This window comes from Lolium rigidum, chromosome 7 (assembly GCF_022539505.1).
Source record: "Lolium rigidum isolate FL_2022 chromosome 7, APGP_CSIRO_Lrig_0.1, whole genome shotgun sequence".
NCBI lineage: Eukaryota > Viridiplantae > Streptophyta > Magnoliopsida > Poales > Poaceae > Lolium > Lolium rigidum.
Genome location: NC_061514.1, coordinates 117,852,966 through 117,909,666, shown reverse-complemented (window position 1 = coordinate 117,909,666; position 56,701 = coordinate 117,852,966). Strand labels below are relative to the sequence as shown.

Sequence of the window (56,701 nt, the reverse complement as noted above, 5' to 3'; positions counted from 1 at the left end):
TGGGTCCATAGCGGTAGCTAGATGGTTGTCTTCTCCTCATTGTGCTTCATTGTTGGATCTTGTGAGCTGCCTAACATGATCAAGATCATCTATCCGTAATACTCTATGTTGTGTTTGTCGGGATCCGATGGATAGAGAATACCATGTTATGTTAATTATCAAGTTATTGCATATGTGTTGTTTATGATCTTGCATGCTCTCCGTTATTAGTAGAGGCTCGGCCAAGTTGATGCTAGTAACTCCAAGAGGGAGTATTTATGCTCGATAGTGGGTTCATGCCTGCATTGACACCGGGACGAGTGACAGAAAGTTCTAAGGTTGTGTTGTGTTGTTGCCACTAGGGATAAAACATTGATGCTATGTCCGAGGATGTAGTTATTGATTACATTACGCACCATACTTAATGCAATTGCCTGTTGTTAGCAACTTAATACTGGAGGGGGTTCGGACGATAACCGGAAGGTGGACTTTTTAGGCATAGATGCCGTTGGATGGCGGTCTATGTACTTTGTCGTAATGCCCAATTAAATCTCACTATACTTATCATGACATGTATGTGCATTGTTATGCCCTCTCTATTTGTCAATTGCCCGACTGTAATTTGTTCACCCAACATGCTTTTATCTTATGGGAGAGACACCTCTAGTGAACTGTGGACCCCGTTCCATTCTTTAATACTGAAATACAAATCTGCTGCAATACTTGTTTTTACTGTTTTCTCTGCAAACAATCATCTTCCACACAATTCGGTTAATCCTTTGTTACAGCAAGCCGGTGAGATTGACAACCTCACTGTTTCGTTGGGGCAAAGTACTTTGGTTGTGTTGTGCAGGTTCCACGTTGGCGCCGGAATCCCCGGTGTTGCGCCGCACTACATCCCGCCGCCATCAACCTTCAACGTGCTTCTTGGCTCCTCCTGGTTCGATAAACCTTGGTTTCTTTACGAGGGAAAACTTGCTGCTGTGCGCATCATACCTTCCTCTTGGGGTTGCCCAACGAACGTGTGAAATACACGCCATCAAGCATATTTTCCGGCGCCGTTGCCGGGAGATCAAGACACGCTGCAAGGGGAGTCTCCACTTCTCAATCTCTTTACTTTGTTTTTGTCTTGCTTTATTTTATTTACTACTTTGTTTGCTGCATTATATCAAAACACAAAAAAATTAGTTGCTAGCTTTACTTTATTTACTTGTCTTGCACTCTATATCAAAAACACAAAAAAATTAGTTTACTTGCATTTACTTTATCTAGTTTGCTTTATTTACTACTGCTAAAATGGCCAACCCTGAAAATACTAAGTTGTGTGACTTCACTAGCACAAATAATAATGATTTCCTATGCACACCTATTGCTCCACCTGCTACTACAGCAGAATTCTTTGAAAATAAACCTGCTTTACTTAATCTTGTTATGCGAGAGCAATTTTCCAGTGTTAGTTCCGATGATGCTGCTGCCCATCTCAATAATTTTGTTGAATTGTGTGAAATGCAAAAATATAAAGATGTAGATGGTGACATTATAAAATTAAAATTGTTTCCTTTCTCATTAAGAGGAAGAGCTAAAGATTGGTTGCTATCTCTCGCCTAAGAATAGTATTGATTCCTGGACTAAATGCAAGGATGCTTTTATTGGTAGATATTATCCCCCTGTTAAAATTATATCTTTGAGGAGTAGCATAATGAATTTTAAACAATTGGATAATGAACATGTTGCTCAAGCTTGGGAAAGAATGAAATCTCTGGTTAAAAATTGCCCAACCCATGGATCGACTACTTGGATGATCATCCAAACCTTCTATGCAGGACTAAATTTTTCTTCGCGGAATTTATTGGATTCAGCTGCTTGGAGGTACCTTTATGTCCATCACTCTTGGTGAAGCAACAAAGCTTCTTGATAATATGATGGTTAATTACTCCGAATGGCACACGGAAAGAGCTCCACAAGGTAAGAAGGTAAATTCTGTTGAAGAATCCTCTTCCTTGAATGATAAGGTTGATGCTATTATGTCTATGCTTGCGAATGATAGGACTAATGTTGATCCTAATAATGTTCCATTAGCTTCATTGGTTGCTCAAGAAGAACATGTTGATGTAAACTTCATTAAAAATAATAATTTCAACAACAATGCTTATCGGAACAATTCTAGTAATAACTATAGGCCATATCCTTATAATAATGGTAACGGTTATGCTAATTCTTATGGGAATTCTTACAACAATAATAGGAATACACCCCCTGGACTTGAAGCTATGCTTAAAGAATTTATTAGTACACAAACTGCCTTTAACAAATCTGTTGAGGAAAAGCTCAATAAAATTGATATTCTTGCTTCTAGAGTTGATACTCTTGCCTCCGATGTTGATCTTTTGAAATCGAAAGTTATGCCTAATAGGGATATTGAAAATAAAATTGTTACTACAGCAAATGCCATCCAAGTTAGAATTAATGAGAATATAAGATTAATGGCTGAACTGCGTGCTAGGTGGGATAGAGAAGAAAATGAAAAACTAGCTAAAGAGAAAAATGTAGCTAAAGTTTGGACTATTACCACCACTAGCAATGCTAATGATTCATATGTTGCTGCACCTCCTACTATAAATGTTAAAATAATTGGTGTTGGCAATGCTTCTACTCCTAGTGCAAAGCGCGCAAAATTACTCGAAAGCTGCTAAAGCTACTGAAACTGCTTGTGATAAAGCTGCTGAAATTTTTTCCAACCTTGGGGATGATAATCCCATTGCTTTAGATTGTAATGATTTAGATTTTGATGATTGCCACATCTCTGAAGTTATAAAGTTCTTGCAAAAACTTGCTAAGAGTCCCAATGCTAGCGCTGTAAACTTGGCTTTCACAAAATATATTACAAATGCTCTCATAAAAGCTAGAGAAGAGAAACTAAAACTTGAAACTTCTATTCCTAGAAAGCTAGAGGATGGTTGGGAGCCCATCATTAAAATGAGAGTCAAAGATTTTGATTGTAATGCTTTATGTGATCTTGGTGCAAGTATTTACGTTATGCCTAAAAAGTCTATGATATGCTTGACTTGCCACCATTGAAAAACTGTTATCCGGATGTTAATCTCGCTGATAATGCTAAAAGAAACCTTTGGGGAAAGTTGATAATGTTCATATTATGGTTAACAATAACCTTGTCCCCGTTGATTTTGTTGTCTTGGATATTGAATGCAATGCATCTTGCCCCATTATATTGGGAAGACCTTTTCTTCGAACCGTTGGTGCTACTATTGATATGAAGGAAGGTAATATTAAATATCAATTTCCTCTCAAGAAAGGTATGGAACACTTCCCTAGAAAGAGAATGAAGTTACCTTATGATTCTATTATTAGAACAAATTATGATGTTGATGCTTCATCTTTTGATGTTACTTGAGTTACACTTTCTGCGCCTAGCTGAAAGGCGTTAAAGAAAAGCGCTTATGGGAGACAACCCATGTTTTTACTCCAGTTTTTTTTGTTTTATATTTGTGTCTTGGAAGTTGTTTACTACTGTAGCAACCTCTCCTTATCTTAGTTTTGAGTTTTGTTGTGCCAAGTAAAGTCTTTGATAGTAAAGTAAGTACTAGATTTGGATTACTGCGCAGTTCCAGATTTCTTTGCTATCACGAATCTGGGTCTACCTCCCTGTAGGTAGCTCAGAAAATTAAGCCAATTTACGTGCATGATCCTCAGATATTTATGCAACTTTCATTCAATTTGAGCATTTTCATTTGAGCAAATCTGGTGGCCTAATAAAATACATCTTTACAGACTGTTCTGTTTTGATAGATTCTGCCTTTTATTTTGCATTGCCTCTTTTGCTATGTTGGATGAATTTCTTTGATCCATTAATGTCCAGTAGCTTTATGCAATGTCCAGAAGTGTTAAGAATGATTGTGTCACCTCTGAACATGTTAATTTTTATTATGCACTAACCCTCTAATGAGTTGTTTCGAGTTTGGTGTGGAGGAAGTTTTCAAGGATCAAGAGAGGAGTATGATGCAATATGATCAAGGAGAGTGAAAGCTCTAAGCTTGGGGATGCCCCGGTGGTTCACCCCTGCATATTATAAGAAGACTCAAGCGTCTAAGCTTGGGGATGCCCAAGGCATCCCCTTCTTCATCGACAACATTATCGGGTTCCTCCCTGAAACTATATTTTTATTCCGTCACATCTTATGCACTTTGCTTGGAGCGTCGGTTTGTTTTTGTTTTTGTTTTGTTTGAATAAAATGGATCCTAGCATTCACTTTGTGAGAGAGAGACACGCTCCGCTGTAGCATATGGACAAGTATGTCCTTAGGCTCTACTCATAGTATTCATGGCGAAGTTTCTTCTTCGTTAAATTGTTATATGGTTGGAATTGGAAAATGCTACATGTAGTAACTCTAAAATGTCTTGGATAATTTGATACTTGGCAATTGTTGTGCTCATATTTAAGCTCTTGCATCATATACTTTGCACCCATTAATGAAGAAATACTTAGAGCTTGCTAATTTGGTTTGCATATTTGGTTTCTCTAGAGTCTAGATAACATCTAGTATTGAGTTTTGAACAACAAGGAAGACGGTGTGGAGTCTTATAATGTTTACAAGAGAGTGGATTTGGTGTTCAGGGGGGTACGTGAGCACCCCCTAGACACCGTTGGATTTGCTTTTAGATTCGCACAATCTCAACTTGTAAACTGACGGCAACACACGGTGCTAGTGGGAATCTGCTTTTGCTTGTTTATTGTCCTCTTTTGTGGACCCTCTGTTGAGTGACGACACAAGTCTCTCATCCATCTCAGTATGCGCTCTCTCCTCACATCTGAACGAACAAAAGCTATCCCCGCAAAATCTCTCTCCTGTTGATACTGCTTGGTGCTTGCTGCTATTGATACTTCTTGCTGCTGTTGCAGTGTCGCGAGATGCATCAATTTAATCGCGTGGAGGCGGTACGAATCAGGAAAGGCGGTAGTGAAAATCAGTTAGTGCGCGTGCGTGCACGGATGCGGCCGGCGAGGTCGAGGCGCGTCCATCGGCGAACTTGAAGCGCGGAGGTCGTGCGCGGATGCGGCCGCCGAGGCCTGCGGTGCAGCGCGGAGGTGTCGAACGCGCCGGATCGGGTGGCGGCGGTGCCAGCCATGGCGCGGAATCCAGGCGCCCCCCGTCGAGCTGGTGCTGCACGGTGGTGAAGGAAGGAAGCAGCCGGAGGTTGGGGGCGTCGAGGTTCGCGCGGCTCCCGCCCTTTCTCCGCAGCGGTGATGGAGGTGGCCGGCGCGGCTTGTAGCGGCGGCGGGAAGCGGACAGCCCTGCGCGCACCCGGCAGCGGCAGCGCGGCCACGAGGCCCCGCCGTTCGGCCTCCCACCCGCTGGTCCGCTCCCGGAGGCTGGCGTCGCTTGGCGTTGAGGTCGTCGGCCAGGTCTATGGAGGCGGAGAGCGCGTGGTCCTTGGCGGCGAGCTCGAACGACTGCCTCTCGGCCTCGGCCTTGGCGTCACCCCTGCCTCCACGTGCTCGCGTGGAGGCGTCCCGATGTGTGCGCAGCAACGGCGGCGGCCTCCCCTGCGGCCGCGTGCTCGCGTGGAGGCGGCGTCCCGATGCGTGCGCGGCGACGGCGGCGGCCTCCCCTGCGGCCGCGTGCTCGCGTGAAGGAGAGAGAGACATAGAAAATGTGTGGTTGGAGAGAGATGCGGAGAGGATAAGGCGCAGCGGTTAAAAAGGGGACGTGCGATTTTTTAATCGGGTGACACAATTTTTTATTACAAATGTCATCTCACGGACAACTAACACCGTTAGACACGTGTCAGTCTCTCACCGCGTGCTCACGTACCCATGTGATCACCGGGTTTCATCCGATGTTTACAATATGTCTTTTATGTGAGTTTTGCTGCACCGTTCATCCTTGTGTTTGTTTCAAATAACCTTGCTAGCCTAAACCTTGTATCGAGAGGGAATACTTCTCATGCATCCAAAATCCTTGAGCCAACTACTATGCCATTTGTGTCCACCATACCTACCTACTACATGGTATTTATCCGCCATTCCAAAGTAAATTGCTTGAGTGCTACCTTTAAAATTCCATCATTCACCTTTGCAATATATAGCTCATGGGACAAATAGCTTAAAAACTATTGTGGTATTGAATATGTACTTATGCACTTTATCTCTTATTAAGTTGCTTGTTGTGCGATAACCATGCTTCGGGGACGCCATCAACTATTCTTTGTTGAATATCATGTGAGTTGCTATGCATGTCCGTCTTGTCTCGAAGTAAGAGAGATCTACCACCTTAATGGTTGGAGCATGCATATTTTTAGAGAAGAACATTGGGCCGCTAACTAAAGCCATGATTCATGGTGGAAGTTTCAGTTTTGGACACACATCCTCAATCTCATATGAGAATAATAATTGTTGCCACATGCTTATGCATTAAAGAGGAGTCCATTATCTCGTTGTCCATGTTGTCCCGGTATGGATGTCTAAGTTGAGAATAATCAAAAGCGAGAAATCCAAAATGCGAGCTTTCTCCTTAGACCTTTGTACGAGCGGCATGGAGGTACCCCATTGTGACACTTGGTTAAAACATGTGCATTGCAAAGATCCGGTAGTCCAAGCTAATTAGGACAAGGTGCGGGCACTATTAGTATACTATGCATGAGGCTTGCAACTTGTAAGATATAACTTTCATAACTCATATGCTTTATTACTACCGTTGACAAAATTGTTTCATGTTTTAAAAATAAAAGCTCTAGCACAAATATAGCAATCGATGCTTTCCTCTTTGAAGGACCATTCTTTTACTTTTATGTTGAGTCGGTTCACCTATCTCTCTCCACCTCAAGAAGCAAACACTTGTGTGAACTATGCATTGATTCCTACATATTTGCATATTGCACTTGTTATATTACTCTATGTTGACAATTATCCATGAGATATACATGTTATAAGTTGAAAGCAACCGCTGAAACTTAATCTTCCTTTGTGTTGCTTCAATGCCTTTACTTTGATTTATTGCTTTATGAGTTAACTCTTATGCAAGACTTATTAATACTTGTCTTGAAGTACTATTCATGAAAAGTCTTTGCTTTATGATTCACTTGTTTACTCATGTCATTACCATTGTTTTGATCGCTGCATTCACTACATATGTTTACAAATAGTATGATCAAGGTTATGATGGCATGTCACTTCAGAAATTATCTTTGTTATCGTTTTACCCGCTCGGGACGAGCGAGAACTAAGCTTGGGGATGCTTGATACGTCTCCGACGTATCGATAATATCTTATGTTCTATGCCATATTATTGATGATACCTACATGTTTTATGCACACTTTATGTCATATTCGTGCATTTTACGGAACTAACCTATTAACAAGATGCCGAAGTGCCGATTCTTTGTTTTCTGCTGTTTTTGGTTTCAGAAATCCTAGTAACGAAATATTCTCGGAATTGGACGAAACAAAGACCCAGGGGCCTATTTCGCCACGAACCTTCCAGAAGACCGAAGAGCATACGAAGTGGGGCCACGAGGTGGCCAAACCACAAGGCGGCGCGGCCAAGGGGGGGCCGCGCCGCCCTGTGGTGTGGGCCCCTCGTCAGCCCTCCGACTCTGCCCTTCCGCCTACTTAAAGCCTCCGTCGCGAAACCCCTGAGGCGAAAAACCACGATACGGAAAACCTTCCAGAGACGCCGCCGCCGCCAATCCCATCTCGGGGGATTACGGAGATCTCCTCCGGCACCCTGCCGGGGAAGGGATTCATCTCCCGGAGGACTCTACACCGCCATGGTCGCCTCCGGAGTGATGAGTGAGTAGTTCACCCCTGGACTATGGGTCCATAGCGGTAGCTAGATGGTTGTCTTCTCCTCATTGTGCTTCATTGTTGGATCTTGTGAGCTGCCTAACATGATCAAGATCATCTATCCGTAATACTCTATGTTGTGTTTATCGGGATCCGATGGATAGAGAATACCATGTTATGTTAATTATCAAGTTATTGCATATGTGTTGTTTATGATCTTGCATGCTCTCCGTTATTAGTAGAGGCTCGGCCAAGTTGATGCTAGTAACTCCAAGAGGGAGTATTTATGCTCGATAGTGGGTTCATGCCTGCATTGACACCTGGGACGATGACGAGAAAGTTCTAAGGTTGTGTTGTGCTTGTTGCCACTAGGGATAAAACATTGATGCTATGTCCGAGGATGTAGTTATTGATTACATTACGCACCATACTTAATGCAATTGTCCGTTGTTAGCAACTTAATACTGGAGGGGGTTCGGACGATAACCTCGAAGGTGGACTTTTTAGGCATAGATGCGGTTGGATGGCGGTCTATGTACTTTGTCGTAATGCCCAATTAAATCTCACTATACTTATCATGACATGTATGTGCATTGTTATGCCCTCTCTATTTGTCAATTGCCCGACTGTAATTTGTTCACCCAACATGCTTTTATCTTATGGGAGAGACACCTCTAGTGAGCTGTGGACCCCGTTCCATTCTTTAATACGAAATACAAATCTGTTGCAATACTTGTTTTTACTTGTTTTCTCTGCAAACAATCATCTTCCACACAATTCGGTTAATCCTTTGTTACAGCAAGCCGGTGAGATTGACAACCTCACTCGTTTCGTTGGGGCAAAGTACTTTGGTTGTGTTGTGCAGGTTCCACGTTGGCGCCGGAATCCCCGGTGTTGCGCCGCACTACATCCCGCCGCCATCAACCTTCAACGTGCTTCTTGGCTCATCCTGGTTCGATAAACCTTGGTTTCTTTCTGAGGGAAAACTTGCTGCTGTGCGCATCATACCTTCCTCTTGGGGTTGCCCAACGAACGTGTGAAATACACGCCATCAAGGTGCTGCCCGATCGTGGCACCGTGATCAAGATCTTCTACGCGCTTTTGCAAGCGGCAAGTGATCGTCTACCGCAGCAATAAGAGCCTACTCTTATAGGCTTTGGAAATCTTCAAGGGTGAGTCTCGATCATCCCCTCGTTGCTCCCATCTTCTGGATTGCATCTTGGCTTGGTTTGCGTTCTCGCGGTAGGAAATTTTTTGTTTTCTATGCAACGTATCCCTACAGTGGTATCAGAGCCGTGTCTATGCATAGATGGTTGCACGAGTAGAACACAATTGTTTTTGTGGGCGTTGATGCTTATGTTGTCTTTAGTTTGAGTACTTTGCATCTTTGTGGCATAGTGGGATGAAGCGGCTCGGGCTAACTTTACATGACCGCGTTCATGAGATTTGCTCCACGCTCGACATGCAACTTGTATTGCATATGTGGCTTTGCGGGTGTCTGTCTCTCCTACTATAGTGAAGATTCAATTTACTCTTCTATTGACAACACTAGTATCACCGTTGTGGTTCATGTTCGTAGGTAGATTAGATCTCACTCGAAAACCCTAAACCACGTAAAATATGCAAACCAAATTAGAGACGTCTAACTTGTTTTTGCAAGGTTTGGTGATGTGATATGGCCATAATGTGATGATGTATATGTATGAGATGATCATTATTGTATTGTGGCAACCGGCGAGAGCCTTATGGTTGTCTTTAAATTTTATGTTGAGTAGTATTTCAAAGTAGTTGTAATAGTTGCTACATGAGGTGAACAACCATGAAGACGGCGCCATGGACCTTGACGCTACGCCGACGATGATGGAGATCATGCCCGTTGATGATGGATATCATGTCCGTGCTTTGGAGATGAAGATCGAAGGCGCAAAGACTAAAGGCCATATCATATCACATATGAATTGCATGTGATGTTAATCCTTTATGCATCTTATTTTGCTTAGATCGCGACGGTAGCATTATAAGATAATCCCTCACATTAATATCAAGATAATAAAGTGTTCTCCCCTCGTATGCACCGTTGCACAGTTCGTCGTTTCGAAGCATCTCGTGATGATCGGATGGGATAGACTCAACGTTCACATACAACGGGTGTAAGCCATGTTGCACACGCGGAATACTAGGGTTTGCTTGACGAGCCTAGCATGTACAGACATGGCCTCGGGACAACGGAAACCGAAAGGTTGAACACGAGTCGTGTGGATGATATGATCAACACGTTGATGTTCACCATTGAAGCTACATCATCTCACGTGATGATCGGTTTTGGTGTAGTGGATTTGGATCGTGTACCACTTAACAACTATGAGGGATGTTGTATTAAGTGGGAGTTCATTAGTAATTAGATTAAAACATGAACTAATTATCATGAACATAGTCCGAGTAGTATTTTGAATTAATTTTGTAGTATTGGCATCCGTTTTCTACCATGCGCTAGTCTTGTTATTGAGATAGAAATACTGTTAAAATCTGACAAGAAACTTTACGGATTGGTACCGTATTGTTAAAGAATCAAGATATGATTAAGTCCTATTGCAAACTTTTAGTAAACCTCACATTGTTGATTCAGAGAGCTATGGTTTCAATTAGTACCTAAAGTTATCTTGTCTCCGTGAAACTTGAAGTTCAAATCTGTTTGAAAAGTAAGGAGCTGAAAATTTAGTTTTCGAAATAATCAAGGTATGAGATATATGTGATATCTAAGACCTTATTGCAAGATGATAGAATATAATTTGGTGAGACTACATAAACTCATAAGTTTTATGGGAATGTACGAAGGTTGAAGATGCAAGGCGTCCCAATCCTCCAACTATTGGGGCACTAACGATATTTGCATATCCATGAAGTGATCATCCTTAGTATGCACCGTTGATAAGACTCGTAGTTTCGTAGCATCACTTGATGATCGGGTGTTATAGATTCTACGTGTGCTTACAACGGGTGCAAGCCAGATTTGCACATGCGAATACTAAGGTTAAACTTTACGAGCCTAGCATGTACAGACATGGCCTCAGAAAAGTCGTCATGATATGATGGATAAAATTATGAGTGAAATTGTTCATCATATTACAAAGTTACTAATAGTGAAATCCGGAACACTTGTCATATGATGATCAAACTTCAAAGTAAGAACCTCAAGGTTATTGGTATTTGACCAACAAACCTAGAAGTTATTGATGTTGAAGTGTTTTTCTGAATAATGAGGAAAGCTAAAAGAGAAACTACAAAAGATTATTGGCGGAAAGAAAGAAAAGACTAGAAAGTCTAGCTCAGGTGTATATAAATGATATACATGTTATGGTTGTATTCCTAGTTAGGTCACACAATGAAATTCTTGGGTATTAGTACCATATTGGTTGGTATGAAGTGTCATACAAAACAACACAATACAAGAATACAATGGCCTAAGTGACTGATAAGGAATATGGTAATAATGCACGTCTGGAACATAATAAAGTGTTGTTATGTTTATCGTTGGCATTCTACTTAGCCCTTAGAATTTATAATAAAGAACTTAATAATTGTTATTTTGCTCTGGTCAAATGAAAACAATGAGTTGTTCAAATTATGACATTACTCCATGTACAATGGATAAGTTATTATAAATCTTAATGGTGAAACACACATACATAACACTGACGCTAATATGCCGTAAGGCAAATGATTTGAATTCCACTTATTTGTGGAACCGCCATTTAGGTCATGTTGGAAAGGAAAGCATGAAGAAACTCCATGCAAATGGATTATTGGAGTCATTTGATTTTTGAATCATTTGGCGCTTGCAAATCTTTTCTAAAAGAGAATGACTAAAATACCGTTCATAGGCCAAGACTTGAACGGGCAACTAACTTAGTGAAAACATACATGATGATGTATGTGGTTCACTGGACATAGTTGTGTGCGGGAGATTCTTCTACTTCATGAAAACTTCAAACAATGAATTGAGTATATATATGTGGATATATTCAATAAGGAAGAAGTTTGAAACATTTGAATAGATTCAAATAAATTTCAGCATGAAGTGAAAATCATCGTAATAGAAAAGTCAAATATCTATGATTGGATCATAGTGGAAATATTTGAATTACTAGTTTTAGCGAACATCTAAGAGAGTTATGAAATTGTTCTACAACTCACGTTTCTTGGAATATCATAGTGATGATGGAGTATCCGAGATATGTATCCAAACTTTGTTGGATCAATGATGAGATAAAATATTTATGCCATTATATTTTTGTGGATTATGCTTTAGAGACTATCGCTTTTTACACTAAATAGAGCATCATCATGATTCGTTGAAATGACACCATACGAGTTATGGCATGGGTATGAACCCTAATAGTCATTTATTAAATTTTGGTATGCATAGCATATGTAAATAAGTTTACAACCAAAATCGGATAAATGTCTTTGTTGTTATCCCAGAATTGGGAATTCTTCTCACTATGAAGTAAAAGACAAAAGTGTTTGTTAATGTTACTTGCTTATTTCCAAGAAATTGTTTTCTAGCGAAGTATTTGAGTGGGAGGACAATAGAACTTGATAAGGTTTATGAACCCGAGCATAATGATCGAGAATAGCGCAGACATCGGAAATTGGTTCCGGAAGCGGCCACGACGATCATGGCTCCCATGACTACAAAGTGTTATAGCCATGGAGATCGAAGTACATATTGAACCTTGTAGGTATGGTTTACTTTGTGATCAAATAAATGATTTGTGGACAAAGGATTAATTTTGAACAATGATAAACCAACTACAAACAAAAGAAGTTATGATGGGCCCTGACTCCGTTAAAATGGCTATACGCCATGAAATCCAAGATAGATGAATACTTTTTGAAAGTAAGTGGATCTATAAAATTGATGGACTTGGATGAAATATCCTTGAAGAAGCTCGACTTGTCGAAAAGTTGTTTACGACAAAATTCAAAGAGTTGACTACAATAAGATTAGATTTTCCGTAGCAATGCTTATAGTCTATGTGGATTATTCTAGTAATCACTACATATTTCTTTTATGAGATATGCTAGTAGGATGGCAAAATACATTACTTAACAAAAGTGTGTATTAAAGGTGTATACAAGATACAACCAAGAGTTTTGCTAGTCCGTGGAATACTAGATAGGTATACGAACTTCAATTGGATGAAGTGAGTATCGCGGAGTTGGAATCTTCACCGGATGAAATAGTCAAAGAGTTTTTGATTTCATCAGAGACGATGAAGAGACTTGCATTTGCAAGAAATTAAGTGGGAGCGCTGAGACATATTTATAATACTTTATGTAGATGACATATAGTTAGTTATAGATGATGTAATTATATACTTGATTAAAAAGGTTTCATTGAGAATTAATTTCAATGAAAGGATTTGGACTGAAACAAATTTAGTGTCAAGGTCTATGAAGATAGATTGAAACACATAATAAGTTTAAGTCAAAGTACATAGAATGGATATTGAAGTAGTTCAATATAGAAATATTAAGTAAATGTTCTTATCATGTGAAGTTTTAACAAGACTTGAGTGTATCTTACACTCAATGAGTAAAAACACATGAGTGATTATAGATCACGAATAATATGTACACAATCAGATATCATGTGCTCTTAAAAGTATTATGAGCATGTACCAGAATGATTCATGTGATGATCATTGAAAAACAGTAAGAATATTCTTGAGTACTTAAGAAGAACCAAGGATATATATATAGTTTTATATGTAGTAATGACAAACAAATCGCTGTAAAGTGTTGCACCGATATTAGTTTGATCACATATAAAAATAAAATTCAAATCTCAAATTAGGCTAAGTGTTATTTAAAAGGTAGCACAATGATATAGAAGTTGTCTATGCTAGATTTAGAAGAGTTCTAAATATTGTGACGGATTCTATAAAAGAAGGCAGAATATGTCATTGTTTTGACAATGACATAGGATGTTAAGTCAAGAGGTTCTTTGAGAACTTGGTGTAGTTCCGATAGAGTCAGAACTTTGAAGCTATATTGTGTATGACAATATTAGTGACATATTTCAGACCGCGGAATTAAGGTTCCACCAGAGGACTGAACATATAAGAATAATGCCGACTCATTTGGAAAATGAGTGATGCATTGAGACGCAAATGAATTGCAAAATACATACGTTTCTGAGCGTGTCAGATCCGTTGACTAATACCTCTCCCGTGAGCAATACATGATAAAGCACCGGAAGGCCAAGGTGTTATATCTTTACAAATGTAAACTAGATTATTGACTCTAGTGCAAGTGGGAGACTGTTGGAGATATGCCCAAGAGGCAATAATAAAAGTGGTTATTATATATCTTTATGTTTATGATGAATGTTTATATACCATGCTATAATTGTGTTAACCGAAACATTGATACATGTGTGATATGTAAACAAACAATGAGTCCCTAGTAAGCCTCTTAACTAGCTTGTTGATTAATAGATGATTAGTTTCATAATCATGAACATTGGATGTTATTAATAACAAGGTTATATCATTATATGAATGATGTAATGGACACACCCAATTAAGCGTAGCATAAGATCACGTCATTAAGTTATTTGCTATAAGCTTTCGATACATAGTTACCTAGTCCTTTCGACCATGAGATCATGTAAATCACTTATACCGGAAAGGTACTTTGATTACATCAAACGCCACTTGCGTAAATGGGTGGTTATAAAGGTGGGATTAAGTATCCGGAAAGTATGAGTTGAGGCATATGGATCAACGGTGGGATTTGTCCATCCCGATGACGGATAGATATAATCTGGGCCCTCTCGGTGGAATGTCGTCTAATGTCTTGCAAGCATATGAATAAGTTCATAAGAGACCACATACCACGGTACGAGTAAAGAGTACTTGTCAGGAGACGAGGTTGAACAAGGTATAGAGTGATACCGATGATCAAACCTCGGACAAGTAAAATATCGCGTGACAAAGGGAATTGGTATCGTATGTGAATGGTTCATTCGATCACTAAGTCATCGTTGAATATGTGGGAGCCATTATGGATCTCCGGATCCCGCTATTGGTTATTGGTCGGAGAGAGTTCTCACCCATGTCCACATAGTTCACGAACCGTAGGGTGACACACTTAAGGTTTGATGTTGTAATAGTAGAACTTGAATATGGAATGGAGTTCGAAATATTGTTCGGAGTCTCGGATGGGATCCCGGACATCACGAGGAGTTCCGGAACGGTCCGGAGAATAAGATTCATATATAGGAAGTCATATTCCAAGTTTGGAAATGATCCGGTGCATTTATGGAAGGTTCTAGAAGGTTCTAGAAAAGTCCGGAAGAAATCACTAAGGAAGGAGGAGTCCCGGAGGGACTCCACCTCCCCATGGCCGGCCAACCCTAGAGGGGGGAGTCCAAGATGGACTCCACCAAGGGGGCCGGCCACCCCCCTTCATGGAAGGGTGGGAATCCCACTTGGGTGGGAGTCCCACCTTGGGTAGGTTTCCCTACTACATGGAAGGTTCTTGTGTTGGGGTCTTATTCGAAGACTTGTAGTCCAACACTTGAGGTTCACCTATATAATGAGGGGCATAGGGGAGGGGGCCGACCACCACAAAGCCACAAGCTGGCCGCACCCCTTGAGGCCGGCCACCCCCTCTCCCAAACCCTAGCCGCCCCCTTTCTCCTCCACCTCTCCCGCACGCTTAGCGAAGCTCCGCCGGAGTTCTCCATCGCCACCGCCACCACGCCGTCGTGCTGCCGGATTCAAGGAGGAGCTACTACTTCCGCTGCCCGCTGGAACTGGGAGAAGGACGTCGTCTTCATCAACAACGAACGTGTGACCGAGTACGGAGGTGCTGCTCGATCGTGGCACCGTGATCAAGATCTTCTACGCGCTTTTGCAAGCGGCAAGTGATCGTCTACCGCAGCAATAAGAGCCTACTCTTATAGGCTTTGGAAATCTTCAAGGGTGAGTCTCGATCATCCCCTCGTTGCTCCCATCTTTTGGATTGCATCTTGGCTTGGTTTGCGTTCTCGCGGTAGGAAAATTTTTGTTTTCTATGCAACGTATCCCTACACGTGCCGCCGATGGGAGGCGGGGAGGCCGCAGCACAGGCTCTGGCCACCGTCCCCGTCCATCCATGCGGGAGGCGGGAGGGCCGCCGTCGCCCCTCCATCCTCGTCAGACCGCCGCCACCCCGGGAGGCGGAAGGGCCGCCACCGCCGCGCGTGAGAAACTCCCTGGCCGCCGTCCCCATCGCGTCACGAGGGAAGGCCCCCGCCGCTGCCACACCCCGAGGTCTTTGCCCCGGCGGCGCTGCCGGCAGCGGTGGCGGGAGGCGGCTAGGGTTGGGAGGGTTGGGGTGCGGGAGAAGATACGTGGGTGTAGGAGGCGACGGTGGTGTCGCGGAGAGCTGTTGGTTACTAACAAACTACCAATACAATCGTCATATTACTGTACAACATGGCATTTCACTGAATTTTCATATCATTTAATTTAGCTTTAAAATTTGTTCAAATCTTGACTGACATTTCAATGTTAAATATTTCGGCACCCATGGAAAATAACGAAATTTCGTTGAATTTTTTAACCCTACAGGCCAAGCTCAAGGTTACGGATTTGACTAACGAGAAATCTACCTCCCTTTTGACCTTCTCTGCTCACTGCTGCCATTTTGGCGGAACCGGCTCCTCTAACATGGTGAAGCAAAGTTAGAGAAGAGGAATTGTCTAACTTTCCTCTTCAAAAACATAGGATCTGGGTCCAAGTTCTCGAGGTATGTCATCCAGATCCTCACGACTCATTAATCAGCTCCGCATCGAGTTTACTATAGTTTTATTATAACATATCATGTTTGGCGTGGCAGTTCCCATTTCACACCACTACTGCAACCTTTGTCAAATTTCTTACACTGAGCTTGCTAATTTGTGTTCAGACATATCATACCATGCCAGTTGTTTAGAGGAAAACGTAACAAACTAATAGCACCTGAAGAATTCAAGCTGAAGGAACCAGGGTATCAATTAACGGAAATGACACAGATGCTAATGTTAGGCTGTTGGCAACTAAAACCAGAAACAAACCTGCTTGGGTCTGTCCACACCTTAGGCAAAGAACTTACTTTTCGCTCAAAAATGTGTGTTCGCCCGGTTGGGAGAGTTTGTTGGTACGTCTTTCCGTCAAGAAGTTGCATGTGTGTGGGGTGTTGTTCGTTTGTATTTTTGTTGTAACGATTTTCATCCGGTTTTTTTGTTAATTAATTGGATATTTTCTTCTTAATTAATTGAGCGAGGCAAAACTTTTACCTAATTGTTCTTTGCAAGGTTTCGACTAAGAGTATGCAGTGCTACCCCCGTTCACTAATGTAAGACTGTTTAGAATTTTAAAATAAACTAAATACATACTAAAATGAGTGAACATATATACTAAAGTATATCATACATGTATCTACGAAAGAAGCTCTTACATCAAAATTTTGTCAAAAGAGACCATCTTGTTCAATTCATTGACAAAAAAACCACCTGTGAGTGCAAATGACAAAAAGGACCACCTCAACTGTGACGGCACTGCCCCTAGGCAACACATGGCGATATACCGCCGGAGAGAGAGGCGGCACAGCCTGCCGTCGCACACACTGGCGGCACGTTCCGTCGCCGTCTGTTGCAGTTCGTCGCCGTTAGCGTCCGTGGGCTATGCCGCCCCACGCACCGACGGCAGGCTGATGTGGAAGCTAGCTGCGGGTCATGCCGCCCTCGTCTCCTGCGGCAGGAGGAAGTGTTTAAGAGTTACGATTTTTCCAATGGGTTGAAATCGTATGTATACGTGCAAATAAGCTAAGCTAGCTACTCAATTTTTTTTCCACCAGATCGATCAGATGCATGTATGCAATCTGTAAGACATCTCCAACGGGCCGAGACGCAAACGGAAGTTAAGCGACCGTTTGCATCCGCTTAGGCTGAAAATAAGTTTGAAACACGGTCCAGCGGGGTGACACATCGTGATTGAGCCGTCCGCAGCGATGCAAACCCGGCGCATATTTGCGTCTTGAACGCGTTGCGGCGGACACTATGCGAACGCCTCAAGTGACCGCTCGCTTCTCCACCGGGCCCTCCTGGCAACGAGCATGTATCGAGAGCATCGCTTCCGCGGTCAGCGCTTCCGCATCTGCGCCGCAGCCTTCGCCATCAATGTCGCGGTTGCCTCTTCTCCGCGCGCACTGGCGGGCGGCAGCTGAGCTTCTGCGCCGCCTTCGATGGCATCGTTTCTCGCCGCGGTAGATCTTAAAAGTCCACCGGCATCGTTCTTGCCATCGTCCACACCTCCACTCCCACCACCACCGTTGCGCGCCGCCGCAGCACCATGGGGAAGAAGAAGAACGACTTTGAGGCTTCCAACAGCGGCACCAAGAAGGAGGAGCGGCGGGAGAGGGTGCCGCTGCCCATCAATGTGGCTCGGCTGATGCACGCGAACTGGATGTGCGACGCCTGGGGGGACGTGCATGTTGTACGGGTACTCAAACTTCCGGCATGTGCACGTCCGCCCAGGCGTCACACAGCGTCCAGTTCGCGTGCATCAGCCGCGCCATGTTGACGGGCAGCGACACCCTCTGACGCTGCTCCTCCTTCTTGGTGCCGCTGCCGGACGCCTCGAAGTCGTTCTTCTTCTTTCCCATGGTGTTGCGGTGGCGCGCGGTGGTGGTGGTGGGAGTGGAGGTGTGGGCGATGGCAGGAACGATGCCGGTGGACTTTTAAGGCCTGCCGCGCGCGGGAAACGATGTCATTGAAGGCGGTGCAGAAGCCCAGCCGCCGCCCGCCAGTGCGCTCGCGGAAGAGGCAGCCGCGACGTTGATGGCGAAGGCTGCGGCGCAGACACGGAAGCGCTGTCCGCGTAAGCGATGGCCGTGGAAGCGATGGCCGCGGAAGCGTTGCCCTCGATACATGCTCGCTGCCAGACTGGCCCGGTGAAGAAGCGAGAGGTCACTTGAGCCGTCCGCGCAGCGTCCACGCATTCCAGACGTAAATATGCGCCGGGTTTGCATCGTTATGAATGGCTCGATCACGATGCGTCGCTCTTAGACCGGGCAGACGCAAACGGTCGCTCACCGTTCGAGATGCCTTAGAGATTGCATACGTGCATCCATGCATCTGATCGATCCGGTGAAAAAGAATGAGTAGCTAGCTTAGCTCATTTGCACTTATACGTACGAGTTCAACCTATTGGAAAATCATAACTCTTAAACACTTCCTCCTGCCGCTGGAGACGAGGGCGGCATGGCTCACAGCCAGCTGCCACATCAGCCCACCGTTGGTGCGTGGGGCGGCATGACCCACGGGCGCTGATAGCGACGAACTGGGACGAACGGCGACGGAACGTGCCGCTGTGCGACGGCAGGACGTGACGCCTCTCTCTTTGGCGACATGTTGCCACGTGTCGCCTGGTGCACTGCCGCCACAGCTGAGGTGGTTTTTTTTTTTGTCATTTGTTCTCAAAGTTGGTCCTTTTTATCAATGAATTAGATAGGGTGGTCTCTTTTGCCAAAATTTCGTCTTTCACTTATATCAGTGAAAGGAGAGAGGGATTTTCAGGAGGGAGTACTATTTCTCACCTTCTTGTACTAATCAGGGTTTATCCACCTAACTTACAAACAGCACAACGGGAACGCATATTCAGAAGAATTCAGAACATGCTACCATAAGGTACTATACATATCACCAGAGAGCAAAACTCACTTGCCGTTTCATAATCAAATGTCGGCCATGCAAGATCTGCTGGCGATGCAGACACCAGGGAAGGGGTCGTTGACCAAAATCTGCAGAGGTGATGTTTATAAAGGCCTAGCTGCTTACTCGCTCTCTTTTGCACTGACCACGATAACTAATTCTGAGTTGCCTTGAAGAAATTGACCTCTTCTGGTGCCATCATCAGAGATGATTAACATATTTCAACAACCAATCGGTAGTCAAAGGGAAGAACACACTGGAATGCCACATAATCGTACGTACCGTCGGTTTCAGGTAGTCCATGGCTACGTGTCCAGGTTACAGGAGCCGTGCAGCAAAGTAGTGGAAATATAAGAATGTCATGTCAGAAATAAGAAAAAAAAACTACAGAAGAATCCCACCTACTTCAGATCTGCAGTGATCATCACCAGTGTTAAGGCATGGACTGTTTCGGTCTAATGTAAATAACTGCTACTCGCAAAAGCCTGTGCTGAGAACTTAAGTGTATAGGTCATATAAGCAGCAGGCAACTTACTAGACCAAACATGATCACTGATGTATCATCGGAAAAGAAAAGGATGATCAATGAAGGCCAAAGATTATTTTCAATGAATATTTACATTATCTTGTTCTATACAGTCATTGTCTCACCTCCTGCATGTTTGGTCTATAACCTAAGATATTCCTGCTTTTATAGCGAAACATTTGGACCTATTCTCCATGTCACGCTGCACAAATGTTAATATATGCATTATGTCCTTTCGCAAAAAAAAAGCATTATGTCATCACACAATAACACAATGTGGGGACCAAATATAACCTAAACCGAAAAGGATATTCGCTAGTTCTGTTCTCCTTTCTCTAAGTCGGTGTCCCAGTTTGTACAAAAACAGTATGGAACAAGCACAAATCTCAATAACTAGACAAACACTTTTGCTTCAGTGCAACCCCTTGGCCTAAATTTAACACATCAACGACCCAGATCTCTCTCCATACCTCTTCATAATTAAGGGTATGATGGACATTAGGAAATAATTAACTGTTACATACACCCTATTGAAAACCATACAACCATTTGGATACGACTTGGTATGGCCTAGTAATACTACATGGCTATGCCATGAAGAGGTTACTCGTGTGTGCCAACATGCGAGAAATTATTTTTCTGAAATCCCATGTCTTCCTGGCAATGGAAGCCTGCCGCAGACTTTCGCTGCCCGGCGGAAGAAGCCACCCCTCTTCTGGCGGCTGCTTGTCCCTCTGCTATTGGTTGTCAACATCATCAAAAAAATTCAATTTTGATGTTGCAGCTCACAGGTCATGCATTTTGTATTGATTTTGTTAGTTGTGCAGCGGAGATAGAGATTTGCGATAGAATACATACCTGATGGCGTACGTGCCTACGTGGATCGGTTCAGTTACGAAGTGGGCGTTAATGAGTAGAGGGATCTCGAGCAGGGACGGATCCAAGGGGGCGAGACCCCCCTCCCCCTCCCCCGACGATCTACTTTTCCCTCGATAGAGATTATCGATTGATAGATTTCAGGCCCCAATGGCTTAGTACTCGACAAGGGTTTGATCCCATTACACATCCAACAAATGGCATTCCGTACAATGGTTTGATCCCATTACACCCGACGCCACAATCCTATCTTTTGGGGGCAAGTACTCCGACATGCTCCCGTTATTCATGTGTTGCGGATTCATTTTTCTGGCACGGCTATGGTATCATGTGCTGCGGGTTTGCTTTGGCAAGCTCTACTTAGTTGGGTCGGGCTAGCTCAAGCATGCAAGAGTCCTGGAGCTCAGTTTCCTCTAATACCTCACGAACAAATTAAGCTAATCATCAAATAAGCATATAATATACTCCGTACATGGTTAACTCGTTGGATGTTACCCCTAGCTGCCTCTGTCCCTAGCTGCCTCTGCCTATTTATGGGCTCGGTTGTTCATATATATGCAACATGAGATGTCCGCTCACGAGAAGTGTGCATAAAAAAAAATGCAATTTTGATGTCGCAGCTCACAGGTCATGCATTTTGTATTGATTTTGTTTGTTGTGCAGCGGAGATAGAGATTTGCGATAGAATACGTACCTGATGGCGTACGTGCATATGTGGATCGGTTCAGTTACAAAGTAGGCGTTAATGAGTAGAGGGATTTCGGGACGGATCCAATTCCAGCATGTTCAGCCAATAGGTAAAAACAAAGCAGGTTTGAGAACACCAAGATAAACTAATGTTTCCCATGCACCATCTGAAAGTAGCCACATCATCAGAATAACAGAAAGCAAAGATGATACCACCTAAAGAGAGAAACCTGGATCTGTATTTGGTTGGGGAACCAAGACACAGCACTTGTGTGATGTTAGGGCCAAGATTTTGTCATTGCCTGCAAATAACTTCACCATGTCAATATGAACTGCAGGCTGAGTTTTGGATGTTTTCATACCTCAGCATCAGAAAGTAACTGAACGAAAGCAAACAGATACCTTGACATGAACAAGCATATGCACCATAGGTCACATGATACCATAACACCGACTGAAGCTTACACAAGGCATAGTCTTAGCAGTATCAAATACAGGATCCAGATGATAGTTTCAAGTCCACCTGTGGATGATTTTGATGTAGGAAGCTTTGGACTTATCTCAATTGTACAAACAAAACTGTCCGTTTATGCACTCTTCATCCAAGTACACGAAAATATCAATATGTTTCTTAGTTGACAACTTGACATGTGTACAACAGTATGCATTATTGCAGCAGCGAAATGGAGAATGCACGGTATATAATGGGAAATATGCATTTGCCAGCACAGCGTAATATATATGAAAAACATGGAGCAACACATTTACAACAGGCAGACAGTTCGAAATAACCTCAGCTGACGACTCAAAGTTAAGCATTCTAGCTAGCACAGATCTACAAAAATAAATTCTAACTGAAGCCTCTAGTTTCTGGACCAGCGTCCACTTTTTCCCCCAGACTTGTGCTGGAGACAGATATCTGTTATCGAAATGTCCTTTGAAGCAGCTTTGCACATGTCATAAACAGTCAGTCCAGCAATGGCTACTGCAGTCATTGCTTCCATCTCAACCCCTGTCTTCCCGATGGTTGTGGCTTCCCCTTCTATGACGACACTAGAGTCGTCTTCATTGAGAGTGAGATCAACACGAACATGCGAGAGATTGATGTTGTGGCACAGGGGTATGAGGTGGCTAGTTTGCTTTGCACCAGTTATTCCAGCTATCTTTGCAACAGTAAGCACATCACCTTTGGCAATCTGGTTTGATGACACTAAGTTAAATGCCTTTTCTCCTAGCAAAACCCTGCAGCTGGCTATAGCCACTCTCTCGCTGTCTAGTTTGGGTGAGACATCAACCATCTTTGCCTGGCCACTTCTATCAACATGAGTAAGCCCTGGTTGTGCCTCCCTGGGTGCAGCAGTGGGCTGGACTGGTTGCTGGGGAGGACTTGATCCCAAAGGACTGGATGAAGGAGATTCACCAAATATTGATTCCATTTCCTGCGATTACAGAGTTCAGGTTAATTATTGATGAAATAATACTTCATTCGAATTCCATGACAATAAATTAGGTAAACTCATTTCTACCAGGACATTGCACGAATGCACAAAACCATGTCAGAAACCTACGAACGCGGCGAATTTAGCATGCACGCCATGTTTGTGCCGTTGATTCACTGCTATATGATCCGTGCTGGCAAGTTTCAGGCTTTCAGCAAATTTCATCGTGGTTTAGAAATATGTGTCCGATTTACACACAATGAAACATATTGAAACATTGTACGCTATATAGCATGCATGCTAGAAAGTCATTTTTGAGATACTTAGTTTCTGTATGTTTTTGTTATCTTTATACTCCCTCGGAACAGGCCATAGTGGCGATGTTCATGGACTCTAATAAAAGGAGAGAGGCAGTTGAGCCTGAAAAGACTACCCTACATCATGGTGATGTAGAATTTGTGCTTCAGGAACTATTAGCTTTATATCAGGAAGAAAGTGGGGATATAGATGAAATAAATATACACAATTTGGTTTTGACTGGACTTGATAGGAGAGATAGAAATAAACACTCTAATGAGGTTTATTCTTAAAACTCCTTAAAAGGAGAGAGGCAGTTGAGCCTGAAAAGACTACCCTACATCATGGTGATGTAGATTTGTGCTTCAGGAACTATTAGCTTTATATCAGGAAGAAAGTGGGGATATAGATGAAATAAATATACACAATTTGGTTTTGACTGGACTTGATAGGAGAGATAGAAATAAACACTCTAATGAGGTTTATTCTTAAAACTCCTGTAAGGACTGTGTTGAGGAGGAAAACAAAAAAGAGGAAGAAATATTGAACTGGTTTATTCGGAACTTGAGGGGCGCAGGAGATAAAATAAAAGAGATTTTATAAGAGAAACTTCGGATAACCATAAGCTGGACTTTATAGCGATCCAAGAAACAATTAGGCAGGATTTCCCAGAGGGACAATGTTCTCTTCAATGGGGGGAGATGTTGCTTTTAATTGGGTTTGGACTCCTTCAAGAGGGAAATTTGGTGGTATTCTTTTAGGGATAAATAATGACACCTTGATATTTTGGAGAAAGAAACTGGCGATTATTTATAAGGGCATTGATAAATAATAAGAAGGATAATTTCACTTGGAACCTTGTGGTAGTTTATGGTGATGCTCAACCCGCTGGAAAAATCAAATTTCTAGTGGGCTTGGTGCACATTATTAAACACACAAAAGTTCCGATAATGATATCCAAAGATTTAAATATCACTAGAAGATCTTGTGATAAAAATAAACCGGGTGGCTATAACAAATGGAGTGTGCTTTTCAACTCAATTATTTTGCAAGGGGAATTAATGGAGATTTCGCTTGGTGGGAGGAGATACACTTGGTCAAATAACCATGAGGATCCAACTTAGGAGTTATTGGACAGAGTTTTGGTATCCCCCTCATGGGAAGAGCATTTTCCTTCAGTCACAATAACGGCTATGAATAGGGATTTGTCTGATCACACTCCCCTGTTGATCTCTACAGGAGAGGCTGCACAAATTCCTAAGCAATTTAAATTTGAGAATTGCTGGTTCCTAAGAAGTGAACTGAAAGAGATTGTTTCCAACACTTGGAAACGATACTTCAGAGGGAAAATTTCTTTGGATAAGTGGCAGAATAGGAACAGGGGAATGAGGAAAAAGCTGAAAAGTTGGAACAAGAATTTCGAGAGTGATATCAAGAAACATAAGGAAGAGCTAGCATTCGAATTTGATAGGTTAGATAAGCTTGGAGAATTAGGAGGTATGTCTGCTGATGACTGGCTTTATCAGCAACAATGCCTCCTAAAACTAAAAGCAATTCTAAAAGAAGAGGAGGTGAAATAGCTACAAAGATCTAGAGAGAAAGAAATACTTGAGGGTGATGATAATACTAAATACTACCATTCCAAAGTTAATGGGAGGAGAAGAAAAAATAGAATTGTGAGCCTTCATCAAGACAATGGATTGATCAAAGGGAAGAGAATTTGGTAAACTACTAGTAAAATTGCCCGTGCGTTGCATCGGATGATTGCATTTTTACGGGTGATTGAAATCCAGTCCGCGTTACAAAATGTTGTTTTGTCCAAAATATTCCGAGCAATTTTACGATAGGTGTTTAGTTTTTATGTGCTAGAATTTGGTTTTGAATGTTTGAGTAGCATCCATCTCTACTAACTATAGATGTTCCTAAAGTAATTTGCATGCATGCCTCTATAGGGGCTTCGGAGCTAAATGGAACCGAGGACACCTCCCTTTGATTTGGTTTTGCATGACGAGCGACTAATTTGTATGGTGTGTGGGCTTGCGATGTTATGAAGGGGTGCCATTACCCATTTCCTGGTGGTGCAGCAGCAGTGCAACATGATGCAGCCAGCTATCAAGTTTACACCACCATGCAGGGACAAATCTCTTTTCCCTGAATCATGCACCATGTTGCATACTATGAAGCCGACAAATCCTTCCGTTTAAGCACCATGCGGGACAATCCATCCCTTTAATTATCGCACATCTCTATAGGCAACCATATTTTCAAATTAAACTATGTTGTTGCTACCTATGTAGTCATCATCTTCCTGATACTAAGAAACCTGCGAACATATATAAACCGGTGTGATTTGATTTAAGGGAACAAGGTGGGACTAAACATTCAAGCTTCAAACCAACACCTCGCTATGTTTTGCCTTCTCTTCTGGCATCGAGACCTAGCCTACGGGATATGGGCTGCACAAGGCTGAGCCGAACGGATTAGGGCTCATCAGCATAGAACGAAGGCGTCGGCCAGAGGGAACGCACACAGGCGACATTCGAATGAAGCCACAACTACGAGGTTGGCTTCTTTTTATTTGTACATCCGAACTGTTTTTACTATAAGGTGGCAATCTTTGTAATTAAGTTTGAAAAATAAGGGCAAATAAAAAACGGACTAACAAAAAGGAGAAACCTTACTTCTTTTATTAGTATGTAAGAAGAGAAGAAGAGATAGCAAATGTGCTTGTGCGTTACGACGGATTGATATTTATTTTTAAAGATAATATAGTGATAATTTCACTATTTAAATCCTTTTCTTTAATTAACATTCTAAAGATGCACATCAAACCGATGAGATAAAACTCATTATTTTTCAAATAACTTGCTTTGTGTAAGGGTATGTTCGACAAACTCCAACTCCACGAAATCATGAAATCTCCCTTCTCAGCAGCTTCTTAGGATTGCCGTAGTAACAAATGAGTGTTTGTCTCCGATCGTTCTCTGCATTCCGTCCGTTTTGTGGATATCAAATGAAAGAAAAACCAAATAAACAGACTCTTTAGGCTCTCTTTTTTAGAATGACAAAATATGCATGTAATGATTTGATATCATTAGAAATAGGGCCTAAACTCTCAGTCTCACTCTGGGTAAAACACAACAAAAGACAAAAGAAAATTCATGTTGCAGCAATCGTCACACTGCACTACCAGAACAAACTCCAGGAAAGCAGGGGAACGAGCAGAGGAAATTTACCGTCCCTGGTAGCTGGCCGCCAAGCCAGGGCCACGAGGAAGGATGTGAACAGTATTATACTTTGCAGGTTGCAGAGTGTTTTATTCAATATTTCTAAATTGGTTTAGCACCATCTAGCAAGCATTTGTGCGCTTCTGATGTCATGCTTTTTCCCCCCAAAACGATACACAGGAACAACAAGATGGGAACAGCCGAAAGAGCGGAAGTGGAAGATGTGGAGGAGCTCCTCCGGCGAGCACGGCTGGCTGTGTCGCGAATCCAGGCCGCATCAAGCTCGACATCCACCGGGAAGCCCAATCCCACACGCAAGCATGGGAGGCAGCGTCCTCAATTCCGATTCCCCTTTTTTAATTTTCCTCGGCAGTTTCTTTATAAGTAATTAACAGCTATTAGCAGACGGGCTCACAGACATGCTGGGAGCGATGGGTGGCAGGCGGCCGAGGTTGGATGTCGTCCCCAAGGCTGAGCGACCGGCGTCGGGGCAGAACATCCTGGCTCTAAGGGGTCGCGTTAATTACTGCGGCGGCAGCCGGGAAGGAGCGCAGGGATGCCGCTGTAGCATGTAGGCACACGGTTTCCGCCTAGGGAGGAGCTCGCAGCGTCGTGCAGGGAATCGGTGGCGGATCTGGGTGCGAGAAAACCGAACGCATCGGCGAAAGGTTAGGGACGACGGGGGCGATATGTTTTTTTTTTCGTGCGGGCGGGGAGACGTTCGGGACGGAAACGGTAGGTAACTCACCGGTGGCATTGCCTGTAAATACGACTGGAAAGTAAGGGCAATTTGAAAACGGACGAAAAAAATGGGGAGAAACCTTACTTCCTTTATTAGTAGGTATAGATATTACAAAAATTTATAAAACACTTTTTCGAAAATCAGAGTGCACTAATGTGACTTTAGATCCTACAGGAGTGGACAAAATTAATGATGCTGATTGTGTAATTTTAACGGAAAGATTCTCTTTGGAGGAATTAATAGAAGTCGTGTTTGGAATGGAACCAAACAATGCTGCAGGCCCGGACAGATTCAATGCAGATTTCTATCGGAAATTCTGGCATGTGGTGCACATGGATCTGTTCCAATTGGTAAATGATTTCAATGACAATAAGATACATTGATAGGCTGGATTATGGAGTTGTCACGCTCGTAGCTAAAGGTGTGGATGCTGATAAAATCCAAAAATACAGGCCTATATGTTTGTTGAATGTCATTTTCAAAAACATAACCAAAATGATTGTTAATAGACTAATAAAAGTGATTTGGAGAGTGATAAAAATCACAGACTGCGTTTCTTAAAAACAGATTTATCATGGAAGGGGTTGCCCCGCTCCGAAACAAAGAAAAATGTGTGTGCCGCGATGTTGGGCGAAAATCTTAATGATTTACACTAGCAAAAAATCTGGAGTCCTCTTCAAGATCGATTTCGAAAAGGTATTTGATAAAATCAAATGGCCTTTTTCTGCTTCAAGTACTTGAAATGAAAGGATTTCCTAGTGCTTTCAATGTCTTGGTGATGAAAATCGTGTCTATTCTGACGGGGGATTAAAGTGAATGGTGAGATTGGACCATATTTCAATACTCATCGGGGCTTCGACAGGGAGATCCGCTTTCTACAGTGCTGACGTGTTGTCAATTCTTATCAGTAGAGCGGTGGATTAAGGTTTACTCACTGGCCTAACTTGTAGAGAAAGGCGTGTCTATTCTGCAATATGCAGCACGATCTTATTACTACAGGACGATTCAGAGCAGGCCAGGAACTTAAATTTATATTATGTCTCTTTGAACAAATGTCGGGCCTTAAAATGAACTTTCACAAAAGTGACGTTTATTGTGAAACGAGACAAAATTTTGAGGAGATTTTCACTTGTAAAGTTGGATCTCTCCCAATGAAATACCAGGGTGTTCCTGTGGACGAGAAACGATTGAAGAATAGTGATTGGAACCCTTGTGGAGAGAAATTGGAGAAGAAATTTAACTGCTGGTATGGGAACAACTTGTCCATTCGAGGAAGAATTCTACTAATTATCACATCGCTTTCAGTATCCTACTGTATATGCTCTCCTTCTATAGAATCCCTGTGGGGAACAGAAAGAAGTTTGATAAGTACAGATCAGGTTTCTTGTGGAGTTGGAAGAAAGAAGAAAATATCACTTGGTCAAATTGGAAACCGTTTGTTTACCAAAGGACCAGGGTGGTTTAGGAGTGCTAGACTTGGAAGTTATGAATATTGCATTGCTTTCCAAATGGCTCTGGAAACTTTTTAATGAGAAAGTTTTCTGGAAAATAAATGCCTGAAAAATACTACCATGGGGCACTGCGCACAGAAAGTTGAGGATTCTCACTTCTGGCAGGGCCTTATGGAAGTAAAACCTCTATTCTTATCATGTTATAATTTTAAAGTGGGAAATGGTGCTAAACCAAGATTTTGGGAGGACACTTGGATCACAAATACAACTTTGGCATCTCATTTACCTAGGCTGTATGCTATATCTAATAATCACAACATCACTGTTCAAAGCCTTTCCTCCAGCACTGAATTCTCTAAGTTTTAGTAGAAATCTTGTAGGCGAGACTAGCTGAATGGAACAAGCTGGTAGAGCAATGTAGGGAGTTGACTTTGAATATTTAGGAAGACATGCTGGTTTGGCTCCTGTCATCCTCTAAACAATTTTCAGTTAAATCCTTTTACCTTGCTATGCAGGATTATGTATCTGTCCCATATAATTTCATGTGGAAGTTTAAAATTCCTTTGAGAGTGAAAACCTTTTTGTGTCAACTTTTTCCGAAAAACACGAAGGACCTTTCCGTTTCATTTCATTGAATAGAGTTTGAAAAAAAAAGCATTCTAACGAAAGATGTTCTTCTAAAAAGAGGAAAATGCACTAAGAACTGTTTGTTTTGTGGGCATGAAGAAAGTATAAACCATCTCTTCTTTTCTTGTCCATTAGCTCATACATTTGGAATATTGTGAGTTGTGCAACTGGATTTAGGTGTCAGTTTGACAGTGTTGAAAACTGCTTTAATGTTTGGCTGAGAGGTTTTGGGAAAAATAAAAAGAATACGATTTCAGTGGGAGTTGCTGCGGTTTTGTGGGGGATTTGAAAACAAGGAACTAGCGTTCTTTGAACACAAATGGCCTGCAGAGCCAATTGTGGTCTTGCATAGGCTGTTATTGGATTAACTGGTGCGCAAACTTGCAGGTAACGGAGGAAAAAAAATTGGAGCTACAGTTGGGCGCAAAGGTGCTGGAACAGATAGTGGGTGAGATATTCCAGGCGAGTTGAGAATGGGAGACATGGAGACCGAGACTGGGAGGATGAAGCTGCTCTTGAGGTGGAGGCTCCCAAAGTGGAGGTGTTTCTGTTGTTAGTTTGGAAGCTGGGAGTGGTGTCGAATTATAAGGGGGATTCAGGCTTTAAGAGTTTTATCTCTGCAGTCGTTAATCCTCTCTTTGTTTCGTCTGTAAAACTGAAATTGTTGGTGGGTCTGCGTTCTGGTGGTTGTGGCGTTTTGGATGGAACATTGTAGCTTGGTTTCTATTAATGGAAATAAGGGAGTGATCCCTTTGCATCAAAAAAAATCTTTATACTCGCTCTATCCAAATTAATTGGCTCAGTTTTGTCTAGATACGTATGTACCAACATGTATGCATAAGTATCTAGACAATAATGAGTCAAGTAATTTGGGACAGATGGAAAATTAAAAGTTTACACTTCCTTCGGCATACTATAATTCAGAAGCTAAGGAAACATAAGATGGTAAATTGTAAATCATGAAAAATTGGAAAGAAAACATGGTACATTATGCATGTTAATGGGCAGATAGGAATCGGCCAAAACCATATGCCCTACAAGCCTACAACAAAGCTTGACTGTAGAAGCATAAGACCAGTTTACCTATCAAATAACGCATATGTCTAGTTTCAGTAATATTACTGGATAGAAGAAGACTAAAAGTTCAGAAAAGTCTATTTCAAAAGAGAAAGGTTTTAAATGTCTTACCTTATTGAGCTCTGCTATAGTATCGGAAGGAAACCCAGTAGCAAAGCCTCTCCAACCTCTACCTTTTGCTATTGCTGGGAGAATGCAACGAAAGATGGACATTGTAGGCAAGCTAAACAGTTGCTGTGTACTTACAATTCTGCAAATGGAACAAGTTAAACAGAAACAAAGAGCAGTTTTAGAATAGGGATATTCTCTGCCCGAACAACAGCGCTATGGAAACTGCTTGACGCAAGCACACTTATTCAAGCATATAACATGATTCTCCCAACCCCCACCACCAAGATTATAGCACATGATAGAATCCAAAATAATCTAGCAAATTCAGATTTTATGTAACATAGCACATATAGTTTTCCCTGATAATTCAAAATCTCCTTTTGGTTCATGGAACTGAATGGGATTGGTCTATAATTCCACTTTTTTTGCATTTTTGTAACTTCCAAATGGAAACATAATTTGATTCAGTTTGCTTCTGGCTTTCCGGTCAAAAAAATTGTGCCTGGCTGCCCAATATCTTTCTAACCTGGAAATCAAAGAGTGCCACTCGATTGCACAGTTACTGAACTTAATGCTCATGATCCAACAAGGTATGTTACAACATGTCAAAAACTACATTGACAGTACGAGGATACAAACTCCAGTACCAAATAAATGTTTGGTCGACCCAACAAATGGTCATATGTCTGCAGCTGTTTCAGTTTGTGGACTTGATACTGTTGAATTGACTGGGTATGGATACTAATGGAGTAATGGAAGAAAGTGGTGTTATCTTATATAGTTTTATAACAAGTAACTTAACGAAATGCTTCAATTTAAGGGTTCAAGGCATTAAAAAATGGGAAACTAATACGGATCGGGTCTAGAAGAATTAGAAATTACATTAATGCTGGAGTCCGGCAGCAGCCGAGAAGGAGCGGCGCACCTGCGTGAATCGGCGAACAGCGAGCCCGATCAGCACGCGTCCTCGGCGGCGCAGCGGAGGCAGGGGCGGCGAGGCGGCCCGATGGCGTGGTAGCCAGAAGAGGCCGGGGGCAACGGCGCAAACAGGCACTGTGGCGCAGCAGAGGCGGGGGCAGCGCGGCGGCGCAGCGGCGCAGCAGAGACGGGCAGACGGGTCCGTGAGGAGGGTGCGCGTGCCTGTGTGGTGGGTGCCTGTGTGGTGTTTTCTTCTCTGGACTGCCAATTCGTTTCTGGGCTTCGCGGTCACTATTTGGCGCTTCATGCAAGACGTAGCGCCAAATCGCCTCACGGGCTCCCACATGGCTCGGCCCAGAAAAGAGAGATTTTTCTTTCATTTTTTTAATATTCCTTTTCATTCTCTGATTATCGAACAAATACATGAACATGTTTTAAACAGATGAACTGGATTAATTTTTACCCACAAACATGAACATCCTTTTAAGATGTATGACCATTTTTTTAATGCAAGAGCATTTTATTAAAATAGTGAACTTATTTTTTGTTACATGTCAACGATTCTTTTCAAGACTAGAATCTCTTTCTCCAAGAAGGATATCTCTAAAACAACTTTAGAAATACATTATTTTTAATGGAGGATGAAAATATATTTATATATGAACATTTTTAACCAGTAAAAAATAAACAAAATTTGAGACTAATAAAAGATAGAAATAATAAAACTTACCTTAAGGTAGCCATGCTATTCAGTACCGAGGGTGCGGACAAATTTATCCTATACCCCTGATAACTTTATGATGTTGCATTTAAAATTTATGCTTGTATATAAATAATTATGTCCATATTGACCAAACAACAAAAATCAACATAAAAACACAGTATATGAGTCGTAACAACGTAAAAAATCCACAAATTAATATGTATTTTAAGTTGTATTTTTATACTTTACATAAACAATAAAATTACATCATCTCTATATTTTCTTACTTCTTCCCGACTTTCGAGGTAAGACATAATATACATGATGGAAAAGTTATATAAGTTGCATAAAAAAGAGTGGGTGTAGGATATAACTATTCTCCAGACAAGACGTTTTTGGAGCCCATGCATATGCACAACAGGTACGAGAATCGTACAAAGTACGAGATCAAGTCAAAAGAAAAATAACAAAGGTCCGCTAGAAGCAACAACAAAAAACATACCCAAGGTAGAACCGGAATCATTGACTGGACGAAACACGTAGACGGCGCCGTCACTAGCATGTCTTGTACCATGGTATTGAGTCGCTCTTTGTCCCGTTGTCTACACAACAGATATCACTGCTGAAAAGATGCAACGTCGCACATTGCAAGAAGAGTTTTTCAATAACCAGCTTGCGAATATTCCGGAGGGTCCATGACATGGAAACAAACACCAGTCAAAAGAGGCGCCAGGGACTCGGCCAGGTCTTGAGCCTACCCGTCATGGCCCAAAGCCTCTTGGACAGAACTTCATTGGAACCTGGACATTGGACGGTGAACATTATGTGGGTTCCCGACTCGGGGATCCCACATAATGGACATAACCCATCCCACAGCCCATATTGTTTAGCCACCTCAACCCCTGAAGGCAGGCGATCTCGAAGCAACCGTCAAACGAAAATCTTAGTCGCCAGGGGTAAAGGATTTTACATAATGGATGGTCCAATGTAAGCCGAACCCTAGTCTATGAAGACCCTCGAAGGGGCGAGGCACCACGAAATACTATCTGGTGCAGCTGAGAGAGATGGTGGGAGGCTATCCCTCAGCATCCCCATGATGTTGTTTCCTCCATGCCAAAGGTTCTACGGTTATCAGCATTTCTCACGCTGTTGTTTCCTTTGTGCCAAAGGTTCTACGGTTAAGAGTTGTTTATATGCCAAGTAAATTAGAAATGTAAGCTGATTACTAGTGTAAAATAATTCTACGTTCCCATACGGTGCCTTAACCGGACACATGGTATACTTAAGATCCACTCTATGTGTTCATCAATTTATCTGTAGAAACGATCACCATCTTTGCAGTTGCTGAAACTCATGGGGTCGATTTGCTATCAGGCAGACACGCAGAGTCGCTAGGAGGTGATCAGAGGAAGGATGGTCCAGCTGAATCGATCAATTACGCGCGCATCCGTGGACCTTGGATTGGATTCCAGTTTCGTTCTCGGGAGGGGTTGTTGTCTTCCAGCTAACTACGTCTGAGAAAACAAATCAAAACGACGCTGAGCTCAAAAGACACGGGCGTTGAATCGATCGTGTGAGCGACGGTGAGCCGCAAATGGCGCTTGCCTGCTCCGAAAACGACACCCCCGACCCTCCAAGCGCTCCATAAGCTAAACACCCTCCACGCCATCTGACCAGCAACCATACGAAGCCGTTGACTCCGCGGCTTTAATTCCCCAACGCCCACCAGGACACCGCATCGCACCGCAGACTCTCAACAGCATCCAAGCAAGAAGAAGAAGAAGAAGAGCTCGATCGGCCGAGGAAGCAAGGAGACGACCGAGCACGACGGCATGGACCGGAACATGACCGGGCTCCTGATCGGCTGCGTGGGCGCCGCCATGACGCTGCTGGCGTACCAGCAGACGGTGGTGACCAGCACGCAGTGCATGGGCGGCGGCCTGCTCGTCCTCGTCGGCGCCCTCTGCATCAAGGAAGGATTCTTCTCCTTCTGATGATGCCCGCGCGTAGCTCCGAGCTTCTTTCGGTTTCGATTTCCTTGTTTGCAGCTTCGCTTACACTACTTCTGCACTTTATGTAGCTCCTGTTGGTCGGATAGTATGATCCGCATGCATATTGCCAATCAAATTGGGTATATCTTGTAATACCATGTAATCTTGTTCGTTTGCATAGTTCTGTCTTTCTCTTGAATCGTATCTTCACCTGATTCCGCAGCTCTTATACTATGTCGATTGACTTCTGATATTTGCATTTATTTTGTGGATTGTGTTTCTGCGGGCGCCGGCTGCTAAATTCATCTCTTGTATATACAAGTAAATTGTTGTTCCGTGAGAGCTTTTCGTCGATCGAGCGAGACAAATTCACCTGGGTGGGTCGATACATAACATAAGAGATATCAAGAGGCCTCCAAGAGCAGCAGAATAAAGAGAAATCAGGAGGCCTCCAAGAGAAAGTCACCTCAAGGATTTCGGTATGGGAAATAAAGAGAGAGAAATCCCGGGGCTTGGGATCTCTCTCGTGGTTGCCAGTATCATAGATCCTATTATCTTATGATACTAATAGTCTACTGGGATATCCTAATCAGGTGGTATCGCTATCAAAATGCGATACCATGTCTTTAATTGGTAGTATCCCGATACTTCTACGACATGTTGAGGTCAGCACGCCTTATAAGTAGGTAATTTCTTCATTAATTTCTGTTGTGGACTAAACATATTATTTTACCGCATCTGCATTCCCCATGTGGTGTTGACTCCAAATCTAGAATATCTCTATTACGAGAACAATATGACGTGGCACTATGTTTTTCCAGAATTATATGCAAGAAAACTTTTATTTAATGCAAAAATTGCTTATATTTTGAAAAATAGAAACCCCATACTATCGTGATACTACGATACGATACTATTGAAGAAAAAAAACGATACTACCTAGTATCTCGATACTGAAAATCTATCTTGGCGGGCTAGGTATTTACAATATCAAATTGTTGAATGATGCCTTCAGAATTAGATGGATATGACTTTTTTCGAAATGGGACCTTCGTCCTGGCCTCCGCATCAATTTTTCGAAGAAAAAAAAGTCATATTCATCTAATTCTTAAGACATGAACGAAGCCTTAAGAATTAGATGGATATGATTTTTTTTCGAAATGGGACCTTCGCCTCGGCATCTGCATCAATTAATGCACACAGCCGTCGATGATATGACTAGAGAAGTCCGGCCTCTTGAGAACCTGAAATGGACTGCAATTGACGGTTGATACGTCTCAAACGTATCTATAATTTCTTATGTTCCATGCTAGTTTTATGACAATACCTACATGTTTTATATGCACTTTACATCATATTAAGACATTTATTGGACTAACATATTAACAAGATGCCACAGTGCCTATTTATTATGTCTGTTTATTGCAGAAAAGGCCCAAAAACCAAAGTGCTCGGGAAAATCCAGAAAAATCACAGAAATTCTATTTCGCCAGAAGACTCACGGAGCCAGAAGGGCCAGGAGGGGGCCTCCTCCCCATCAGCCGGCGCGGCCAGGAGGGGGCCCGCCCCACCCTATGGTGTGGGCCCCTCGGGACTCCACCGATGCTCCCCTTTCGCCTATATAATGGGCACCGCCGCCATCGCGAAACATAGTTTCGGGGGACAGAAGTCTCTGTTCCGGCACGCTGTCGGGACGGGGAATTGCCCCCGGAGTCATCTCCATCGACACCACCGCCATCTTCATCGCCGTTGCTGTCTCCCATGATGAGGAGGGAGTAGTTCTCCCCGAGGCTAAGGGCTCTACCGGTAGCTATGTGGTTCATCTCTCTCTCCCATGTGATCTTTATGTGATCATGAGCTTTGTAATCTAGTTGAATATGTAGATGTTACTCTTGTCTATTATGCACTCTAGAGGTTACTTTAATATGAACTCCGGAGTTACTCTCCACGGTGTGACGGTGACAGTGCGCGCATCGTGTGTGATTCCTTTATGAAGTTGTGGAGCTTGTTTACTCCGGCTTGAGGGTGCTCTTGTAGCCCTACACAATGAATGGTGTTTGTTATCCAACAAGAGAGTGTTTGAGATTAGCATTTATTTATTCAGTTATGTGATCATTGTTGAGAGTGTCCACTAGTGAAAGTATGATCCCTAGGCCTTGTTTCTAAGCATTGAAACACCGTTTCCAACAAGTTCTGCTACATGTTTGCTTGCTGCCATTTTTATTTCAGATTGCAATTACTACTTACAATCATCCATATTACTTGTATTTCACTATCTCTTCGCCGAACTAGTGCACCTATACATCTGACAAGTGTATTAGGTGTGTTGTGGACACAAGAGACTTCTTGTATCTTAATTGCAGGGTTGCTTGAGAGGGATATCTTTGACCTCTACCTCCCTGAGTTCGATAAACCTTGGGTGATTCACTTAAGGGAAACTTGCTGCTGTTCTACAAACCTCTGCTCTTGGAGGCCCAACACTTGTCTACGGGAATAGAAGCGTGCGTAGACATCAAGCTATTTTCCGGCGCCGTTGCTCGGGGAGGTAAGGTAAAAGGTATTCACATCCTTCGACTACTAAGCTATTTCCTAGCACTGTTGCCGGTGTGTGAGTGCTCGAAGCTATTTCCTTTAGATCCTGCAATTGCATCTTTTGTTTCTTGTTTTTATTTTTCACTAGTTAGGCATAATGGAAAACAACAAAAAATTTAGTGAACTTTTTAATCTTTTTCCTGAGCTAAGACATGAATGGTTTGATGCGAAAATTAAAAAACCTATGGAACCTTATCTGCATTATAGTAGCAATGTTATTAGTATGAATGCAATTACTGCTAATGCTATGGAAAAGTCTAAGCTTGGGGAAGCTGGTTTTGATGAGCATGATATTTCTAGTCCCCCAAGCATGGAGGAGAAAATTTACTTTTAATGATACTTCATATTTTCGGTCCACCTACTATTGAGGAGAAAATTAATTATGATTACAATATGCCTCCTATATATGATGATTATGGTGATGAGAATAATAGTAATGACTATGCTTATGTGGAGAGTAATAATTTTATGCATGTAGCTCATGATAAGAATGTTTCATGTGATAGTTATATTGTTGAGTTTGTTCATGATGCTACTGAAAGTTATTATGAGAGAGGGAAACATGGTTATATGCATCTTAATAATATTAAGTTTCCCCTCTTTATATTGAGAATCTTGAAGTTGCGCTTGTGTTGCCTTTCTATGCTTGTTGCGTTATGCTTACATGACTTGTTTATTTACAAGATTCCTTTTCATAGGAAGTGGGTTAGACTTAAAAGTGTTTCTTATTTGCTTTTGATGCTCTCTTTTGGTTCAACTCTTATTTCTTGCGAGAGCATCATTAAAATTACCGAGCCCATCTTAATGGCTATAAAGAAAGCACTCCTTGGGAGATAACCCATGTTTTTTATTTTGCTACTGTTTTGTTGTGTCTTGGAAGTTGTTACTACTGTAGCAGCCTCTCCTTATCTCTATTTTATTGCATTGTTGTGCCAAGTAAAGTCTTTGATAGTAAGGTTGATACTAGATTTGGATTTCTGCGCAGAAACAGATTTCTAGCTGTCACGAATTTGAGTAGAACTCTCTGTAGGAAACTCAGAAAAATCTGCGAAAATTAATGAGTAATCCTCAGATATGTACGCAACTTTAATTCAATTTGAGCTTCTTCATCTGAGCATGTTAAGTGCCTTTGAAAAATTCGTCTTTACGGATTGTTCTGTTTTGACAGATTCTGCCTTTTATTTCACATTGCCTCTTTTACTGTGTTGAATGCATTTCTTTGTTCCATTAACTTTCAGTAGCTTTGGGTAATGTCCAGAAGTGTTAGGAATGATTGTGTCCTCTCTGAACATGTGAATTTTTGATTATGCACTAACCCTCTAATGAGTTTGTTTTGAATTTGGTGTGGAGGAAGTTTTCAAGGATCAAGAGAGGAGGATGATATAATATGATCAAGAAGAGTGAAAAGTATAAGCTTGGGGATGCCCCCGTGGTTCATCCCTGCATATTTCAAGAAGACTCAAGCATCTAAGCTTGGGGATGCCCAAGGCATCCCCTTCTTCATCGACAATTTATCAGGTCACCTCTAGTGAAACTATATTTTTATTCCATCACATCTTATGTGCTTTACTTGGAGCGTCTGTATGCTTTTATTTTTGTTTTTGTTTGAATAAACTCGGATCCTAGCATTCCTTGTGTGGGATAAAGACACGCTCCGCTGTTTCATATGAACACTGGTGTTCTTAGCTTCACTTTTAATGTTCATGGCGAAGGTTGAAAACTGCTTTGTTCATTGCTATTTGGTTGGAAACAGAAAATGCTCCATGTGGTAATTGGTATATTGTCTTGAATAATTTGATACTTTGCAATTGTTTTGAGCTCTCAAATAGATCATGTTTAAGCTCTTGCATCATGTAGTTTGAACCTATTAGTGGAGAATTACTGTAGAGCTTGATGAAATTTGGTTTGCATGATTGGTCTCTCTAAAAGTCTAGATATTTTCTGATAAAGGTGTTTGAACAACAAGGAGACAGTGTAGAGTCTTATAATGCTTGCAATATGTTCTTATGTAAGTTTTGCTGTACCGGTTCATACTTGAGTTTGCTTCAAACAACCTTGCTAGCCAAAGCCTTGTACTGAGAGGGAATGCTTCTCTTGCATCCAAAACCTTGAGCCAAAACCTATGTCATTTGTGTCCACCATAACTACCTACTACGTGGTATTTTTCTGCCATTCCAAGTAAATTGCTTGCGTGCTACCTTTAAAATTTCATTCCTTGTCTTTGCAATACATAGCTCAGGGGAAAATAGCTTTAAAAACTATTGTAGTATTGAATATGTTGCTTATGTATCTTATTTCTTATAAGTTGCTTGTTGAGCGGTAACCATGTTTCTGGGGACGCCATCAACTATTACACCTTTGTTGAATATCATGTGAGTTGCTATGCATGTTCGTCTTGTCTCGAAGTAAGGCTGATTTATCATGATTAAATGGTTTGAGTATGCATATTGTTAGAGAAGAACATTGGGCCGCCAACTAAAGCCATGTATCATGGTGGAAGTTTCAGCTTTGGACATTAATCCTCAATCTCTTATGAGAATATTATCTCGTTGTTGAATGCTTAAGCATTAAAGACGAGTCCATTATCTCGTTTTCTATGTTGTCCCGGTATGGATGTCCTTAAGGTGAGATTTATCAAAAACGAGAAATCAAATGCGATCTATCTCCTTGGACCTTTGTACAGGCGACATAGAGGTACCCCTTTGTGACACTTGGTTGAAACATATGTTATGCAATGATAATCCATGGAAATCCGAGCTAATTAGGACAAGGTGCGAGCACTATTGGTATTCGATGCATGAGGCTTGCAACTTATAGGATGTTTTATGCATAACACATATGAATTATTACTACCGTTGACAATTCCATGTTTCCAAAATAAAAAGCTCTAGCACAAGAGTAATCCCTGCTTCCCTCTGCGAAGGGCCCTTTCTTTTACTTTATGTTGAGTCAGTTTACCTAATTCTATCTATCTTAGAAGCAAACACTTGTGTCAACTGTGTGCATTGATTCCTACATACTTTCTTATTTGCATTCATCATATTACTTTGTATTGACAATTATCCATGAGATAAACATGTTAAAGTTGAAAGCAACTGCTGAAACTTATATCTTCCTTTGTGTTGCTTCAAAACCTTCTATTAAGAATCTATTTCTTTATGAGTTAACTCCTATGCAAGACTTATTGATGCTTGTCTTGAAAGTACTATTCATGAAAAGTCTTTGTTATATGATCAGTTGTTTAGTCATTATCTTTACCATTGCTTTGAATCACTTCATTCATCTCATATGCTTTACAATAGTATTGATCAACATTATGATAGTAGCATGTCACTTTAGAAATTATCCTTGTTATCGTTTACCTACTCGAGAGCGAGTAGGAACTAAGCTTGGGGATGTTTGATACGTCTCAAACGTATCTATAATTTCTTATGTTCCATGCTAGTTTTATGACAATACCTACATGTTTTATATGCACTTTACATCATATTAAGGCATTTATTGGACTAACCTATTAACAAGATGCCACAATGCGAGTTTCTATTTATTATGTCTGTTTATTGCAGAAAAGGCCCAAAAACCAAAGTGCTCGGAAAAAACCAGAAAAATCACAGAAATTCTATTTCGCCAGAAGACTCACGGAGCCAGAAGGGCTAGGCCAGGGGAGGCCCAGGGCCTCCTCCCCATCAGCCGGCGCGGCCAGGAGGGGGACCGCCCCACCCTATGGTGTGGGCCCCTCGGGACTCCACCGACGCTCCCCTTTCGCCTATATAATCCTTCGCGACGCGAAAACCCGAAAGGAATCAATCATATTCCAGAAAGACTCCAGGGGCGCCGCCGCCATCGCGAAACCTAGTTTTGGGGGACAGAAGTCTCTGTTCCGGCACGCCGTCGGGACGGGGAATTGCCCCTGGAGTCATCTCCATCGACACCACCGCCATCTTCATCGCCGTTGCTGTCTCCCATGATGAGGAGGGAGTAGTTCTCCCCAGAGGCTAAGGGCTCTACCGATAGCTATATGGTTCATCTCTCTCTCCCATGTGATCTTTATGTGATCATGAGCTTTGTAATCTAGTTGAATATGTAGATGTTACTCTTGTCTATTATGCACTCTAGAGGTTACTTTAATATGAACTCCGGAGTTACTCTCCACGGTGTGACGGTGACGAGTGCGCGCATCGTGTGTGATTCCTTTATGAAGTTGTGGAGCTTGTTTACTCCGGCTTGAGGGTGCTCTTGTAGCCCTACACAATGAATGGTGTTTGTTATCCAACAAGAGAGTGTTTGAGATTAGCATTTATTTATTCAGTTATGTGATCATTGTTGAGAGTGTCCACTAGTGAAAGTATGATCCCTAGGCCTTGTTTCTAAGCATTGAAACACCGTTTCCAACAAGTTACGCTACATGTTTGCTTGCTGCCATTTTTATTTCAGATTGCAATTACTACTTACAATCATCCATATTACTTGTATTTCACTATCTCTTCGTCGAACTTAGTGCACCTATACATCTGACAAGTGTATTAGGTGTGTTGGGGACACAAGAGACTTCTTGTATCTTAATTGCAGGGTTGCTTGAGAGGGATATCTTTGACCTCTACCTCCCCGAGTTCGATAAACCTTGGGTGATTCACTTAAGGGAAACTTGCTGCTGTTCTACAAACCTCTGCTCTTGGAGGCCCAACACTGTCTACAGGAATAGAAGCGTGCGTAGACATCAACGGTGTCTCTCATTGCCGCTCAATTGTTCCTTGCGGCCATGAGATGTGATTTAGGTGATAGGAAACTAACCCTATTCTGGCATGACAAATGGATCAACGGGAAAGTGCGGCCCAGACAGCCCCAGCCTTTCATTCGACCTGGAAGGGCCCTGCGCAAATCAGTGGCAAAAGCTAGACCCAATGATGCTTGGGTCAATGATATCTCAGGAGTGTTCTTGGTTCTAGCCATTATGCATGCATTTCATTGAGCTATGGACTCAAATGCAAGCCTTGCCACCTCTCACAAACATGTCTGATATCTATTACTGGAGGCTCACGGCAAACGGCTCCCTCGTACTCAGCAAAATCAACATACTATGTTATAAACGCGATAAGAAAATAATGAAAAACGAAAAGAAAATCGTAGTGAAGACACAAGATTTTAACGTGGAAAACCCCTCCAACACAGAGGTGGACAAACCACGGACGCCAACCAGCAAAACTTCATGATATATCCGAGAGTGTTAACAAACGTCGTGCGTTATTGATGTCTACGCACGCTTCTATTCCTGTAGACAGTGTTGGGCCTCCAAGAGCAGAGGTTTGTAGAACAGCAGCAAGTTTCCCTTAAGTGAATCACCCAAGGTTTATCGAACTCAGGGAGGTAGAGGTCAAAGATATCCCTCACAAGCAACCCTGCAATTACGATACAAGAAGTCTCTTGTGTCCCTTACACACCTAATACACTTGTCAGATGTATAGGTGCGCTAGTTCGGCGAAGAGATAGTAAGATGCAAGTGATATGGATGAATATGAGTGGTAATAACAATCTGAAATAAATATGGCAGCAAGTAAACATGCGAGTAGAACAGTAAATAAACGGTGATTCGATATTTGGAAACAAGGCCTAGGGATCATACTTTCACTAGTGGACACTCTCAACAATGATCACATAAATAAATAACTTCTCTTCACTTGTGCTACTTTCTCACACTCTCTTGTTGGATAACAAACACCATTCATTGTGTAGGGCTACAAGAGCACCCTCAAGCCGGAGTAAACAAGCTCCACAACTTCATAAAGGAATCACACACGATGTGCACACTGTCACCGTCACATCGTGGAGAGTAATTCCGGAGTTCATATTAAAGTAACCTCTAGAGTGCGTAGTAATAGTTAACTTCATAATCTACAAGAGATTACAATCATAACCTACGCCAAGTACTACATGATGCACACACTGTCACCTTTACATCATGGAGGAGGAATAGACTACTTTAATAACATCACTAGAGTAGCACATAGATTAATAGTGATACAAAGCTCATGATCACATAAAGATCACACCATGGGAGAGAGAGATGAACCACATAGCTACCGGTAGAGCCCTCAGCCTCGGGGGAGAACTACTCCCTCCTCATCATGGGAGACACCGATGGCGATGAAGATGGCGGTGGTGTCGATGGAGATGACTCCGGGGGCAATTCCCTGTCCCGGCGGCGTGCCGGAACAGAGACTTCTGTCCCCGAAACGGAGTTTCGCGATGGCGGCGGCGGCCCCGGAGTCTTTCCGGAGTTTCGTCAATTGGTGTCGGGTTTTTAGGTCACGAGGGGTTTTATAGGCGAAGAGGCGAGTCGGAGGGGCAACAGGGCTCCCTCACCACATGGCGGCGCGGCCGGGGTGGGACCCGCGCCCCCTATGGTGTGGGTCCCCCTTGGCCCCCTCCGGCTCTCCTTCGGTGTTCGGAACATTCCGGGGAAAATAAGGCCTTGGGCTTTTGTTTCGTCGAATTCCGAGAATATTGCCCGAACAGCCTTTCTGGAACCAAAAACAGCAGAAAAGAGGAACTGGCACTTCGGCATCTTGTTAATAGGTTAGTTCCGGAAAATGCATAAAATCATTATAAAGTGTGAGCAAAACATGTAGGTATGGTCATAAAAGTAGCATGGAACATAAGAAATTATAGATACGTTTGAGACGTATCAGTTATCTTATATTTTATAAACCCTAGCCAGCGGCTTACAAGAGGTATATATAGGTTGTGACATTGATCCGCTTCGGCCCAAGACTCCGGCGATGGGTCTCGCTCCGCTTGTCAGAAGTTAGCCTCCCTTTAATATGAATTTGATGGGGATGATTCCCCTCTCTTGAAAGAAAATTCTTCCTGTGGCTTGCGCTAAGAAATAGATGTTGGATGGGTGACATATTGGCCGGTCAGGATTTACCAGGACTCTCTGTGTGCCCACTCCGTGATCAAGCCTCCGAAACAACCCCTCATGCACACCAAAAGCGGACCAACCCTTCCGTGATTGGTGGGATGGATTACATAGATGCGCCCCCCAAAGAGACGCCGAGTTGACATTGCTACAATCAGCATTCCTTGCTGCAAAAAGATATGGCTCAACTGGAAAACCAGAGTTTTCGAAAGATCGTAGGCTTCGGATGTAGTCATAGTCTCCCTTCTGTAAGCAGATTTTATTCTTGTGAAGAGCGTCTAGAGAATTAGAGGGTGAAAGGGAGGAGTTTGTTTCTTGTGTGAATGGGGTGTAGGACATTGCACTTTGTAATACTCTTGTAACCCCTATGGTGTCTATTCGCGCACTAGAATGTATTGAAAAACTATCGGACCATGCTCATATCCTTTTAACTACCGGAATGCCTAGACCTTTGAGTAAGCGTCCGTTCAAGTTTGAACTTGGATGGCTACATCGAAAGGGTTTTCTGGATATGGTTAAAAGGATTTGGGAAAGACTAGTTTCGGATAGTTCACCCATTCTGAGGTGGAATAAAAAGATGCGTGCTATGCACAAACACCTCTCGGGATGGGCTGCCCATGTTGCCGGTATACTTAAAAAAGAAAAGACTCGGTTATCATCTATCATAGATGATCTAAAGGCGTTGGCGGAGATATGACCTCTGTCTCCGCATGAGATTGAATTGAAAAGTCAATCGAATGCGGAAATAGCTGCATTACTTCGCGAAGAGGAGCTTAAATGGTATTAGAGATCAAAGGCCCAATTTATCTTGGAAGGAGATTCGAATACACTATATTTTCATGGTATTGCCAATGGCAGACATCGGAAAAAAACGCATTCATTCTCTTATACAGGATGAGGGGCTGATTGAGGGTCATGAGCAACTCAAATCTTACATCACGTATTAAGAAGGTCTTTTTGGTCCTCCTGATGAGAGCTCTTTCTCTCTCGACGAGATGGAAGAAAATGGGCTTCTGACAGCTCCTTACTTGGATGAAGAGGTCCAGAAAGCCATTTTCCAAATGAGCACCAGGTTCGGATGGTTTTCCTGCAGAGTTTTATCAAACTTTTTGGGAGACTATCAAGGAAGACCTTCTAAAGATGTTCAATTTCCTTCTTGCTGGATAACTAGAACTATTTTGTCTAAATTTTGGTGAGGTAATCTTGTTACCAAAAGTTAATGAGGCAGAGAGGATACAACAGTTTCGACCTATCTGCTTATTAAATGTAAGTTTCAAGATTTTTACGAAAGTGACCACTATTAGACTAAATACGGTGGCAGATCATGTAGTCCAGCCCTCGCAAACCGCTTTTATGCAAGGAAGAAATATCCTTGATGGCGTGGTGGTCTTGCATGAGGCGGTACATTAAATGCACACTAAGAAGTTGCATGGGGTTATTTTCAAATTATATTTTGAAAGACCTATGATAAGGTCAAATGGTCTTTTCTACAGCAGACTCTTAGGATGAAAGGTTTTTCTCCTGAGTGGCGAGCGTTGATTAATAATTTCGTGTCGGGAGGTAGTGTGGCCATCAGGATAAATGATGACACTGGACATTACTTCCAGACATGGAAAGGCTTGCGCCAAGGCGACCCTTTATCGCCAATGTTAACATTGTGGCGGATATGCTAGCTATATTGATCGAACATGGTAAGTCTGATGGTTAAATTGAAGGTGTGATACCACATCTGGTTGATGGTGGTTTATCCATTCTCCAGTACGCCGAAGATATGATTCTTTTTATGGACCATGATCTTGAAAAATCTCTGATTGCGCGTAGTTAACACGTCCGTTGGGAACCCCAAGAGGAAGGTATGATGCGCACAGTAGCAAGTTTTCCCTCAGTAAGAAACCAAGGTTATCGAACCAGGAGGAGCCAAGAAGCACGTCGAAGGTTGATGGCGGCGGGATGTAGTGCGGCGCAACACCAGGGATTCCGGCGCCAACGTGGAACCTGCACAACACAACCAAAGTACTTTGCCCCAACGAAACAGTGAGGTTGTCAATCTCACCGGCTTGCTGTAACAAAAGATTAGATGTATAGTGTGGATGATGATTGTTTGCAGAAAACAGTAGAACAAGTATTGCAGTAGATTGTATTCGATGTAAAAGAATGGACCGGGGTCCATAGTTCACTAGAGGTGTCTCTCCCATAAATAGCATGTTGGGTGAACAAATTACAGTTGGGCAATTGACAAATAGAGATGGCATGACCATGCACATACATGATATGATGAGTATAGTGAGATTTAATTGGGCATTACGACAAAGTACATAGACCGCTATCCGGCATGCATCTATGCCTAAAAAGTCCACCTTCGAGGTTATCATCCGAACCCCTTCCGAGTATTAAGTTGCAAACAACGGACAATTGCATTAAGTATGGTGCGTAATGTAATCAATAACTACATCCTCGGACATAGCATCAATCTTTTATCCCTAGTGGCAACAAGACATCCACAACCTTAGAACTTTCTTTCATCTGTCCCGCATTTAATGGAGGCATGAACCCACTATCGAGCATAAATACTCCCTCTTGGAGTTAAGAGTAAAAACTTGGCCGAGCCTCTACTAATAACGGAGAGCATGCAAGATCATAAACAACACATAGGTAATAGATTGATAATCAACATAACATAATATTCTCTATCCATCGGATCCCGACAAACACAACATATAGCATTACGGATAGATGATCTTGATCATGTTAGGCAGCTCACAAGATCCGACAATGAAGCACATGAGGAGAAGACAACCATCTAGCTACTGCTATGGACCCATAGTCCAGGGGTGAACTACTCACTCATCACTCCGGAGGCGACCATGGCGGTGAAGATTCCTCCGGGAGATGATTCCCCTCTCCGGCAGGGTGCCGGAGGCGATCTCCTGAATCCCCCGAGATGGGATTGGCGGCGGCCGCGTCTCTGGAAGGTTTTCCGTATCGTGGCTCTCGGTACTGGGGGTTTCGCGACGAAGACTATATGTAGGCGGAAGGGCAGGTCAGGGGGCGTCACGAGGGGCCCACACACCAGGGCCGCGCGGCCAGCACCTGGGCCGCGCCGCCCTGTTGTGGCGGCGCCTCGTGGCCCCACTTCGTAAGTCCTCCGGTTTTCTGGAAGCTTCGTGTAAAAATAGGCCCCTGGGCGTTGATTTCGTCCAATTCCGAGAATATTTCCTTACTAGGATTTCTGAAACCAAAAACAGCAGAAAACAGCAACTGGCTCATCGACATCTCGTTAATAGGTTAGTGCCGGAAAATGCATAAATATGACATAAAGTATGCATTAAACATGTAGATATCATCAATAATGTGGCATGGAACATAAGAAATTATCGATACGTCGGAGACGTATCAGCATCCCCAAGCTTAGTTCCTGCTCGTCCCGAGCAGGTAAACGATAACAAAGATAATTTCTGGAGTGACATGCCATCATAACCTTGATCATACTATTGTAAGCATATGTAATGAATGCAGCGACAAAAACAATGGTAATGACATACAAATGAATCATAAAGCAAAGATTTTTCATGAATAGTACTTTCAAGACAAGCATCAATAAGTCTTGCATAAGAGTTAACTCGTAAAGCAATAAATCAAAGTAAAGGTATTAAAGCAACACAAAGGAAGATTAAGTTTCAGCGGTTGCTTTCAACTTATAACATGTATATCTCATGGATATTGTCAATGTAAAGTAATATAACAAGTGCAATATGCAAGTATGTAGGAATCAATGCACAGTTCACACAAGTGTTTGCTTCTTGAGGTGGAGAGAAATAGGTGAACTGACTCAACATAAAAGTAAAAGAAAGGCCCTTCGCAGAGGGAAGCATTGATTGCTATATTTGTGCTAGAGCTTTGGTTTTGAAAACAAGAAACAATTTTGTCAACGGTAGTAATAAAGCATATGTATCATGTAAATTATATCTTACAAGTTGCAAGCCTCATGCATAGTATACTAATAGTGCCCGCACCTTGTCCTAATTAGCTTGGATTACCGGGATTGTCATCGCAATACACATGTTTTAACGAAGTGTCACAAAGGGGTACCTCTATGCCGCCTGTACAAAGGTCTAAGGAGAAAGCTCGCATTGGATTTCTCGCTTTTGATTATTCTCAACTTAGACATCCATACCGGGACAACATAGACAACGAGATAATGGACTCCTCTTTAATGCATAAGCAATTAGCAACAATTAATGTTCTCATATGAGATTGAGGATATTTGTCCAAAACTGAAACTTCCACCATGATTCATGGCTTTAGTTAGCGGCCCAATGTTCTTCTCTAACATTATGCATGCTCTAACCATTAAATGAGTGGTAAATCTCCCTTACTTCGGACAAGACGGACATGCATAGCAACTCACATGATATTCAACAAAGTGTTGATGGCGTCCCCGAAACATGGTTATCGCACAACAAACAACTTAATAAGAGATAAAGTGCATAAGTACATATTCAATACCACAATAGTTTTTAAGCTATTTGTCCCATGAGCTATATATTGCAAAGGTAAAGGATAGAAATTTTAAAGGTAGCACTCTAGCAATTTACTTTGGAATGGCGGAGAAATACCATGTAGTAGGTAGGTATGGTGGACACAAATGGCATAGTGGTTGGCTCAAGGATTTTGGATGCATGAGAAGTATTCCCTCTCGATACAAGGTTTAGGCTAGCAAGGTTATTTGAAACAAACACAAGGATGAACCGGTGCAGCAAAACTCACATAAAATACATATTGTAAACATTATAAGACTCTACACCGTCTTCCTTGTTGTTCAAACTCAATACTAGAAATTATCTAGACTTTAGAGAGACCAATTATGCAAACGAAATTTTAGCAAGCTCTATGTATTTCTTCATTAATAGGTGCAAAGTATATGATGCAAGAGCTTAAACATGAGCACAACAATTGCCAAGTATCAAATTATTCAAGACATTTTAGCATTACTACATGTAGCATTTCCCGATTCCAACCATATAACAATTTAACGAAGAAGATTCAACCTTCGCCATGAATACTATGAGTAAAGCCTAAGGACATATTTGTCCATATGCAACAGAGGAGCGTGTCTCTCTCCCACACAATGAATGCTAGGATCCATTTTATTCAAACAAAAAACAAAAACAAAAACAAACCGACGCTCCAAGCAAAGCACATAAGATGTGATGGAATAAAAATATAGTTTCAGGGGAGGAACCTGATAATGTTGTCGATGAAGAAGGGGATGCCTTGGGCATCCCCAAGCTTAGACGCTTGAGTATTCTTAAAATATGCAGGGTTGAACCACCGGGGCATCCCCAAGCTTAGAGCTTTCACTCTCCTTGATCATATTGTATCATCTCCCTCTCTTGATCCTTGAAAACTTCCTCCACACCAAACTCAAAACAACTCATTAGAGGGTTAGTGCACAATTAAAATTTACATGTTCAGAGGTGACATAATCATTCTTAACACTTCTGGACATTGCACAAGACTACTGAAAGTTAATGGAATAGAAAAATCCATCAAGCATAGCAAAACAGGCAATGCGAAATAAAAGGCAGAATCTGTCAAAACAGAACAGTTCGTAAAGACGAATTTTATTGAGGCACCATACTTGCTCAGATGAAAATGCTCAAACTGAATGAAAGTTGCGTACATATCCGGGGATCACTCACGTAAATTGGCATAATTTTCTGAGTTACCTACGGAGAATTAGGTCCAGATTCGTGACAGACAAAGAAATCTGTTTCTGCGCGATGAATCGAAATCTAGTATGAACCTTACTATCAACGACTTTACTTGGCACAACAATGCACAAAACTAAGATAAGGAGAGGTTGCTACAGTAGTAACAACTTCCAAGACTCAAATATAAAATAAAAGTACTCGTAATAAAAACATGGGTTGTCTCCCATAAGCGCTTTTCTTTAACGCCTTTCAGCTAGGCGCGTAAAGTGTATATCAAGTGTTATCAAGAGATGCAGTATCAACATTACCTTGGGCTTTACCCTTACCTTTCTTGTTCTTTTTCTTACTCTTTGATTTAGGGAATATATGTCTACCCCGGGTGTAGAGGTGAATTTTAGGGTGCCTTCTCCCATATCTATGATTGCTCCCAATAGTTTCAGCGAGGATCTTCCGAGTGTGATTTGTCCTGTTCCTGCACATTCAATAACAAGATAATCAATGGATATTGTTCTCCCAAGAACGGTTGTATGCACACCCGCAGCTATTCCTTTAGGAATTATAACGGAGTTATCAATAAGAGTTATTCCTTCTCCCCCTTCAACGAATCCCCAAAGTTTCAAAGATTAATGAATACTCTTAGGCATTAGGCAAAATTCAGACATAATATCACAATTGGCATGAAGAGTTTGGTCACCGATAACAATTTTAATATTAGGATCCCATAATGAAGGTTCAGAGTTCACTAAAACTTGATCAAGACGGTTACGAACATATCTATAATTTTCATTCAAGCGAGATGCACTTGTCTCAAGAGTGTTTAATCTATTATAAATGCTAATAAGGGACTTGAATCAAAGTTATTAGCTGAATCATGTGATGCAACCAACTTCTTTATGGCATTAAAAGCTTGATCCCCATTGCAATGAAGGAAATCTCCTCCCAATGACAGACATCCAAGGCATATCTATAGCGAATCATAAGACCAAAATAAAAATTACTAAGGAGCAAACTTAGAGTCATTTGAGGTTCAGCTTTACGATAAGAAGTAAAAATTCTGGACCAAGCATCTTTAAAACTCTCCTCATCCCCTTGTTTAAAAGTGAAGACTAATTCCTCAGGTGAAGAAGTAACAGGTGCAGAACTAGACATGGTAACAAAAGTAAAATGCAAGTAACTAAATTTTTTTGTGTGTTTTTGATATAGAATGCAAGACAGTAAATAAAGTAAAGCTAGCAACTAATTTTTTTGTGTTTTGATATAATGCAGCAAACAAGAAAGTAAATAAAATAAAGCAAGACAAAAACAAAGTAAAGAGATTGGATTGTGGAGACTCCCCTTGCAGCGTGTCTTGATCTCCCCGGCAACGGCGCCGAAAAAGAGCTTGATTGCGCGTAGTTAACACGTCCGTTGGGAACCCCAAGAGGAAGGTATGATGCGCACGGTAGCAAGTTTTCCCTCGCAAGAAACCAAGGTTATCGAACCAGTAGGAGCCAAGAAGCACGTTGAAGGTTGATGGCGGCGGGATGTAGTGCGGCGCAACACCAGGGATTCCGGCGCCAACGTGGAACCTGCACAACACAACCAAAGTACTTTGCCCCAACGAAATAGTGAGGTTGTCAATCTCACCGGCTTGCTGTAACAAAGGATTAGATGTATAGTGTGGATGATGATTGTTTGCAGAAAACAGTAGAACAAGTATTGCAGTAGATTGTATTCGATGTAAAAGAATGGACCGGGGTCCACAGTTCACTAGAGGTGTCTCTCCCATAAATAGCATGTTGGGTGAACAAATTACAGTTGGGCAATTGACAAATAGAGAGGACATGACCATGCACATACATGATATGATGAGTATAGTGAGATTTAATTGGGCATTACGACAAAGTACATAGACCGCTATCCAGACATGCATCTATGCCTAAAAAGTCCACCTTCGAGGTTATCATCCGAACCCCTTCCAGTATTAAGTTGCAAACAACGGACAATTGCATTAAGTATGGTGCGTAATGTAATCAATAACTACATCCTCGGACATAGCATCAATGTTTTATGCCTAGTGGCAACAGACACATCCACAACCTTAGAACTTTCGTCACATCGTCCCGCATTTAATGGAGGCATGAACCCACTATCGAGCATAAATACTCCCTCTTGGAGTTAAGAGTAAAAACTTGGCCGGAGCCTCTACTAATAACGGAGAGCATGCAAGATCATAAACAACACATAGGTAATAGATTGATAATCAACATAACATAATATTCTCTATCCATCGGATCCCGACAAACACAACATATAGCATTACGGATAGATGATCTTGATCATGTTAGGCAGCTCACAAGATCCGACAATGAAGCACATAAGGAGAAGACGACCATCTAGCTACTGCTATGGACCCATAGTCCAGGGGTGAACTACTCACTCATCACTCCGGAGGCGACCATGGCGGTGAAGAGTCCTCCGGGAGATGATTCCCCTCTCCGGCGAGGTGCCGGAGGCGATCTCCCGAATCCCCGAGATGGGATTGGCGGCGGCGTCTGCGGAAGGTTTTCCGTCTCGTGGCTCTCGGTATCGGGGGTTTCGCGACGAAGACTATATGTAGGCGGAAGGGCATGTCAGGGGGCGTCACGAGGGGCCCACACACCAGGGCCGCGCGGCCAGCACCTGGGCCGCGCCGCCCTGTTGTGGCGGCGCCTCGTGGCCCCACTTTGTAAGTCCTCCGGTCTTCTGGAAGCTTCGTGCAAAAATAGGCCCCTGGGCGTTGATTTCGTCCAATTCCGAGAATATTTCCTTACTAGGATTTCGAAACCAAAAACAGCAGAAAACAACAGAATCGGCTCTTCGGCATCTCGTTAATAGGTTAGTGCCGGAAAATGCATAAATATGACATAAAGTATGCATAAAACATGTAGATATCATCAATAATGTGGCATGGAACATAAGAAATTATCGATACGTCGGAGACGTATCAATCTCGCAACCTAAAATTGATTTTGGCGGCTTTTGAGCGACTTTTAGGTCTAAAAATTAATTTCCATAAGAGCGAATTGTTTTTTTTCCAGCGATGCCCAGTGAAAGAACATCTCTCATATTATGTTTTGAGTGTTTGATGTCAATGTATGTGATACACTAATGTTTGTTTAAGTAGTACATGGATTATATAGATACATTTGTATGTGTGTTGGATGTGGTCAGTGCTGTCAAAAAGAATCAGCAAAAAGTTCATCAGGCCGGATAATCCGGGCCGGATATTTCCAAAATATCCGGCCCCCAGATTTTCGGCTAAGGACTTGAGGAAAAGCAGCTCAGTATAGGGGCCGGACATTTGCCCGGATATTGTCCCGGTTTTGTCCCAAGGCCGGATTATCCGGGCCGGACATTTCGGAAATATCCGGCCCCCTCGAAAATGGCTAAGGACCTGAAGAAATGCAAGTCTGGATAGTGGCCGGATATTTGGCCGGACATTGTCCCGGTTTTGTACCCGAGGCCAGATTATCCGGGGGGGGGGGGGTGGATTATCCGGCCCTAACTTAGGCCGGATTATCCGGCCCCCCGGAAGGCCCAACGCCTGGATTTTGGGGAGGGGTATTCCCCTCTTCTTCTTCTTTCCCCCTTTGCTCAATCATTGCACAAGAAATCTGCCAAGCTTCACCTCCATTAGAGCCACCTCAAGAAACACAAGATTTGCAAGATCTCCTTCCTCCCCCAACCAAAGCTCTTGATCTTTGGAGATTCGAAGGAGAAGCCACCGATCTACATCCTCATCGAAGCGTTTTTCATTTCCCCTCATTTGTTTGAGGGATCTCATGCTAGTGTTCCTATTTGGTTCCCTAGTTGATTTGTGTTGATGTGTTGTTGTTGATTGTTGTATTGTTACAGATTTGGGAGCCTCCAATTCAGTTGTGGATGTGTGCCCCAAGAACCTTGTAAAGGCCTGGTTTCCGCCTCGAGGAAATCCCTTAGTGGAAGTGGGCTAGGCCTTCGTGGCGTTGCTCACAGGAGATCTGAGTGAAGCCTTCGTGGCTGTTGGTTTGGCTTTCGTAGCAACCACACTCCTCCATATGTAGACGTACCTTCTTGCAAAGGAAGGGAACTACGAGAATCATCTCCGTGTCATTGATGTCTACGGGTGCTTCTATTCTTGTAGACAGTGTTGGGCCTCCAAGAGCAGAGGTTTGTAGAACAGCAGCAAGTTTCCCTTAAGTGGATCACCCAAGGTTTATCGAACTCAGGGAGGAAGAGGTCAAAGATATCCCTCTCATGCAACCCCGCAACCACAAAGCAAGAAGTCTCTTGTGTCCCCAACACACCTAATAGGTGCACTAGTTCGGCGAAGAGATAGTGAAATACAGGTGGTATGAATAAATGCGAGCGAGTAGCAACGGCACCTAGAAAAGTGCTTTGCTGTCCAGGACTGGTGTGTGGTTGATGGTGGTAATATTGCAGGAAGTATAGATGCGAGTAAAACAAGTAAACAAACAGCGATAGCGATATTTAGGAACAAGGCCTAGGGATCATACTTTCACTAGTGGACACTCTCAACATTGATCACATAACAGAATAAATAGATAGATGCTAGACTCTACACCCTCTTGTTGGATGATGAACACCACTAACCGTGTAGGATTACACGAACCCTCAATGCCGGAGTTAACAAGCTCCACAATATTCAATGTTCATATTTAAATAACCTTAGAGTGCATAACGAGATCAACATAACCAAACCAAGTACTAACATAGCATGCACACTCGTCACCTTCACACTACGAAAGGAGGAATAGATCACATCAATACTATCATAGCAATAGTTAACTTCATAATCTACAAGAGATCACAATCATAGCCTACACCAAGTACTACACGATGCACACACCGTCACCATTACACCGTGCGAAGGAATAAACTACTTTAATAACATCACTAGAGTAGCACACGGATATATTGTGATACAAAACACATTGCAATCATAAAGAGATATAAATAAGCACTTCACTATGCCATTCATAACAGTGAATAAGTATTCTCGTGAAATATAGCCTAAGAGACCCACACGGTGCACACACTGTCACCTTTACACACGTGGGGCAAGGAGTCTCCTGGAGATCACATAAGTAAAACCCACTTGACTAGCATAATGACATCTAGATTACAAGCATCATCATATGAATCTCAATCATGTAGGGCAGCTCATGAGATTATTGTATTGAAGCACATAGGAGAGAGATTAACCACATAGCTACCGGTACAACCCCGAGCCTCGATGGAGAACTACTCCCTCCTCATGGGAGACAGCAGCGTTGATGAAGATGGCGGTGGTGTCGATGGAGGAGCCTTCCGGGGGCACTTCCCCGTCCCAGCGGCGTGCCGGAACAGAGACTCCTGTCCCCCAGATCTTGGCTTCGCAATGGCGGCGGCTCTGGAAGGTTTTCTCTGGTTTCGTCGAACGTAATAGGGTTTTCGCGACGGAGACCTTAAGTAGGCGGAAGGGCGGCCTAGAAGGGGGCCTGGTGGGCCCACACACTAGGGGGGCGCGGCCCAGGCCCTGGCCGCGCCACCCTGTCATCTGGGGCCCCTGTGGCCCCTCTCTGGCGGCTCTCGGGTGTTCTGGAAGCTTCATGCAATCCTAAGACTCTGGGCGTTGATTTCGTCCAATTCCGAGAATATTTCCTTACTAGGATTTCTGAAACCAAAAACAGCAGAAAACAGGAACTGGCACTTCGGCATCTCGTCAATAGGTTAGTTCCGGAAAACGCATCAAAACGATGTAAAGTGTGTATAAAACATGTAGGTATTGTCATAAAACAAGCATGGAACATAAGAAATTATAGATACGTTTGAGACGTATCAGTCATCGCGTGCTCCACTCTCGGTTACCTCTATCCTATTCTATCTCTTATATTGTGTAGCTATATCGTGCTTAGTTGCTTATCTTGTCATATAGGTAAATTCACTTAGTTGCATATCTAGAGAATTTACCTTTGTGTCAAGCCTAAATTGAAAAAGAACTAAAAATTGGTTAGCACCTATTCACCCCTGATACGTCCAAAACGTATCTACTTTCCCGAACACTTTTGCTATTGTTTTGCCTCTAATTTGTGTATTTTGGATGCAACTAACACGGACTAGCGCTGTTTTCAGCAGAACTGTTCTGGTGTCTCGTTTTTGTGCAGAAATCCAACTTTCAGGAAAAACCTCGGGATTTTGACGAAAGGGCCTATTTTCCCGAATACCGACGGAGCCGTAAGGACAATTCAAGTGGAGGCCCGAGGGCCCCACACCATAAGGCGGCGCGGCCTAGGGGGGCCCGCGCGGCCCTATGGTGTGGCCCCCTCGGTTGGCCTCCGACGCCCTCCTTCGGACTACTTATTCGCCTCGACCTAAAAACGCACGGAGAGAAGTCGAAGTCGCCAGAAACCCTCCGTAACGCCGCCACATCGCGAAACTCCGTCTCGGGAGCCGAAGTCTCCGTTCGGCACTCCGCCGGACGGGGAATTGGAGGAGATCATCGCCGCCATCACCGCCAACGCCTCTCCATCGACCAGCCATGTTTCCCCCATCCATGTGTGAGTAATTCCCCCGCTGTAGGCCGAAGGGGATGGTAGGGATTGGATGAGATTGGTCATGTAATAGCATAAGATTGTTAGGGCATAGTGCCTAGTGTCCGTAATTGGTACTTTGATGATATTGTTGCAACTTGTTATGCTTAATGCTTGTCACTAGGGCCCGAGTGCCATGATCTCAGATCTGAACATGTTATTGATTCATGAAGATATTCGTTGTTTATGATCTTACCTGCAAGTTGTATACACATGTCGCTGTCCGGAACCAATGGCCCCGAAGTGACAGAAATCGGGACAACCGGAGGGGATGGTAGTGACGTGAGGATCTGTTATCACCAGAATTTGACCGGGTCAGAGGTGGGCCGCGATCAAGATGGACTCGAAGAATACATATACGGAAGAAATACGTGAATCGGCCTTACATGCAAAGTTTGGGCTAGTTTGCCCTTGTATCTGTAACATATTAGATTACGTGTCGGTTAAGAGTTAGAGTTTTACCCGTGCACGGTTAGGTGCACACCCACGTTAGAAAGTCCCTTGGACTATAAATATGTATCTAGGGTTTATGGAATAAACAACAACCAACGTTCAACACAAACAAATCTCGGCGCATCGCCAACTCCTTCGTCTCGAGGGTTTCTCCGGTAAGCACCATGCTCGCCTAGATCGCATCTTGCGATCTAGGCAGCGACAAGCCTGCCCACGTTGTTCATGCGTTGCTCGTG

The 56,701-nt window shown here is 42.6% G+C and overlaps 2 protein-coding genes across 2 annotated transcripts; one reads left to right on the top strand and one right to left on the bottom strand.

Annotated features, from left to right (window-relative positions):
- Nucleotides 1-22,256: 22,256 nt before the first annotated feature.
- LOC124676793 (cyclic pyranopterin monophosphate synthase, mitochondrial-like) lies at nt 22,257-31,594 on the bottom strand. The gene is made up of 3 exons (XM_047212820.1): nt 31,511-31,594; nt 30,586-30,724; nt 22,257-23,053 (listed from the first exon to the last, which is right to left on the bottom strand). Exons 2-3 carry the CDS (start codon nt 30,685-30,687, stop codon nt 22,478-22,480), a joined length of 678 nt encoding a protein of 225 aa, XP_047068776.1. The 5' UTR covers nt 30,688-30,724; nt 31,511-31,594; the 3' UTR covers nt 22,257-22,477.
- A 2,204-nt stretch (nt 31,595-33,798) lies between these two features.
- On the top strand, nt 33,799-34,445 carry LOC124679048. The gene has a single exon (XM_047214877.1). It carries the CDS (start codon nt 34,039-34,041, stop codon nt 34,198-34,200), a length of 162 nt encoding a protein of 53 aa, XP_047070833.1. The 5' UTR covers nt 33,799-34,038; the 3' UTR covers nt 34,201-34,445.
- Nucleotides 34,446-56,701: the final 22,256 nt, after the last annotated feature.

What these genes read in the sequence shown, in the direction of transcription:
- LOC124676793 (XM_047212820.1), bottom strand. Translation starts at nt 30,687, where the DNA reads ATGTCCATCTTTCGTTGCATTCTCCCAGCAATAGCAAAAGGTAGAGGT. An exon ending in CTATAGCAGAGCTCAATAAG is followed by an intron (nt 23,054 to 30,585) that starts GTAAGACATTTA and finishes CTGTAATCGCAG; the next exon opens with GAAATGGAATCAATATTTGG.
- LOC124679048 (XM_047214877.1), top strand. Translation starts at nt 34,039, where the DNA reads ATGGACCGGAACATGACCGGGCTCCTGATCGGCTGCGTGGGCGCCGCC.